Source organism: Varanus komodoensis, unplaced genomic scaffold (assembly GCF_004798865.1).
Source record: "Varanus komodoensis strain SLA01 unplaced genomic scaffold, ASM479886v1 scaffold22, whole genome shotgun sequence".
Lineage (NCBI taxonomy): Eukaryota > Metazoa > Chordata > Lepidosauria > Squamata > Varanidae > Varanus > Varanus komodoensis.
In genome coordinates this window covers 14280968-14352125 of record NW_025335606.1, presented here as the reverse complement: position 1 = coordinate 14352125, position 71158 = coordinate 14280968, and the positions used below count along the sequence as shown (strand labels likewise).

Genomic DNA, 71158 nt, shown 5'->3' with positions numbered 1-71158 from the left:
CAAGGCACTTCTAACCCCTCACTCATGGAAGTTTGGAGGGCCTTTTCATGACATCATCCACCTCCAGGACCTCTCTTGAGTTTTCCCGCCATTTTGCAGATTCTCCTCACCTCACCTCACCTCACCTCACCTCACCTCATCATGGCACCATGATTCACTCCAGAAGTCCAATGTAGTTTTGCAATTCTGCTTCATCCCCCAGCACCACCTTACATTGCGTATTGGAGCCTACAGGAGCACAAAGAAAAGCAGAGAGGAAAACTTCCAGGCAAAAAAGGGCATTGTGTCAAGGATGCTCCCACAAAGAAACTGGATGAAGCAGCCTTGGTAGGGTGCTGGGTTATATACCTCACTCATTTATTGCTCAATCCCCCAGTAAACAGGCATTTATGATCCCGGTGCAAAAAGAAGTCTGGTTGTGTCCTGCACATAAAAAAAAAAAAATTCCTTCCAGCATGTTTCTTTCAGGTCTCCTGAAAAGCTGGGCGCTGCCTGGGCTTGTGAACATGTCCACTTCTCCTGTGGGAATTGCACTTTGCAACTACTTGGCTTTCTCAGCAGATAACTGCCCTGCAGCCTTTTTCTTTCTTGGCAGGTTCTGGGCTTCCTCTCCTGAACTGAATGGCAAAGGTGTTGCTTTCTGTAGCCATTGCCTTTGTCTGGGCCCCAGTGAGGGCCTTTGCTCTACAGATGGTGATCACCTGTTCTAAAGTCCACTGCAGGTTCTCCAATGGCTTCCTTTGAGCTTGCTGTCAGAAATGCTAAAGAGAACTTTGTCTCTGAACGTGAGATCTGTGGAGGCCTCAAATTTACAGTGCTGCGAGTTAAGTGATTGTAAGGAACTTGCCAGAACTGAGGTCCTTTCAAAACAGGATTCCCCTAGGCTTACATTTTTTTTGAAAGTGATCAGGGCTTATGCTACTGTCTTCATTTCAGGGTCTCCATATATATTAAGGCTGTTATAAATGTCTAAAGCTTTTCCTCCTGTGCGATGCAACAGCACATGAATTGTGTAGTTTTCTGATTCCTCTTCAGCTGTTATGATTGCTAAATATGTTTGTAGTCTCTGATTCTATTTTCTCCAGTTTTAATCCCAGGTTCTCAATAAAGCTAGCTCAGAAGAAGGCTGAAAATACTCCATCCTTTTCTATTAATATAGGGGTGTGCACCACTTGTGACAGCTTGTCATAGCCCTTGGATTATTAATGCTGGGTGAATTTACCTGCTCAGCTTGCAATGCATCCCCAGACCTTGCTCCCTAATAATGCACACTTGACCTTGAAGCTTCCACAGTTCCATTCTTTCTTGATATCTACCTGAGAGGAGATCGGTTCCTGAGAAACCACACACCAAACTGCCTAGTTCCAGAGCCTGAACATAGAGAACAAAGAAGGGGCCCTGTCCAGGGCTCCAGAAAGCAAAAAGAAACCTCCTTCAGGACATTCACATATACATGTATCATGAAGTGATCATCACTGGTGCAATCCCATCATTTCCAAGGTACAGTCAACCATTTAGCTTTGTTGTTGTTGTTAGTCACGAAGTCATGTCCGACCCATCGCGACCCTGTGGACAACATTCCTCCAGGCCTTCCTGTCCTCCACCATCCCCCGGAGTCCACTCAAGCTCACACCAACTGCTTCAGTGACTCCATCTAGCCACCTCATCTTCTGCCGTCCCCTTCTTCTTTTGCCATCTATTGTTCCCACCACTAGGCTCTTCTCCAGGGAGTCCTTCCTTCTCATTAGGTGGCCAAAGTATTTGAGCTTCATCTTCAGGATCTGGCCTTCTAAAGAGCAGTCAGGGTTGATCTCCTCTAGGACTGACCGGTTTGATCGCCTTGTGGTCTAAGGGACTCGCAGGAGTCTCCGCCAGCACCACAGTTCAAAGGCCTCAATCCTTTTGTGCTCAGCCTTCCTTATGGTCCAGCTTGCACACCATACATTGCAACTGGGAAAACCATAACCTTGACTATACACACTTTTGTTGGCAGGGTGATGTCTCTGCTTTTTAGTATGCTGTCTTAGGTACAAACAATTATAATATGGAATATGGCTAGGTTTGCATTCATTTTGGGGGAACATTCCATGACTGAACATTATATAAAACAGTAGAATTTGTGAAGGTGTATGGCATTTATAGTGTCTTGGCACCAGCTCCCCTCCCTTGGAGCTGTTTGCTTGACTCCTTTGTATCTAATTGTAAACATGGATCACTAAAGATGGCTGCCAATGAGGTCTGGAGAGGCCATCATGTTAGTTTGCTGCAGAAGAAACAAGAGAGTCTTGTGGTGCCTTAAGACCAACTGGAGTATCACACCTCCAGTCTGAGGTTCGTACTTCATGTATCAGATGAAGAGGACAGTGGCCATGCAAGCTTATGCCAGAATAAATGTGCTAGTCTCTGGGCTTTTCTACCCATGAGATTTATTGTGCACTCAGGAAATCAGAGGGTCTCATGTTTTCCAGCCATTTTTAGAGCCTTTTAAGAGAAGATGATGTAACATTTTCCAGGGTGATGCCACATGGAGGCCTTGGCTACCATTCTATACCACAGCACCACCTTGCATTGTATAATGGAAAATATAGAAAGGGAGCAATGAAAGCCCTTGTGGGAGAGAAAGACTTGTGGAAAGGACATTCTTCTTCCCAAAAAGCAAATGGAAGAAAAAGGTGGTTAATGCATGATGTAGAGAAACCTTTTAAGGTGCTACAAGACTCTTTGTTTATGATCGGAAACAAAATGACATGCAATTTAGTATTGCTTTAGCCCGTGTAAAATGTCTGCTTAACTGTGACATGGCATGAATCCTGTTTTAAACTTTTCCCCAGCAAACTTTTTAACCGAATCCCTCTGCAAACAGATGGCAAGCAAAAAAGCAGACACAGGATGTGCATTCCACAGCTGCTCTCTTGTTCAGAATTGTGACAAATAATTTTCATAGGGAATGGATGTTTAATGATGGGGATTGGAGGAAAGAATTTTTTTTCCAGGCATACAGTCTGATTCTGTGAGTTGCTGCACTGATGTTGTGGTATTTATGGTACAATGACCTAGTTCTGTATTCAAAGAGACAGTTTTCTCCTCTTGTACCAGTGCTAAGACCTTACCAAACTCTTCACTTGTTTCTCATGCTGTTGTTATTCAGTTGAGTTATGATCTACAAGGGCCACTGCATAACTTTTGTGGAGGACAGAGAGGATTAGGCCTTTGTTCTAAGGAAGCAGATAGGAGTTTCCTGGGAAAATACTTCAGGCATAAGAACATGCCAATCACTTACGGCAGAGTGGTGTGTCCAGAGTGGTTCCTGCTGGAACAAATACATACAGATTTGACTGAATTCAGATCAAGAGGTTTGGCAGGAAGGGGACCTGATTAGCTTCATCTTTGAAGTTCTAGTGTAATGAAACCTGCATGAGGGAGAGAGCACTTGCTGTTCCTACCTTTCTCTTGCCAATTGATTTAGTCAGTCATAAAGGCAAAAATTAATATGAGGCTGCCCATATGGCTCTGCCAATTTGCCACATGGGGATCTATTCAAAGCAGCACAGATGGAGCCAACGTGATAGGGGACTGCAGTGCCACCAGTATATCCATGTGCTTTTTAAAAAAATGAGACTGGAGTTTGCTGAGGTGGTAGAGATGTGGAGGGTTTTACACTTCTCCATTTGAGATGATTCCTGGCACTATGTCCTGGGGGATATTTACACTACCCCCACCCCATCATAGACTTACATAATCATAGAATAGTAGAGTCGAAAAGAGCCAGAGGGCCATCAAGTCTGACCTACTGCTCAGGGCAGGACTCCCTGTTAAACCATCCCTCTCAGATGGCTGTCCAGTTGCATCTTGAATGCCCCTAGTGTGGGAGAGCCACAACCTCCCTAGGTTATTGGTTCCATTGCTGTACTGTTTTAACAGTCAGGACATTTTTCCTGGCATCCAGCTGGAATCTGGCTTCCTGTAACTTGAGTCTGTTATTCCATGCCCTGCCTTCTGGGATAATTGAGAAGAGATCCTTTTCTTTGTGACAGCCTTTCCAGTACCTGCAGAGTGCTATACAGTGCCCCCCTTGTAGCTTCTCCCTAGTTTGAGAAGGTGCCATTGATGAGCACTTTTTGAGTCTGATTCTGTAGCCAACTGTGGATCCGCCTGATAACTTTTCCATCCAGCCTGCTTTTCTGATCAAGTTTTCTAATCAAGGTATCATGGGGCACTTTGTCAACAGTTTTGCTATGTCCACAGGATTTCCACAGTCCAGGGAGGTTATCCAATCAAAAATCAAAATCAGATTAGTCTGGCAGGGTTTGTTCTTATGAAATCCATGTTGGCTTTTAGTAATCACTGCCTTGTTTTCAAGTTGTTTGCAGACTGACTGCTTTATAATCTACTCTAGAATTTTCACAGTAATTGATGTCAGACTGACTTGTCTGTAGTTCCCAGGTTCTTCTTTTTTCCCCTTTCTCGAAGGTAGGGAGACCTTGGCCCTTCTTCAGTCATCTGACACTTTCCCTGTCCACCACAGGATTTCTCAAAATAAATAGACAGTGGTTTGAGAGTTCTTCCTCCAGCTCCTTTATGACTTTAGGATGGGATTCACTGGTCCCTGGAGATTTGAACTCATTCAACCCAATCAGATGATCCTTGGCCACTTGCTCATAAATCTTGAGCTGCCATCCTGCTCCTTCAGCTTGTCATAGATCTTCTTTTGGGAGAAGTCTGTTGAGAGTGAGAAAGATGGCTGCTTTGGGCAGACATTCTCAAGGGCTGCTGGCTGGTCTCCCGAAGAATCAGGAGGAGGAGGAGGAGGAGGAGGAGAGGTGCAGGAAGTGGGCCATCTTGAGATTCTGAGATTAGAGAAGCAGAGCCGCTTATCTCATGGCCAGACACCCCAGTGGGCAGGCAATCTCTGGGAATAACCAAGATGTACAGCTGGTGGGTGAGGACTCAAGCAGTGGAGTTTCTCACACACAGACCAGGTGGCTTTGGCTCCTGATCCCATGACACAGCACTGGTACGATTAGAGGATCAGAATGCAGAGAGGACGCATGCTCCTCTTCAGAAGGCCCCTCCCAAAGGAATGGGGCCCTGGTATGTTCATAGGGAGAGTTTCTGGAGGTGAATACTAGGGTCCAACATAGTGCTCTGTGCATGCTCAGAGATTCATTCTCGGTGCTCTGTGCTTTTTGGAAATAAAAGAACACTTTGCAAGGGTAAAGTCTGTGGCTATTGAATGCTCAGTGGAGGAAACCTGGCTCATGACAAAGACTGAACCAAAGTAGGAATTGAACACTTCTGCCTTTTCTGCCCCACGAGGACACGCAATCTCAGTAGTCTGCAAAATGCATTTATCACATTTGGGGGTTTGCAGCACTGAATACAGCACAGTTCAAAAAATCTGAGCTTGCATCACACAGAAATGTAATTGCAGGAGAAGTTGGAGGAGCTTGAGAGAGGACATGTGCAGGGAAATGACCCTTTTGTTTGCTTTGGGTTTGTTTGTCTTTTTAGGGAAAAAAAGGCAGGTGGTCCTGTCTCCTTACAAAGAGTCATAGAGAAGGGCTGCTGCAACCTGCTTTTGTTCTCTAAATTTCCATGAGGCAAAGACAGTGGAATAACCCCCCACCGCACACACGCACGCACGCACGCACATTTCCTTCCCCCGCAGAGCAAGCAAGTGCAGCTGCTCACGACGCAGGTTTTCCCATGAGTTAACTCAATTCAAGTGAGCAAGGCCACTGAAGGTAATCTGATTTACTTCTGAGTAGGTGTGCATTTCAGCTACAAAGAGGATAATCGGGCAGGCAAGCTTTCATTTTTCAGTGGAAAGGGGAGGAGAGGGCAGACCAGCCTTGAATATGCAAGTGTGTGTGTGTGTCGGGGGGGGGGGGGTAGGCAGTTAGGCAGGCAGGGAAACAACTGAAGGATCTCTGAGCTGCTGCAGTTTGATGAAGCCCCCGTAGGACACTTCTCCTTTCCGCCTAGAACAGTGCTTGAAGTCTGCAAGTTTAGCACACATTGGTTGCCACACACGCACACAGCGTGAGAAATCTGCAACATATAAAAGGTCGCAGTATACCTGGTTTAAAAAAATATGGGATATAATGGCAGAAATGGTGCAAGGAGGATGGGCTCAGGTGAGCATCATATGACTCGCCAGTGCGTTATGTATTACAATGCTGGCAAAATTTCCTAGTGTAGATTGCCCACTGCGTGCTGGACAAGACTGAACCCACACTGCAGGATACTGACACCAATCACTATCCCGAACGCAAGAATTCATCCCTCCCAGGAACAGGGCAGGGGTGCAGGTCCAAGGTCTCAACCAGCCCTGCAGAGTTCCCCAGGAGACCAAGACCCATCTCCTGCCCATCCCCTTTGCCTCAGCCAAAGTTTGGTGGTGGTGGTGGTACGCTGGCTTTTGTGCATCTTTCCCCCAGTTCTAAAGAGCTGAAATGCCCCATTCTAAGGCAGAGGAGCTTTAGGGCAAAATACACTGGCATTTTTGGTACTTGGACCCTGCCCCTTTTGGCTTCAGCCCCATCCACCACTGGAAAGCAAACCTCCAGAGCTTCTCCAGCATGGCATTTGACTCTCGGAATGAAAGCGGTCCAGCGAGTCTGGCCCAGAGCCACTGCTACTGTATCTCAACACCACCATTTCCTGACAGCAGCCCAGGCCTTCTCCAGGACATGGTCTGGTCCCTCCTACTGGTGGAGGAACATTAGATACCTCCTTGAAGCTGTACTGAAGCCTTTCACTTGAAGGCTGCATGCAGCTAAGAGCTTTAGTTTTTCTGTGATGCCACCGCTAGCATCTTGCCTGTTGTATCACATCTTATAATTCCTGTTTTGCCTGTGGGTGGATAGCTTGTGGAGTGCGCACACAAGTATTTTGTGCAACTGTCACCTGTGCTCAGGCATGCTGGACAGATTTCTAAGCCAATGCAAAACTTTGCAAAACTCAGATAGGAGAGGCAAATGTTGTAAGCATTTACATCTCATTCTAGTGGTTGTTCTTTCTAACCAACCTGATATTCCTTGGGATTTTTTCCCTGTCTCCATCCTTCCTTCCATATAAGTCAGGATGAGGTCAAGAGCACCACCAAGCAAGGCTGGTAGAGAGGAAAAGAGAGAAGGCAGCAGTGACAGCACGCTTCTTGGGAAGCAGGCAAGCCAGGTCTGAAGGACTGTGCAAGGGAGGATGGAGGAAGGATGAGGCAGCCTCATTTCCATGGCTGGTCTTCAGCAATTCCAAAACAAAGTGGAGGCACAGAACAAGTCATCTACAGCGCCTGAAAAAGAAAGCAGTGCGGTGTAGCAGTTACAGTCTTGGACTGAGACTCAGGAGATTTTAGTTCTAGATCCCATTTGGTGGTGAAGCTCAGTGGGTGACTTTGGGCCAGGTGCTGGCTCTCAGCCTAACCTACCTCAGAGTGCTGCTGTGAGAGTAAAACAGAGGAGGAATGTGTTCCTCATCTTGAGTGCCTTACTAAAGCTAAAAGGAGTAAGTAATATAAATGTAATAGGAAGATAGTAATCGTTTAATAAGTACCTTCAACAAATGACACTCGAGACCATGTTCTTTTGGAACCTGAGCCGGTGCAAGTTTGTCTTCTTGGTGCAGCTGAAAGCTTTACTAAGAAGCCTGCTTCAACAGTAAAATGATAAATGCTGGGAGATAATCTTATCTCAAGACAGTCTGCACATATATGCTGGTTAGACGTGTTTGGGGTAGGAGAGGCATCAAACAACATGCTCAGTCTTGTAGGGACAGGCTTATGATGAAGGGAGCTGCTCCACATTGTTGTCCAGAGGGAAAAAATCATGTTGACATTATTGACATCTTTCTGCTCCTTTTGAAGAACGTTCCAGCAGAAAAGAAAGGGACAATAATGCAGGGGCTTCCATTCATGTTTATTCATGTTCTTCTGTATTAATCGACATGCTTGGTCCATCCCAAATGTAAAGACTGGGGCTAAAAAAGGTTATGCAGGCAGTCCCTGGGTTTCTGAGAAAATGGAAATTTATCTTTAAGTTGAATTTGTATGTAAGTCAGATCACATATAGTTGGTCATCCATGTTTGCAGGGTTGGAGTACAGTACCCCTGTGAAAACAGAAAAACCAGGAATATCTCTAGCCCTCCCCCACCACTCCCAAACTCACTAAGGCCTCCTGTTTGCAGCAAGGGAATGCCGGAGAGGTTTCCTTTTCTGTAAGGGCAGTGCAGAAAAGTTGGCTTTGGAGGTGTCCCTCTCTCTCCCCCTTTCTCTCTCTGGTGATGCTTTGGAGGCCCTCCTTTCCCCCTGTCCACTTTCTCTTTCTCTATGGTGGTGATTTAGGTGATTTTAAACTAATAGGCTTTATGGCAATTTACCTTCTCTTTAAAAATAGGATATGTAAGGCTACCTAGATTTTCTTTGTAGGGCTCCTGTGCTTTTAATGGATTTCTGAAAAACAGAAAGACCCCAGCTGAATCTTTTCCTAGCAGGAAGACCTGTGGGTGAGTGGGGATGGAGCATGCTGAATCCCAGCTCATGATGGAGGTGTTTAAGATATAGGGATCCTATAAGAGACAAGAAGGCAGCCCTAGATATGATGAGCCCCTCTCCCTATTTCTGGGAGCCCAAAGTCATAACATACTTAAACTTTGTGGGGAAAGGCCACTGCTTGCCAGCACCATCCTTGGCTGGAAAATGGCTGCTAAATGGAGAGGTCATTAGGTGCCATCCTCCAAACTCAGCTTCCCATGAAGATCCTTTGGAGAGGGTAGGGAAAAGTGGCAGAACCAGCAGCTGCTCATCATCCCTTCCAGCATTTCCTGGGAGAACAGAGGAGAGCAAGTAGCAGGATAAAGCAGCAGTGACCTTCAGCTCTGGGCCGTCTGCTCCTTTGCCTGCCTATGGGCTAGGCAAGAGGGGACAGCAGAGTCCGGAGGCACAGTGATGAGGACGACCTGGGCTGTACCATGCAACAAGTTGGGGTCATGCGCTGCTGCAGCCGTAGCTGGTGTCACACATAAGCAGAAAAGTGGACTTAGCATCCTCTGTGGTATCTCCAGTGGTCTTGAGGTTAGGAGCTCAATATTTGTTCATGAAATTTTATATTTATTTATTATAATTATATCCTGCCTTTTTTCCTTCCAAGGAACTCAAGGTGGCTTACATCATTCTCCTCCTCCTGCTCTCAATCTTATCCTCACAGCAACAACCCTGTGGGGTGGGGTGGGCTGAGAATCTGGCCCAAAGTCACCCAGTGAGCTCCATGGATGAGTGGAAACTAGATCCCAGATTGCCTGAGTCCTGGGACTGAACTTTTAACCACTATACTACACCATATTTGCATATTTTAACCACTATACTACACCATATTTACTATTAGTAAAGATAAGGAATGTGGGTAGCATCAGTTTATTTGGCATGTATGTTCCAAGTTGGGTTTTGTTTTTTGGAATAAGTGCAGAAGATCAGATCTGAAAACCCTGCCAGGGTCTTCATTGGATGTTGGGCTTCATCAGAAGTTGCATGCAAGAGCTATTGCTGAGAGTTAACTTACAACAGCCCAGGTATAATGGCTAATGGTCAAGAATTCTGGGAATTGCCAAAGGAAGGCACCCCATTGGGGGATGCTGTCCTACTCAGTCCATCAGCCCTGAATGTTTTAAAGTTTGGAAAAGGTCAGCTTTTCTTGATACACCAAGATAGCAGTTCTGTTAAATTCTATCGCATGCTATATAAAGAGTTAATTTAGCAGCACCATGGCCCTGTTTTCTTTGGCTCTTTCAAGAATTTCAGTCTCCTTTCCGAAACTGAGCTCTCCTGTTGCTCCTTGGACTTTGTCCCATAATCTGTGGTTTGGTTTGTTTCAGGAAGGAACTGAGGAAATTTGCTTTTCGGAAGGCCAGGTGTCCATCCTACATAGCCAAGCTACTGTTGAATACAGGAAATATGTTTCTAGTTGCATCACATGGTGAAACTTGCAATTAAACGGTCCTTTTTTATTGGAATTCTTTCAGTATAACTCTGTCTGAGCAGTTGTCCTTAATGGAGCATTTGCTACACTTTGAATAGTCATAGATCTTTTGAAATTTCCCTCACTCTCCCTCTGTCATTCTCTGTCCCTCTTTCAACCTAATCTTCAAGCAGGTGTGGTCACACTTCTGACCCTGTGTGTGTACTTTTTGGGGGGTTTTGAGGGCCCTTGGCCAGACAGCCTAAAAGGCCTGCTTCCCCTTTGCGTCTAGCTTTTCACCACTGCAGCCACCAGCTCTTCTGCTCCTCAGCTTTCTCTTCCTTGCTACCATTTGTTTGAGAAGCAGAGAACCAGTGGGCAGGAGGGGGGAAATTTCCTGCTCCTCTTTCTCACCACCATCATTGTTCGGATCAGAGTGAGAAGATGTAAACAGGAAGACTGCCATGGTGAAGGAGCAAGAAGGCAGAGCAAACCCAGGAGCTGTTGCCTCCTTGGCAAGTGCTTCAGCATGCCAGTCCCGTGTACTTAGTTTCCTCCAACATCTTGGCACATGCCTTGATACAGTAGCTGGGCTCACCTGTCAGCACAAGCAACCCTGCCTGGTTGCCACAATTCAAGGTTTTCTCTTCATAAGAACATAAGAAAAGCCATGCCGGATCAGGCCAATGGTCCATCCAGGGCAGCACTCCATTCACACAGTGGTAAGCAGCTGCCCACAGGATCCCTCAAGCTGGATGGGTACATGGCCCCCACTTGCCAAGCTCCTCAGCAACCGGAGGGTGCAGACAGGCCAGCTCTGGTGAAGGAGGTGGCACACAGCCAGCCAGGCTAGTGGCGACTGATAGCCTCCTCCTTCATGAATCTGTCCAGTCCCTTTTGGAGCTTCTTATCATTTCTTTTAGTTTTAAACACCCTAAATAGTTTGGTTTCATCAGCAAACTTGGCCACTTCACTGCTTATTCCTAATTCCAGATCATTTATGAATTGTTCAAAAAGCACTGGTCCTAATACTAATACAAAACCTGAGGGTTTCCATTGGTTACATACCTCAACTTGGAGAAATTACTATTTCTTTCCACTCTGATTTTTGTTCTTTAACCAGCTACTGATCCATAAGAGGACATCCCACCTTTATTCCATGAGTGCTAAGTTTGTTCAGGAGCCTTTGGTGATGGACTTTGTCAAAAGCCTTTTGGAAGTCTAAGAAAACAATATCTACCAGATTGCTCCTTTCCACATGTTTATTGACAGTCTCAGGAAACTCCAATGAGCTACTCAGACAGGACATCCCTTTGCAGAAGCCATGTTGATTCTTTTTCAGCAGGGCTTGTCCCTCTATGTGCTTCCTGATTCGATCTGTAATAATGCTTTCAAGCAATTTACCCAGAACAGATGTTAAACTAAGTAGTATCTAATTCCTTAGATCCCTTTTTAAAAAAAATTGGTGTTACAATGGCCATTGTCCAGTCCTCCGGTGCAGGGTTCAGAGAATGATCTTAGGAACACATTAAATATTTTGGCAAAAAGGTTAGGAATTTCAAGTTTATGCTCTTTAAGAACTCTCAGATGGACCCCGGGTGGGACTGAGGATTTATTGCTTTCAACACAGCAGCTGGGCAGTTAGGCTCATGGTAGTTAGTCTCCTCCTTCCTGCCCCCTCTTTGTTATCCAGGTGGTTCTGAGGTAACACCCCAGGGGAGGCATGAGGCTCCTCTGTTTGGCAGCCACAATTGCTCAGTTCAGCTCATTGTAGCTGTCAAGCAGTGCCTGCTACTCAGGCAGGGTTCCTGCCCTGAAGCTCAGCAGAATGGATGAGGAGGCTGGTCATCCCCTCTGCTGAGCAAGAGGGAGGCATGTCACTTGCAGATCAGAGGGGCAACTGCACAGGAAGGGGGAGTTTCAAGAGGATTCCTGGCATGAAACATTACACAGGGAAAAGCTGCATAAACTCAGTTACTCCTGGAGTGCATCTCTTTATGACGGTATCAAGAAAAAGGGTGGGGCCCATGCACAAGCTGACATTTGACTTACTATTTAGGTTATTATCTAGTTATACTTCTGATATTTAAAACACTGTATGGTTTTGCTGTAAAAACTTTTCTAAATTCTGGAGTCAGAAATGTCAGTGTAACATTTTCTGTGATACTTCGTGGGGGGTGGGTAGTCCTGTATTTTAGGAATGTCATGATTAGTGCTGCCACCTTTTTTCTTTCTTCTTTCTTTTCCATCCCCAATTCCATGCCTTTAACAGGAACTTGAAATTTATTAAAATTCAAGCAAATGTTTTTCTTGCACGTAGCCTAGTGAGGAATAACGTTACTTATTATTTGTTACGCACCAAATGACTGCAAAAGGCAAAAAGCTCAGGTATAGAACAAAATAGAAATAAAAATTTATTTATTTATTTAGGGAGCTTCTATGCCACCCCATTCGCCGAAGCCTCGAGGCGGCTCACAACAATAAATAACAACAATATAAAAACAATATAATTGGAGACATCCTGGCCAAAGATGTAAAATCAATAAATAATATTAACAATTAAAATGATGTTTAAATAAAAAGTCTTGTCCTGGCGCCGAAAAACAAATAACGACGGCGCCAGGAGGACCTCTCTGGGGAGCGCATTCCATAACTTAGGCGCCACCGCAGAGAAAGCCCTCCTCCGAGTACCCACCCTCCTAATTTCTTTCATGGAGGGTTCCCGGAGAAGGGCCTCTCCCGCTGATCTCAAGGGGCGGGCGGGCGTATATGGATGTAAGCGCTCCTTCAGGTAACCAGGACCCAAGCCGTTAAGGGCTTTATAGGTAATAACCAACACCTTGAATTGGGCCCTGACTTCAATGGGGAGCCAGTGAAGCTGACTGAGGACTGGAGTCATGTGAACATAACGCCCATAAAATTGGCAGCATTACTTTTGTAAGGTTACAACCTTACTTTTGTAAGAAATTGTTGACCTCTAGTGAAGGGGGCAGAAGAAAAGGAATCTGCAATTCAAAAGCTCTTGAGTAAATTGCATTCAGTTTTTGTATATAAGTTAAACCAAAGCAGTGAGAGTATTGTTTCTCTACTAACTGGGCAGAAACAAATTGTCTAGTCTGGAATTTAATACACATCTGGTGCAATCTGATCAGGAGGTTTTTAATTATATAGCACTTTCTTCTACAATGCCGTTACCAAAGTACACAAATAAGAAACTATTGTACCAATATATGTTTATGAAAAGACAAACTGCATTTTATAGATGATGCAGGCAAAGATCATGGGAATATGATGAAATCAAGAATAAGAGTATTGCTGAAAGTTGTGAAAGATTCATACCCAGCAAGGATGAGAAGGCTGTGCTTTTGCATCATCACATTAGTATGATGGTATAGTACCTATAGGTTAGCACAGCGCCCTTCCTGGATTCATTGGCTCTGCTTTTATACCACAAGTCAATATTATTAATAACAGAACACTAACATATATCTATCATATACAGACCTGCAAAAGGGAGGAAATCTAGCTCAGCCCATGTCTTTGTCCTCAAAGGGTGGAAGTGAGAGCTGCTCATGTCCTATGATAGCACATTAAATGGAAGACTGGGCACAATTTCCTTTTCTGAAAAGGGATCCTTGGGTGGGTAGCACTCATGGGTGCTAGCAGGTCACCAAGGCCCTCTTAACTGTCCAAGAATGGCTGGTACTAGTGCCAGCCTTAGAAGAGAAGCCGGAAGATCAGGAGGACAGCTGAACAGAACATCCCTGGTTCTAGATTCCACAAAGCACTCAGTAACTCAGTCTGAGGGAGAATCACTAAATAAATAGGCAGGTAAAATACTTAATGTTTGGCCTTTTCACCATCCTCTAATCAGGCCATGCAGCTCTGAAATAGAAAAACCCTGCATCCACTTTAAAGTATTATGTTCCCATTTGTTTATGAATATAAAATAAAAAATAGGCCAAAGAAACTTAAATAATTGGAATTATGGTGCTTAGAGTACCTGGAGAAATTCAAAAGCAGCGAATGTAAGCAAAGGAAGGCAATATCAGACCCCTTTGGCTCAAATTATTGCAGTTGTTGCTCAAGCAACAAAACCACCAAATGGTCCATACCTCTTTGAGTTGATTCCTGCCCTTTCCAGTATATGTGTCCTATAAATGGGCATTACTCATCTGGAAATATTTTGCACTTTAATACCACAGGAAACCCCAGAACAGTATTTGGCAAGCACCGAAATCTCTGCCACCAGCTGAAAGCAGCAGCACTGTTCCAGCATTTGCTGAATCAATTTATTGGGTGCCAAGGTAGATTCATGTTTTCTCTGAATCATTCATGTCTCTGTTGAGTTCCAGATGTTAACTGAACTCATTCAGTTCCCAGTAGGAAAAAAGAGAGTAATGGGGAGGGTAATCATTCCCTAGACCTGTGGGCTGAAACAGAGATTGCTTTAAATCTATATCTAGTACCTATGTCTCCTCTGCATTATACTTTAGAGAAGGTAAGTGCTCCCAAACAGAAAGAAAATTGATGCCTCCAAAACATGCTGCTAGAGGAGAGCTTTGTGAATACCCTGGACTGACAGAAAGATGAACAAGTGGGTCCTGGATCAAATCAAGCCAAAACGTGCCCTAGAAGCGAATCAGACAAAGTTCAGGCTGTCATACTTTGGGCATCTCATGAAAAGGCAAAACTCCCTGAAGTAGACAATCATGCTAGGGAAGTCAAAGGCAGAAGAAGAAAAAGAACACGAAATATGATATGATTTGTTTCGTATGCCATCCAGAGATGTGCAAATAAATGATATGACTTGACTCTGCAAAGAAGGCCCCAGCCTCGAACTTACAAGAGCCGAACAATGCTGTCATGGATAGGTCTTTTTGGAGGGTTTTTCTTTATAGGGTCTCCATAATGTGGAGACAACTTGATGGGGGTCAGACTAGATGGCCCGGGAGGCTCCTTCTGACTCGCTCTATTTCTATGTTTCTATGTTTCTAATAAAGTGCTCCCATTTAAAGTAAAATCTGTCTAAATAGTACATCTTAGCATTTAAGCAGAAATGAACCGAGGTTATGCCATAAGAACATAGAATCATAAAAAGACAGACCGAAAACCTAACTCATCCAGCATCCTACCTCCCACAGTAGCCAGCCAGATGCTTTTGGGAAGCTCACAAAGAAGACATGGGGGCAATAGCTGCTCCCCCACAGGTTAACTGGCATTTGGGTGCCTCTCATCCCAGAAGCAACACACAGCCATCATGGTGAGTGTCTGTTTATTTGCAATTTAGGGAAAGATCCTGTTGCCCCTAGACATCATGGGGGCAGGAGGGAAGGCATACAATTGTCCAGATTCCCAGGTTGCTGGTTAGAATCAATGCAACAACTTTGGATCTGAGGATTGAAGCTCCAGTCCCCTGTCCTTGCTCCCTTGAGGCCAGCTTGGGAAAAACCATATGGACTGCTCTCCAAAGTTGGGAAAGTGTCCTTGGAGAGGGTGGGAGGGGGTCTTTCAGGAGGCAGGGAGAGGAGGAGACTGAAGTGGTCAGGATGGAAGGTTTGCTGATGCTGTCCAGTCGCCTTTCCTTCCCCACCAAAGTACCCCCAGCTAGATAGCTGAGTGTGGCCTTCTGGTGAAAATGCAGAATGGGAAGAGAGTGCCTCCACTGCTCCATCTGCTTTGCACTGGATACCCATAATCCTCTGAGTCTGGGGGTTTATGGGTATCCTGACTGGATTGTGCCCTGATTTGCCTCATTCCCTTTTAAAGTCAGTTGAGGTGGTGGCCAGTCTCACAACTTGAGGGAGCAACTCCATTCATTTCACTGTGTGTTTCATTTTGTCCTGAATCTCTTCCATTCTGCTTCATTTAATGGTCCTGCATTCTAGTATTTTGCAAGAGGAAGAAAATCCTCCCCCTGTTGACTTTCCCCACACGATGCATAATTTTAAACTTCCACATTGTCTCTCCTTGCTCACTTTTGTACTCACTTTTTGCTCAGCCAGACCGCCCCCCCCGCAAAACATTGCAATTTTTTCTTGTATGCTTGGCTGGGAATCTTGGAAATTGTAGGATTTTTTATTTGTTTTTTACCAAGGTCTATACGTATCACCCAGAAGTAACTAATGAATCAGAATTTAGCTCCATTTAGCTCCGTGTTGTTTGAAGCAGAGTGCTGTATTTCAGGTCCCAGGATCAAGCTGGCCTGCACAGAGTCCCTATCCAGACAGTGGGGTCCCCAGATGCCCAGAATCCCCTCCCCTGGCCATGCCCCCTTTGCTCCGATGGCCAGTTGTTGGGAGTTCCCTGGCTGCTTCATGTTTCTCCCCACTCTAAAAAGTTGAAACGGTTCTGCGAGACTTACTTACTGGCATTAACGGTTTTAAACTAAAAGATTCCAGTATCTGTGGTATTTTGGCCCCACCCTCTGTGCAAGCAGCCTGCCTGCTACTGCAATGCAAGCTTCTCCGAAATTGAATTTGGCGGTCAGGCTGAAAGAAGTTTGAGCTAGATCAATAGAGAAAGGCTGGAGTCTTTCCCTGCCTCATGGGATGCCAGGGAGTTATCCTGGGGCTTTCTCCTTGCAGACCACATTCTCTGCCCCGAACCATCATTTCTACCAACTCCTCTGCTCACCAAAGTCCCTCTTGTTCACACCAGTGGAAAGTCGAACTAGATGCATGTGATTCATTTTCGCACTAGAGCACCCACAGAATTTTGGATTGGGTGTGTGCATGTGTCCAGTAGCCCACGGATGGAATCTGATTCAAGCATTGCAGGTAGGCAGGGTGCTATTGTTACAAGGCAATTCTAAAGAGTTTAGCCAATGTATACCTCCTTTTTTTGTCTCCATTTTTAAATGTGGTAGTGATTTTCTCTGTTGCTCAGCTCCAACGAAGATCTAAGCAGATGACATCGCTAATATAGGTATGTAGATTTCCCATGAAATTGCTCTATTTGGTAAAATGGTTTAAAGATGGAATTATCTACAGGGTTGGCAGTGATATTTTTAGTATCCAAGACGTTCATCTGTGGGTAGGTTCAAAGAATTACATATTACAGTGACAGGATAATTTTATAGGGGCATGATAATTTGTAACACAGAAACATGCTTGTTGAGTTCACGGTCACTTATCTATCCTTGGCAGGAAAAGCCATTTGGTTTGGCATCAGCATTTAGGAAAACATCGGAAATTAGATCTGTGTGTGTGGGAAGGAGATGTTTGACCAGGAAGCTGAAGGTTTTCACTGAGAACTGGGACTCAATATGAGCTTGAATTGGTACTGTTTTCAGACAGTTTTTCCAGTCTCCTCTGGCTGGCACATAAGCAAGTATCTGTCTTTTCTAAAGTATAGGAGCAGCCTTCAGCTCAAAATCAAGAGCAAAAATCTCCCCTTGGGCTTTTGTTCCTTCGCTGCTAGTACAATGACTTTTCAGATTGTGTGTGTGTATTGCGTGAGAGATGGAGGGAGAAAGGGAAGTGTGTGTTTTGTATGAGAAAGAGAGAGAGAAGAACTAACTCTCGCACTCTCTCTCTGTGGTTTTGGCAAACAATAAGAAGATTGTGTCCAAACTCCAGAACACCTTTTAAGAGCCTGAATTCTCAGCTTTTCCATATCTAATCAAGAAGCATAAAATATTTGCCACATGTTCCTCATTTCCACCTCATTTCTTCACACTAAAACAAAAACATGCCCAAGAGAGAAAGGAAGAGAGAAAAGGGAGTAACAGTTGTCAGTGCTGCCAGACAGGAACCCTACAGCTGCCCATTAACTACAGTGGGCATTTCTAGCATACAAATCAATTTTCCCTACAGTAGGGCTTGCGGTGAATAATGACTGGGTTGTTTAAGAAAGCATGACTGATTTGGGATGAAGGTTCCTGCCACTCTGACATTTTCACAGCATAATTTACGGCACGCAGCATATAAAGCTGTGGTCACCCTGGTCTTGTTGCCAGGCATAATAGGGGGGAATCGCCTGGGAAGCCCACGTCCCGGCATCTGCAGATCATTCTCTTGTAAAAGGCATTTGAACTTGGGGGACCTTGCTAATGATGAGTAATATGGCACCCAAGGATTTCCTCCACTGGAGTCTCCTGGTGTTGCTTCTGTTTCTTCGCTTTTGCCTGTGCCAAGATGAATACATGGAGGTGAGCAGAAGATCTAATAATCCAGTGGCCAAAGTCTTGCAAAGCCACCACCAGACTGGCCAAAAAGGTTCCAGCGGCAGGGAATTGTTCAGACAGCGGAGTCGCCTTTTTGAGTGGACGGTTGAGGAGGATGGTAATAGCCCTTCTACTGACCCAAATGCCTTGAAACCAGAGGTAGATGATATAGCACAGCCTACCTCAGGCAGAGTCCAGGTACTCTGAATTAATCTTCTATGGCAACCTATAGAGAGTTAATGGATTTGCTTTTCTGTATAAGACAACCAGCAGCACTGCTTTTTAAGGAAACTGGATTATGAAATATGCAAAAGTATGTTGTGGCTACGCTATACATATAGATTCCTTTCATGAATTAGGGAAGCATAAAATAGGATGGATATAGCAGAACACCGGTGTTAACTTTCTAGAAGTTTTCTAGAAGTTTAGGTTAGATGTAATCAGGAGCTTTAATACTCACTTTCTCACTTACTGAGCCGAGGCTTCTTTAGTACTTTAACAGCTTGTTCCTCTGCATGGGTACTTGGAAGTAAGTCCTATTCAGTAAGTGATTAGGGATTGCAGCCTAAAGGTGTAATCCAGCCAAAGTTAAGCACTTCTAAGTCCCACTGAAATTAGTGGGGCTTGCTCAACTTTGAATAGATCATGCCATCATCTAAGAAATACAATGTGGAAAAGATATTCTCGTGGACTGGACCAAATTCTGTTTTTGAAGCAGTATGCAGATAGTTGATTTATAATATCTTTGTCAAACAAAATGTCAGATATTAATGAAAGATTGTGCAATTCTGTGGGGCAGAGAAGTCTTACATATTTTATAACAACAAGGTTGCAATCCAATATACATACTTATTGGGCAGCAAGTTCCACTGAATTCAATTAGGCTTACTTCTGAGTAGAAATTATAGGATTTTAGTGTAAGAATAGTAAAGGAAAAAAATACTGCTACACTGATTTTTTTTAAGAGTACTGATGACTTAGTAAAGAATCATTTAATATGCTTTCAGCTTCATCTTCTATCCTGCCTAGAGTTTTGAGTATTTTATCACTATTAAGATAATTTTTGTGTGGCTGCAATCCTATGGATGCTTACTTTGGAGTAAATTCTATTGACAATAATGGGGTTTACTTCTGAGTAGACATGCAGGATTGCACTTTAAAACAATTAGGGCAAATGAATGGGTTTAAATCTATGGACTATTTCAAGCAGGTTTGTATAAGGAGAAATATATTGTTTGAGATAGTTTGATACTGATTATTTCTTAAAAGTATTATTTCTATATTTAATTTACTATATTTAATGGTAATTTATTATGTACTATTGTATTTCAATGTATTTTATCATGTTGTAAGCCGCCCCGAGGTTTCGGCAAGGGGCGGCATAGAAATGTTATAATAATAATAATAATATTTGGAAAAGTTATAATCTAATTTTCAATCTGAAGGACCTGATGTAGAGAATAATAAGACACAACCATTGTAAAATGTCTAGAGTACTTGAATGATTGGGTGGCACAGAAGTTAAATGTATAAATACATCAAACAACAAAAGAAAAACAATGATGCAGCAAGACTCATAATTTATCACCTGACAGTAGGAAAAATATATAATCACAGATCTCCTACACTGTTTTAAATTAAATTAAAAACCACCCTAAAAAAAGAAAGACCAAATGGTACACCTGAATGGAACAGTCTCAGATTTGATGGATCTCAAATACCAGAAAATTCCAAAGAGGAATATATATATATTTTCACTGTTGGAAGCCAGTGTTTGTTGGTTGTGATAAAAGTGGCACCTGCTGCAACAGCCTTCCTCAACCTGGTGTCTCCAGATGTGTTGGACAGCAATTTCCATAATTTCCAGGCAACATGGTGAATGGCCATTCTACAGTGTGATATGACCATGTTGTGTTACTGGACCTCACTGACCAGGTTCAGAAAACATAACCCACTATCAAGACAGTGCAGAAAGTGGAGAGGGAGACCTCTCCCATAACACTCAAATCCAGGGTCATTCCATGAAACTGATTGGTGGGAGGTCTCAGACAGATGAAAGGGAGTACTTCTTCATGCAGCATACAGTGAAAACTATGGAATACACTGCCATGGAGGTGGTGAAGGCCAATTTGGATGGCTGTAAAATGGGATTGGACGAATTCATGGTGGAGGAGGAGGTTATCAATGGCTACTAGTCTTGCTGGCTAGGTGGTACCTCTGTTATCAGAGTTAGCATACCTGCATTACACCAGTTGCTGAGGAGCTTGGCAGGTAGAGGTCCTGCACTCATCCTGCTTGAGGGCAGCTGGCTTGCCACTGTATGAATGGAGTGCTGGACTGGTTGGACCATTGGTCTGATCCAGCATGGCTTTTCTTGTGTTCTTATGTTTTTAAATGTAGGGAATGTTGAAATGTGAATTTTTGTTGAAAAATGGATTATTGCTTATCTGAGCCTGGTCAAGGCAACAAATTATTGTGAACAAACACAGTTCACAATCCAGAAGCAAACTATGGGTGCTGGCTGGGTTGTTCATGGTTAATAAACTATGGCTTTTAGCACAGTGGGGCTTGTTTGTTTAAAATATGTTAACCCCATCTTTACTTGAAATGGTCTCAAGATGGCTTACAATTCAATAACAGCACATTAAAATACAATATTAAAAAATCCAATTTAAAACCCATAAACAATATGCCAGCATTTCAGCTGCAATCCAGAGTTCAACACCAATACGTGCTCAGTCCATATGCATCCCTTGACAGTGGGTTATCCTAATGTCAGAACCCAGTCAATGAATCAGGAGAGTACAAATGTTACTTTTGGCAAGCTCAGAACAATACTTGTATGAGATAAAATCAATCTGTGAAAAACTTTTCCTGAATTAAACTGAAGCATTTGACCTTAAAAGTGATTTGTGCTCCATGACCTTCAGTGGGGCTGAAACAGCTTAAAATCAAATACTTTGTTGAGAAGACAAATCTTAAGTACAGGAGGATTTTGAGGGGCGGGGGTGCTTCCTCCTGTTCATGATGCCATCTCTGGGGCTAGTGTGAGAGTGTGTTGTGGTCTTAGGATCCTGTGGATTCGATGACATCAGCAGCATCCCTGGTAATCAATAGTGCAAGCCCAGCCACACAGCCCCACTGACCCTAATTCCTCTGGGATGCTGTGTTTGGGTCCCCTGATAACATAACACTCGGGGAAATCAATGATGGGAGGTGGGAAGCATAGAAGGAGGGCCAAAGCATCATGCGTGTTCTCAGCCACCTTCCCAGGGATTTCTTGTTTGCAGGGGAAAAGCTGCTAATGGAGGGTATTATTTAGATCAGGGATATGAAAGGTAGGAAAAACATTAGTCAGTTCACTTACCCCTTCTTTGATCCCACCTTTCCCCTCCAGATACAACTTTTCCTCTTCAAAGAAAGAGCTACAGGGCCACGCTGACATGTGTTGTATAGATGGACTCCAGTGGAGCATTCCCTAAGATAATGAATTACAAATTAATTACATGGGTTCCTCTTTCCCAGACTATTTCCCTCCCTCCTCAAGGGAATATACAGGGCAAGAAGATAAGAGGATAAAATATTTTTTCCTATGCTCTACTTTTTTTTACTATCAACATTGATTATGGAAAACCCCTGCACAAATATTAATTATACATGAATGAGAAGGGTTGTCAGACAGCAAATACAGACAAGCCTTTAACAATTGAGACTGCAGCTCAACACATGTATATTAATGTAGAGAAGAACAAACAGGCACTGAAACTATGTGTCATGTGTTTTCTATCAGTTTTGCATAGCAACATGTGCTTAAATCAATTTTTTTCTGAGAAAAGCAGTGATTCCAATGCAGTTGCACCAATCAGTAGTGGTATGATTGATTAGCATGTATTGCGGTTGCCCATCTGTGTTCAAGTAAAACATCTTGATTGAGATCCAGGTTTATGGTTCGGATTTCATGACTGCCCCATCTGCTACGAATGCCAAAGATTCCTCAAGGAACAGTATCCTCCTCTGCAGTCTCATGGGATTTATTTTGATTTATGACACATCCCTGACATTTCCTATCCCAGATGCGCTCCCCCACCAAACCATTCCACTGAGGTCAGATGTTTACCTCTATAAAGAGTATAGATTTTAAAGATACTATTAGGGTGCAATCCATAAGCCTTTGCACTCCCCTCCCCTCCTTCCACCCTGCAAAGCAATTAGACTACCTGTTTTGGTCATTGGTGTAGCACCCTTGAGTGGAAGGGAAGGAGGCTGCAGCACTGCCAGGATACAGAAATCCAATTAATTAATGAATTAATAATTAGTGTTATATCCTGCTTTTTTCTTATGAGCTCAAAGTGTCTTGCATCATTCTCTTCCTCCTGCTCTCCATCTTATCCCCTCAACCCAAACCCTGTGAGGTGCATTGTACTGAGAAAGTCCCCCATTTGGCTCCATGGTGGAGTGGAGACTAGAACCCAGATCGCCTGAGTCCCAGATCTGCACTGTTAGCCACTTCACCACCCTGACTCTAATCTTGTATCATATTGGGTGGCCCTAGCCTTTTCTCCCTCCACCCCCAAATGCTTCCAAAAACATTTTCTCTCTCTCTCTCTCTCTTGATTTATATGTTTAATCTGATATACAGAAAAAGAAAAGGGGGAAAGTGTCTAAAGTTGCCGTATGACCATAGAGATGCAGCTGACTTGGCTCTTTCTGCACCAACTGAGAGTGGAAGCAGGAGGCTCTGGATGGAGATCCCCCGCCATGAGGTTGGGGCAATTTTCCAGCCTCATACCTGGCAAACAAAGCAAACTTACAGCTTACAACTATCTATGTGTTGTCAAGTGTCCTGGTACTGAAGATTGGCAAGTAAATACAGGAACGGTAACAAGCAAACAACAATGCAATCCTATTTGACTCTTTCCCTCACTTCTCTATATAGTATTTGTACTTACACTAGCCTTCCCCAACCAGATGCCATCCACGTATGTTGGACTAGAACTCCCAGCATGTCTGGCTGTGGGATGCTAGGAGATGTAGTCCAACAGACCAGAGAACACCAGATGTGAACAGCCCTATCTAAGAAGGTCAATTTCCTTGTGTAATGAGGCACTGCTGGATTAATGGTTAATTAATCTGTTTTTAAAATCTTTAATTAATGTCCCTATCAAATTGGGCAGCAGATTTACTGCTTAGAAAAATGGCAGATGGTAAGCTTCATCTTAAAGGAGGTATTTTCCTCTCTCATACAGAGAAAGAATGCTTCTTCCAAGAGGATGCTTGCTAGGACAGCTGGGAGCATCCTGTCAAAACAAAGGAAATTCTCTTCCATCAGAATTTATGGGATATAATTGATCAGTTTGTTGATTAAACAACCCAAACTCATTTGACTAATTAATCATTGTTTCTTTAGTCAGGTTACAGTGCTGCAATGTTAATTGTTTATTTACTGATGTATATTGTACATTTTATTTACAATGTAAATAAAATACAGTTGTTTGTTTTCAGGTGCACGCAAAGACAAAGAGAGCTGCAATCCCAAAGCAACATTAATTAGCCCTGCATCCATAATGCAGCTTCTGCTAATTAGAAACCTCTTTACAAATTTGCCTGGCCAGCTCATCTCTTTTTGGTCCAAGTAAAGCCTTCCTTCCTTGTAAGGCTCCTCCTAGGCCATTGTGGAGAGGTCTAGAACACCTCTCAATTTGGTACGACAGACTAGCTTGGCTATAACAATGCAATTGCAGAATCTTAAACTAGAAACTAGTTTATTATTCACCAGGCATAAGTATGTGCAGCAGTCAATGTATGCCTTTAAGAGTGTTTCTTGTTAAATTGTGTCTTCACAGACAACACAGAGTGGGCCTCAAAGTCCACCGGAATGTGGCTGCCGTGGGGATTTTGGATTTCGAGGTTATCAAGGCCCCCCAGGCCCCCCAGGCCCCGCTGGAATGCCAGGTAAAAATTTGGGAACCTCCTTGCATCGTTATGTCAGGGCGGCCGCTGGAGTATGTGCTGCTGCACTTGTGCTGCTGCCTTAGTCATAGCAACTATTCCTGATCTGATTCCTTTCCCTCTCTGTTCCCTTGGTTCACTTCCACCATCCCCTGCATCAGACGCATGCTGGGAAGGAGCACTAGGGAGTTGTAGAATTCAGTGTCTTACATAAACAGGTGTCCCTGTGTCCTCGACTTATGTAATGGTGTGCTTGCACAACATGCAAGTAACAGAGCTGGTTCCAGGGTAGGCATGATTGGGCACCTGTTGATGGCACATGTCCCAGCAGGGGCCCACTGACAAGACCCCCTCCTCCCGGAGTTGTTTCTTTCATTTCTATACCCCCTCCCTCCCACAGCCAAAGCTCTCTGGGTGGTTTAAATACAACAGAAATATCACAAAATCAGAAAAAATAAAACAGCTAAAAACAGACAATAAAACAGGAGATAGCAAAGAATGACTCTGCAAAACACCTGGTAATTTCCCTCAAGTCCCCGCGTGGCCAAATAAGTCTTTAAAGGCCTCAGAGAAGAGGGCTGTGTTAACCTGGGCCCAAAAAGACGACAGATTCACCTTGCCCTGTATGTCAGCAAAGCTGGAGAAAATTTTTACATGATGCACTAAATTTAACATGGTATAAAAACGGAAAATGTTTTCACTGTTACAATTTGGAAGAGAGGCACTTCATAACAGAAAACATTTCAACGACTTCCAGAAACCCTTTTGTTTCGTAGATTTTACAGATAGGATATTTATGGGTTAGTTACCTCAGCTACCCCTGCCTCTGACTTGTTCACCTACTTCTCATTCTCGGCCTACTTGCTCCCTGGCTTTCTGCCTGTCAGGCGAACGCGTGGCCACAGGGACGAGAAGGATGCTGAGGAGTGAGAGCATCTGGTGACATGGAAGTGCAAGGAGAGGCCGTTAAGGGAAGCATCCCCTTGAGACTGCCATGCCCAGGCACCCTCCAACGTCTAGATCCTCCACTGCTTATAACCAAGGTGTCCGGCTGTTCTTTTTGCTCTGCAGGCCATTGGCAGCAGGAGCAGTTTTAATGTCCTGACCATTAAAAAGCAATACAACTGGTTGGTTGGTTTGATCATAGTAAATTTTCTTCAGGTCTTTGTTAGTATTCTAAATCCAGTGATAAATGCATACACAGTGCCTATAAGCAGATTCAGATAGCCAAAATATGCCTTTTCAAATAAGTTCACAATGATGAATAGACTTTATTTGAATAAGCTACGAAACATTCATTCCATAAAAGTGCAGTATAAGAGTCCAGGCAAGAAATATCTGTTGAGATCTGTAATACCAATGACAGTGCTAATGACAGTGCTGATCAGTAAAAAAAAATCTGAAGCCATGGGGAATTTGGCAACCTAACAAAGAAACTTCTCACATTCTTAGATTATACAGTGTATTGATTTAAAAGCAGTAAAAAGAATCACAGAACACACAGTTGAAGAGAATCCATGTCTAGTTTTACTGTTCAAGTTCAAGCATGTTCCATCTGCTATTTAACTTAATAGTGAACAACTTGGTTCACATTTAGAACTAAAAATTTATAGTACTTTCTATTGACTTTTCAGAAGCCATGAACAAGTAAATAATTTTATTCCTGCACTGGTAATATCACACATATTTCTTAAGTATAGGGATGCTGTAGAAAAAATAAATTATTTGAATTTCAGCAGCAGAAGTTTGAGTCTACCCTCACCAACTTCCCATACCAGAAGGACCTCCAGACCAGCTCCCACATCAGAAACACCCTATCTGAAGTTCTATCTTATATACCAAGTCCTATCTTATATACTATGTCAATGCAGTTTAATAATGTCATCAGTACCCGTCAGTATGTTAGGCCTTGGTTGAGACCTAGTGTTATTTATATATATAAGGTATAATCCTGAACATCTGGAATATTTTCATACATGATCCAAAGGACCGTCCTGAGACTTTTTGTAATGGGACAGAATAGGGTAGGGTTAGGGGTAGAAAAGCTTAAAATAAAATAAATATTTTGCCTGTTACCAAATAAGAGTAGCTTCCATTTCACTGTTTTATATTTGCATAGGAAAACATTTTAAACTTGTAATACAGTTTGCCATACCACATTCCACCAGCTGCTGATTGATTGGTGTTTTCCTGACTTTTGTTCAGTCTTCCCCAAATTCCCCAGGCACAAGGCTTGTCTACACAAGGCTGTTAATTCTGTATCTACTTTCAGTTTGGTCACACCATTGACATCATAGATCTACACAGAATTTTTCCTTTCCTTTTTTTCCGCTTCATAAGCTCCAGGTCAGCTGTGCTATAGAACAGTAGCTCAACTACATGAGGAGAAAATGCGTAATTTTCCATTTCCCTAGAAAATAATACCCTATTTTCTCCATTCTAAAAGAACCCAGTCTGAAAAAACAGAAGGGAACCTGAAAGATCGTGTGTAAAGAACCTGTAAGCAGCCTTAAATCAGGGATCACAAGTAAAGAATAAATGCCTTGTGTATAAGAATTCTTAGTTACTGGCAGACCTTTAAGATATCTGGCATTTCTGGCCCACCTCTTTGGATTTTGGCCTCATCCCCTGTACATTTCCTTCCCTTTGGGCCCCAAAAGATACCACTCCACTATGCAAGATTTTTTCTGTGCCTTACCTATTTTTCTATATCTTATAAATTTGCTGTGGTTCTTATTGTACAAATGAATATGTATTTTAAGGATTACATTTAAATGAGTATCTTGATCAGAAATGAAGTTGGATGGGGTAGTCCTTTTAAACACAGCTTTATACTGAATAAGTTGTTCCTTGATTGTGCTAAGGAAATCATGGAAACAATGGCAATAATGGAGCACCTGGTGTTGAAGGAACAAAAGGTGACAAAGGAGACAAGGGGGACATGGGACCAAGAGGAGAGCGGGGCCACCATGGCCCCAAAGGAGAGAAGGGCTACCCTGGCATCCCACCTGAACTTCAGGTAAACATTTTAGAATACTATCTTTTTCATAATCCCTTTCCTAAATAAAATAGAAAATGAATAAGTAAATCTGTTGTTCAAAATACTGGCCAATTTTGTATTTTCAAGGGTTATCTTATTAACTAGACCAGGAGTGGGCAGAATAGTGATCTAGCAGAGGGCCAGAAGCCATTAATTACAGCAAGATGTAAAAGAATAGGTTAGACAGGTTGACATAATGCTGGAAAGACCTTAGGTCTGAGTTTGAATGCTCAGTCTAGGAACCTCTTTTCAATACCAGAAGCCTCCTTTATTTCAGCAGCCTGATTTAGAAAAATATTTTTGTTATCGCTTTAGCTAATCATCCAGAGATCTACCAGTGGACCCTCTACCCACTCCTGCTCTTGAGGTGCTTGAAGTGCAAGATTAACTCCTAATAGATAATCAGGTTCTATAATGAAATTGATTCACCTCTATGGAGCACACACTTTTCGCCCAATATTGGGAAAATATATATGATATAGAAGTGTGAGATTTTTCTTTCACACAAAGTCTGAAGACAGCTTTGTTTTTCTGTACATGAAAGCTAGGCAAAAATTTCACCATCCAATGATTTGGTTGCACTACCGATGGTCCAGAATTTCTTGCTGGGCTGGCTGGGCAGGGATCATGTCCTCATTCTTTCTCTTACTACTGTGTGTGGCCATTCCTGGGAGCCTGACATTGAGCTCAAGGTGTGGGGAGAGGAGAGAGAAGGCCAGAAAAAAACAGCCAATCGGCTGTGCAATGCAGAGGCACTCACAAGGCAGACAGCATCGTGCAAGCGCCAGGCACTCTGGGGGCTGAGCTTCTGCCTGCTGTCTGGATCTTGGAGTGTGAGTGAGGGAAGGGAAGAAGGGTGCATTGAGCTGGCTGAACCACTACCTCAAGGAGGGCTCCTGGAGGCAGTGGCCTGATTGCCCCTTCTCCTTTTATGAGGGGCTTCACTGGAGACTTTCCGCACTGGTGGGAGAGGCCCGATGGACTGAATTCTTCTGATGGGCTGGAGGCTCTGCACTCTTGCACTAAAGTATCAGTTGCTCTAGTTCTGCAGTAGTGAGCAACATGTAACCTCCAGATGTTTTGGCCTACAGCTCCCATCAGCTCCAGCTAGCACAGTCAATGGTGAGTCATGACGGAGTTGTAGGTGAAAACGTATGTGGAGGGCAACAGGTTCTAACTCCCACTCTAGTCCTTTACAGTGATACTCTTTGCCCATCCTCACAAAACGGGTGACTTTGCCCATGCGGGATTGCTGTGGCTTCAAGGTTTCTTTGAGAAACAGACTGAAGAAGAGGTACATCCCAGCATTGACATGCAGCAACTGGCAACCAGGTGGCAGTGGAGTTAAAGCTTTGAATGTAGATTTAATTGAAGGAGAAAGAACCATGTGGAAACCTGTGGCTGTTTTGTCCTAGAAGAAAGCAAGCTTCCTGTGAAAGGGCTCTAAAATATAGCTAGAGGTAATGTTCACATTTTGCACAGATCTTGGGACAAAGGAACATTTGGAGGATTTGGCACCATGCCAGTAGAATTGCAAGATTGAAACACAGAGAAGGGTTTGGGGTATATTTGCTAAATTAGATTTCCAACATCATATGGTGTTTAAATTATATGACTTTGAAAAGCTACTTTAACTGATCTTTATAATTCACTGTGCCCTGTTGCACAAGGGGAACTGGATTAGATTTTACTCTTCGGATTAGTTCTAGGAAAATAGATAGGATTTTCTTCCATCTAAACATGCTTGGATTCACTCTGCATCTGGCCCCATGAGAACGCGGAAGGTGGCCCACTAGGGAAGCTCACTGAAGCCCCGACTCTTTCATTTGAACCCCTGAATCTCTGGAGGCCGTCTGCCCCATCGCCCTGCTGCCTGTGGGCACTTGCTGAAATAACAGTACAGCAGCAGGCTTGATGGGACCTGGATTCGTGCCTTTTTGCCCACATGTGCGTCATTTCCTGCTCCCTCCATATGAATATTTTTGCCAATTTTTTCCTGAAAGCTAACACAATCTATCTATACATCCCTTTCTAGAAATAGGAGTGTCCTCAGGAAATGGGGTCTTTTACAGACATTGGAGCATATATAAATTAGCATACACACATTAATGTTTTGTTTTGTTTTCCTGTGGGCCTGAGCCCTGAAACATTGAAACCTGGTATTTCTCCTGTTCACCAGCACCAAAAAAGCACGGAAGATTCCCCATTTTAAAATTTTTATCTTCACAGAAGGGAACACTTAGCATACATATCAAAGCATATTAACAGTTAAGTGATAATTTGCCAGGTCTCTGCTCTGCTTTCAGCCTATTTCACACTTGATCATCCTGTTACAGTATCCCAGTTAAAGAATTGAGAATGACAGAAGCTGGGAATACTGTTCCTCAGGAAATCATATTTTTGGGGAATTTCTATACTTATGCTAAATAGAGCAGCTAAGTTAAATACAGCTAGGTGATTTATTTTACTATCTGTCTGTCTGTCTGTCTATAGCATTTGTAGAGCAGCTAAATTAAATAGAGCTAGGTGATTTATTTATTTATAGCATTTGTATGCCGTCCCATTGCATAGCCTCGGGACAGCTTACATAAATAAACATAAAACATAATACAGATAAAATACTAATTGGTTTGGTGATTATTTAATTGGCAATTTGACAAGGGTGGCTTCAATGCATATGTGTTTGCCCTGCTGGGAAAAGCCCTTACAGAATGAGTGGAGTCTTTTACCAAGGTGCTGGATAAAGGAGCTCTGCCAGCCCAGCATCTTACCCAATGGAAGGAGGCATTGGGCAGTTCCAGCCCCCAAAGCACCACAAGAGGAACTCCAGCCAAGGACATAACATTAAGGCCATTGCCATGCCTTCTAATACCAGTATCATCAGGCCTGCAGGAGGCTGATGAGTGGTCATTTGGTCCCCCAACCAATTTTAGGTGCCCACCCATAAGCTATTGAATTCAATCAGAATACAGTAAAGTGAGTCACTATTGTCAGGGACAACAATCGAATTGTATTCACAATTAAAGATCTGCATTAAAAGTGAATTCGACAACTTTTATGAACTCTGCATATTAAGAAAACTTGTGCAATGGCTTTATTATCTGCTGAAACTCTGCTCCCATGTTAGCCCAGTCCTATACATGTTTACTCAGAATACAGCCCCACGTATGCCCAAGTTGACTGGGTTGGAGCTTTCCTCACTGGCTTCTTTGGGAAAGCAAACTATCTGTTCTTTTCCTCAGGCAGCAAGATAACTTGGACAATTGGGCCAGGGGACCTAGTTACTACAGTGGTCCCCAGTGTGATCTCAAATGGAGCCATATGACCTTTTCTAGCTGCATGTGGTTTTCTTGATGCACATGAATAGTTCTCTGTTCCTACATAAATCAATGGGGCTCTTGTCACTGGAGTATGCTGTGACCTGGCCCAAGTCCTAAAGGTATGTACCTCTAGGAAAGGAAAGCAAATATGCTCCAAACCAAACTTGGTAAGAAGCTCACATGGAATGGATCAGTGCCAATCACGTCTTCCAATTTGTCTTTGTTCTTCTTGGTAGCTGCCCTTTAAACACAAACTGTTTTCATGTAGGTTGCATTCATGGCTTCAATGGCAACCCACTTCAGTAATCAGAACAGTGGAATAATCTTCAGTAGTGTTGAAACCAATGTTGGCAACTTTTTTGATGTAATGACTGGTCGATTTGGTGCACCAGTGAATGGTAAGTATAAGAATTGTAGATCCTAATATTTGCCATGAAACATGTGCTGCTGGTTTGGGTAGGAGGTTTTCTTGGGTTTGGGGCCTTGGAATGGCATTGAGCTTCACCTCTAGTCTCTAGACTTGTTTTCGGAAGCTTTTCTCCATTGACTAGAATGGAAAAATGAACATTTTAGTAAGGTGTAAATCAAATTTTATGTGTTTCTTGGGAAGTTCTTCAGTATCATTCCATTGTAGTTGGAAGTCCATTGCAGTGTTCTTGTACACCATTCAGAGAACCTATGGCTGATTGTATGGTATATAAAAGATTTTAATTAATAAATAAGACAGGAAACTGAAAGGGAAGAAAGGCAAAGGGGGCTTCCAGAAATTTTGGCAAAAATAATGCCCTCATCACTACCTTGTATGCACATTTTAATAAACCATATGACCATTTTTCAGGGGTGTATTTCTTCACCTTCAACATGATGAAGCATGAGGATGTGGAAGAAGTATATGTTTACTTAATGCACAATGGCAATACAGTGTTCAGCTTATACAGGTGTGTTGACTTGTATTTGTGGATTTCGTACATTTACAAACTCTTCCAAAGAGATGGAGAGGGAGTGCAGCGCAAGCAGAGCTGTTCTCGGAATGCAAATAGTTCCAGATTCGATCGATAGCAATCAAGGTTAACAAACTGTCAGGGTGCAGGGGTTGGGAAGCACCTCCATGAAGAGCAGTTGTCACTCAGAATAGATGATACTGGCCTAAATGGAAGATTGGTCAAATGCTGATAGAAGGCTGCTGGGCTTTTAGTACGGGAGGTTTGCTCTGAAGTCTTTCAAGGTGCCACCCAGTGCGCCTGGCCATAATCCTCTGACCTCAGATGGGCTCAGGCATCCAACTGAGTATTCCTCTCACCTTGCAAAAAGACGTACACAGCCACGTTCAGGCACCTATGTCTTTCACCTCTGCTTGTGAGCAGGGGCTGAGAAACTGCCTAGACTCTTTATAGGATCGCAGTGCCTCACTCCTCCCTGAGCCCAGATTGCTTCCCCTGAAGAACCTGTTCCAAAGACAGTATTTCATCTTTGGAGATGCAGCTGGCAGGGGAGGAACTGTGCTGGCTGTGAAGCGGAGGGAGAGCCCTCCCACTGTGTCCTTGGAGGGCTTTTATGAAGTTGCAGCTGGGACTCTGACATTTCCTCTTGCTAGCCAGTCAGCATCTGCTGACCCTAAGGGAGCAATCCTATGCATGACTAGACAGAAAAAGAATTTGTAGGACTTTTTAATGTCTAATCATACATAGGCTTGTGCCTTAAATGAAGTGTACGTTAGAACGATAACCACGCTGCCAAAAAATGAAGCTTAACTGTTGGAGGGTTGAATTGCAGCTGAGAAGCAACAGAGAAAGAAGGAGCACTTTCCCCTTTTGCAACCCACCACTTTCTCCTTGAACCCTCGCCCCAAGCAAGAGGGCCAGGCCTCCATTTCTTTAAGGGAACATTGCTTCAATACAAGAGTGTTTAGCATGTTAAGGCATAAAAAACTGTTCGCCTACTGTTCTCTCTTTTTTCATAGCTATGAATCAAAAGGAAAAACAGACTCATCGAGCAACAGTGCAGTGCTTAAGCTCTCCAAAGGAGATGAAGTTTGGCTGCGAATGGGCAATGGGGCACTGCATGGAGATCATCAACGCTTTTCCACTTTTGCAGGGTTTCTTCTTTTTGAAACCAAGTAGAGCAATGTTTTAAGGGAGACATTACTGTTATTTTTCTCAGTTCATTGGAACAACATGGTACCATCCTAAGACTGCAAGGCATTTACTGAAATCAATTGTTGGTGATTATGGAGTATGGTAGGAAAAGTTAGGCCTGAAGTGACATATGCTGTCGAATGTCATTTTGCATCATATTATCATGCTGTAGCCCTCATACTGCTGTAGTTCTTGAGTAGTTACTGAAATCCTGTTCAAGAATGTAATGGCACAGCAATGAGTCTTCTGCTCTCTAATCCAGAGATTTCAATGTGGCTTCATACCTTTATGGATTTGTTGCATACACAGGCCTAGTTCCTTCTTTAAAATTTATAAGGAAATCATTGTGTTGAGGGTGTCAAGTTTTGGGAGTTTTGAACTCTCATATCTATAAAAAAATCCAGATGTAAATCCATAGTACCACCTTCAGTATGGAAAAATGACTATGAATGATGTTTTCTGTGCAGAATATGCCTTGCTGAACTGAAGTATCCAGGTTTGGGGGTAAAGCAAGCATTTAAAGAAGCTAATTAGATTTCCCCCCCTCATGCATGTGTTCACTATGAACGTACGTCCATTGGAATAGGCTAGACAATTTTGAACTTAACCTCTGAATTGCTAAAGTCATTGCCAGCCTGTGTATAAAGCTTCCATTTAGGGAAAAATATTGTTAGGTTTTCCTTTCTATATTAATAGATGTTCAAGTCTTTGTTTTAACTCTCTGAATAATCTTCAGATAGGTTAAGTTGAACCAGGCATGGTAATTTTAATGCGGGGTGGGGTTATGCAGTGAAAAAATGGCCCCTTCCTGAGCTGTGCTGCATCTTGCACCACCCAGGGAGGAGAGGTGTGTGGATTTTCTGTTTCGCATTTTACCTGTTCATCCTTTTAAAAAAATACTTCCCTTCCAATTGCCACTACTGAAAGGCAAAATAACTATGCCAGTTCCAGGGCTGCTATACTTCTTTGCCCTTTCTGCAAGTGCATTTGAGCTATGAAGGGGCGCTTGGATCAAGCGGATCAAAGGCCTCTTGAGATCTGCCCCAGGAAGTTTGCGATCATTGGCTCCTACTTTGTCTCGCTGGCAGTACAGGCATTAGAGAAGGTGCTCTCAGGGGCATAAGTGCTGCTCTTAATGATGTAGCTCCTTTCCATTAGCAGAGCAGCACTTCCACAAAATCTTACCATCTGTTGGAGATCTGCTGATGGCTTATACAGGAATGCTGCCTTAGTCCTTCATGAAATGAATTATAAACTGGAAGCTTCAGGAGCATTGACCTAATGGGGTTGTGGAATGAAGAATATAGCATTTTTTATAATGTAGGCTTATTTAGGTTGCATCAATCAAGATTTTAAAGTATATTAACATAATGTTGGCATGTTCTAAAAGTCATAGATTCAATCTGTCCTTTAATGCTTAGCATTCTGAGCCTAGCTGTAGTATGAAACACTTCTAGATCTGTTATGAATGCGTTTTAAGTATTTGCTTATTTTGTAAATGGAACTTATTAATTAAATGCCCTTTTGGATAAATCTCTTGTGGACACTTTTAGAATAACTACCCCCCTTCTGAAAGCTAAATGAGTAGCGCATGCTGGAGTTTAAGACTTTAGAAGGGGAGGCTGCCACATTAGAAAGAACCAGAATGTGCATCCAAAGACACACACTTTCTGACAAAAGTCTGGAGAAGAATGACAGTGCAAAAGCTACACCAGCAGAGTTGTTGTTGTTGTTAGTTGCGAAGTCGTGTCTGACCCATCGCAACCCCATGGACAACATTCCTCCAGGCCTTCCTGTCCTCCACCATCCCTCGGAGTCCCCTTAAGCTCACACTGACTGCTTCAGTGACTCCATCTAGCCACCTCATTCTCTGCTGCCCCTTCTTCTTTTGCCATCTATTGTTCCCAGCATTAGGCTCTTCTCCAGGGATTCCTTCCTTCTCATTAGGTGGCCAAAGTATTAGAGTTTCATCTTCAGGATCTGGCCTTCTAAAGAGCAATCAGGGTTGATCTCCTCTAAGACTGACTGGTCTGATCACCTTGTAGTCCAAGGGACTCGCAGGAGTCTTCTCCAGCACCACAATTCAAAGGCCTCAATTCTTTGGCACTCAGCCTCCTTATGGTCCAACTTTCACAGCCATACATTGCAACTGGGAAAACCATAGCCATCTGCAGAGTAGTGTAACACAAAAAGGAGAATTAAATCCAAAGTCATACAGCTTCTTCTCACATGATTCTCTTTGATAAAAGCAGGAAGTTGGGGTTTATTTAAATGTGCCATATTATCTCCAATGGCATGGTGTAAATCAGGGGTCTCAAACTCAAGGCCCGCGGGCCAATTGCCGGGAGGGGCGGGGCACAGGGGAGGCGCCCTGCGGCCTTCAAAGCACCGGCGGCACCCGGGCCGGCCTCCGGGAGTGACGCGGGATGAGCGGCCCACCACCAGCGCGGTGGTGGAATCCTTGATGCGGCCCAGCCTCACCCAGACTCTACTTCCAGTGGCCCCCAGGTGAATTTGAGACCCCTGGTGTAAATGCATACTTGCCTTTTCATACAGGAGTGTCTTCCTTTAAAAACTGTGAGACCTTTGTTTACCCTAGTATAAGGGAGACAGCTGGAGTTTCATTAAGCATGGCTGTTCTCTGCTTACTTAGGGTATGACTCCACATGGCAATCTCCACATCCACATCTTCCCCTTCTTTCCCACTTTCAAAACTCTATTCTCAGAGGTTTTTGTCAGGGTTCCAAGGCCTGCACTTTCAGCATGAATATTTGTTTAAATATACATGCATCCTACTTCTTATTTGTTCATAGCTGGTATTATGTACCCTAACAGGAAAGCACAATGAAATCTTGAATCTTATTCTTGTTGCACCTCTCAGACCCAGGAGCAGAAGGATAGTTCACTATTTGATCAAAGTGGAAAATATTCCACTCCAAACTCAAAGAAAAGAATCCAAAATGTCCTCTTCAACTGGTCTAAGTATCCAAGTGTGTATTACCTATGAGCAAAGTTTGAACCTGAGTCTTGTACTTCCAAAGTCAAGACTTTCATCCTTTGAGTGATCTTGGGAAGCAAACTTAATGGAACTTCAATCCAACCACAGTTACAACTGGCAAAGAACAAACTATTTTGGTAACTGAGGCAGAAAATTCAAACATGTTCCTCTTGTTAGCAGAAATATAGCAGCCAACAATTCAGGTGTACTCAAATATTTGCTGCTCTGAGGAAATTTGCCTTTTTCTGCCTAATAACAAACCAATAACTTGTTTTAAAAAGAAATGTACATGTTGATAATTTGTTTAAACTGATTGCTGGAGTTGTTTCCTGCTATTAAAGTATTTTAACATAATTTCCTGCTACATTTTGAACATCATAGGAACATAGCAAGCTGCCTTATGCCAAGTCAGATCAATCTACATCAAAAAAGGAATAAAAATAATTTCAAAGAAATCACATGCTAATCTGCCATCTGCAGGAGAGCATCTGTAAATAAAATAATTCAATACTAATGAAGCACCATGCCCCAGTCTCTGCCTATGATTTTCTTAGTCTAAAAAATATAAAAGAGAAGTTGAATACAATGCCCTTACTTCAAACAATCATGGAACAACTAATTGGGCCCACTGAGTCATCAGATGGAAGTATTCTAATTTTTTGAAATAAAACACCATAAATGAGAGACAAAAATACTCCACACTCTTTATTATTTATTTATTTATTTATTAAAACATTTTTATGCCGCCCCATTCACCGAAGCCTCGGGGCGGCTTACAACAATAAATTAAAACATCATAAATAACATTTTAAACTATATACATTAAAATAAAATACAAATATACAATATAAAATAAGCCACCCTGGCCCAATAAAATTCAATAATATTATCATTTAAAATGCTGCTTAAATAAAAAGGTCTTCGCCTGGCGCCGAAAAACAAATAACGACGGCGCCAGGCGGACCTCTCTGGGGAACGCATTCCATAACTTAGGCACCACCGCTGAGAAAGCCCTCCTCCGAGTAGCCACCCTCCTAATTTCCTTCACTGAGGGCTCCCGGAGGAGGGCCTCTCCCGCCAATCTCAGGGGGCGGCTGGGCATATATGGATGCAAGCGCTCCTTCAGGTAACCAGGACCCAAGCCGTTTAGAGCTTTGTAGGTCATCACCAACACCTTGAATTGGGCCCGGACTTCAATGGGAAGCCAGTGAAGCTGACTGAGAACTGGAGTCATGTGAACATAACGCCCAGTCCCCGTCAGCAGCCTGGCAGCTCTATTTTGAACCAATTGAAGTATCCGGACCTTCTTCAAAGGTAGCCCCACGCAGAGCGCGTTACAGAAGACGGGAAGTCACCAGCGCATGTGTCACTGTCTCAAGGCAGTTGTTCTCCACGTAGGGGCGCAGCTGATGAATCAGCCGAAGCTGGAGGAAAGCGCTCCTCGCCACTGCTGTTACCTGAGCTTCCAGTGAAAGCTCAGGGTCGAGGAGCACTCCCAAGCTGCGGACCTTGTCCCTAAGAGGGAGTGCAACCCCATTCAGGGCCAGGTCAAATCCACCCTCTCCGAAGCCCGATCCGCCAACTAACAGGACCTCCGTCTTGTCTGGATTGAGCTTCAGTTTATTGGCCCTCATCCAGCCCATTTATGTTTACTATCTTTTTTCTGAACCCCTAAAAGAAAACTGAACTCTACTTCCGGAGTAACTTGAGGGCCTATCCACTCAAGCATTTGTATTGGCGTATCACATGCATTATAAGAAGCAACTTCGATTTGTTCTAGGCTGTTTCTAGCAAGTGAAAATATAATGTAAAATAAGTATTTTGCTTGGACTCAAAATATGGTCTACAATTCCGCACATGCCCGAGCAAGGAAGCCTAGTTAGAGGGATGCAGGGAGTTATAGGACTCCTCACCTCCCTCTACCCATGCCTTCCCCAACCTGGTGGCATTCAAAGGCATCTGGACCGCAACTCCCAGAATTCCCATCCAGCGGGGCCATTGACTGGGAATTCTGGATGTTGCAGTACAAACGTGTCTGGGAAGAACAACGGTTGGGAAAGTCTGATCTACAGGCTTGCACCCTTACTTTTCTACCTAACAATCCACTCTTCACAGAGGAAAGCATAAGGCTGCACACTCAGCATACCAAAACTAGGGGAAGTCCCAATGAACACATTTCTGCCCGCCCTCATGAAAGCTTGGGACTAGATGCCACCTCGTCATCCGATGAAGTGCACTGTGGTGCAGTAATAATAAAAATATGCTGCCAGGAATCTGTATGGTGCCACCCGACTGGGCCGTTATTGGCACATAGTGTCTCCCAAAACACGTGTCCTCAGGAGTGAAGTCCCGTGGACCACAAGCGCCCTCACTGTGACCCTTCGAAGCCAACCTTCGTCCCTACGACCCCTAAGCTAAGAGGCGCCCCCGCGTGTTTCGCTCGGCGGCCTCGACCTTTGGAATCGCCGCCCGGAGCTCGGCTCGCCTCACCCACCCCTAGGAGGAGGCGCAAAGGCGGCCCCGGCTAGCTGGGGTGGAGGCGTCCGCTCGCTCCCGGAGTCTTTCCTTCCGTCCCCGCCTCGCCTCGCCTCCTCCCGCCGCCGCCGCCGCCGCCATGGCGCTGCACGGGCTGCGAGTCCTGGAAATGGCGGGGCTGGCGCCGGCCCCGCTGTGCGGCCTTATTCTGGCCGACTTCGGGGCACAGGTGGTGCGGATTGACCGCTCGCCCCACACGGCCGTGGCCACGGACGTGCAAGGCCGTGGGAAGCGCTCGCTGGCGCTGGATTTGAAGCAGCCCCAGGGCTCCGCGACGCTGCGGAGGCTTTCCCGGACGGCGGACGTCCTTATCGAGCCCTTCCGACCAGGTGCCTCTTGGTATCCGCCGCTTGACGCGGCGTTGCTCTGACTTGGCACAAGACGACGGGGAGGATCGGGGAGGCGGAGTGGCCCCCTGCGCAGCCTTCCCCAACTGATGCCCCTCAGTTGTTGGGGGGCGGGGAATCCGCCCCGTTTTATCCGCCCCCAGCCAGCATGCTTAATGGCCAGACATTCTGGGAGTTGTAGTCTATCTGGAGGGCACCCGGTTGGGGAAAGCTGTTATAGAGCCGAGGACAGGAGTGTGGGCTGGGCTGCATGATCTGCGCTGACCTTAGGGGCCATGGGAATGAAGCTGTGGAAGGTATCACAAAAGAAATTTAAATACACAATCTGCCATAGTGCTGTAGATTGACCGGGTGACCTGTGTTGGTGCTCAGTCTGCTCTTCTCCAGGTGCGCACTGGAGATGGGCAATTTCAAGGCCCTGCTCGCTCTCTCTTGTTCCACTTCAAAGAGAGGACTGCTCTTCATAGAGTGGATATGGACATCCTAGTTGATGGAGAAATTTATATTACAAGTGCCCATGTTTGCAACATATCATAGGGCAGCCTTCCCCAACTTGGTATCCTCCAGCATTTGGCACTCCCATTATATGCCATTGCTGGTGGGGGCTGTGGCTCAAAATATGTGGAAGACGGATGGGGAGAGTTATTTTTGGGAAGACAGCAGAAGAGGGTGGATTCACATAATCATATTTTGTTTGTTCTCTGCTTGTTTGGGGAGGCTCCTGTCTTTACTCCCATCTCAAACGACACATACCCCTTTGCCCCTGGCCTGGTGCAAATGTTTCTGAGAATGGCCCTCTTAGACAAGAATTAGAAGAACTGGGGAAACCCTTTGTTCTGCTTTCGCTGTCACAATCTGCAAACTAGGAACTCTTCTCACCACTTTTGTGAAAGAGTTTCATTCAGAGGGAGTATTGTGATGTTCAAGTCCCTCAAACAAAAGGAACGATCTCACAAGTTATTAGGTCACTGTTTATAGATTAATCCATTTAAACAAGTATATATTCATGTGTTATTGTTCCATCTGAACCCTGCACTATAGCTTAATTTGGATTGTTAACCACGAACCACCCAGGAAGAGAAGTCATGGTTGTTAGGTTGAGAATTCTGGGTTGTGATTAATAGACCATAGTCCAGAGTTCACACAGAACAGTAACCCATGATTCATTGACAACCCATGTTCAGCCCCAATTGCATTTATTATTACAGTCTCACTGTTGTTTTCCTTCTATGAATCTGTTTACAGCTGATCAGGCCTTGTTCTCATGCACTGATTAGTTGTCCTTAGGAAACATTTCTAGTCTGGAAGAGCAAAATATATTGCTGAAGTAACACCTGTCCCGGCTTGTACACTGCTCATCTGAATACACTGTTTTCTCAAGCAGTTTTCCATCCAAGTGAAATGCCTTGCCATCACTGGAACTGAATTTCACTTTACATGTTTCTAGAAAGGTGGACTGTGGCTTGCACTACTTCTGTTGCCACTTCTTTGAGATGCCCAAAGCCACCTACAGAAAAAGTAGCAGGGGGTAGAAATGCCTTTGGCTTCTTGTCTCTGCCTTCCTTTCTCAAGTCTGTAGTTGAGGCTTTGCATCTCTTCCCCTGCAGAGATGCACAGACTTTCCTAACATCAGGATATCATGTGTGCCTTCCCACAGTGGGAGCAGAGATGAAGATGTTCCGACTCAAACATACAGAGAAACAAGATGGACTGAGCACTTGTGCTTCCCGCTGTTCCTACATTGGTGCTGCATCTGAAATTGCTCTAGTTTGTCTTTCTCAAAAGTTCAGAATAAAACAACAAAATAGGGGTGTGGAATGTGGTATTAAACAGGTACAGGACCTCAGCATTAATATAGAATTTTTTTAAAGGACCAGTTAGCAATTCTTCCATCATATTCAGTCTGTGTGCTCTGTTCAATACTGTTTATACGGCATTATCTTACGCGGCATGTGCTCTAGCAGTTCTTTAAAGCAACCAAAAATGGGTGGAGGCACTTACTTCTGGACTGGAGTGCATGGAAGGCAGCTCCGTGGATTTGTTCTGATCTGGAAACTAGTGTTTCTGCTTGTTTCTGAGGTTCCGCAACAGAATGAGCAAGGGCATGGTGATAGTCTTGGATATTGCTCAGTCATTCTCATTTGTGAATTTAATACTTTATTTTATACATGTGGTTGACTAGTTATCTCCCTGTTCAGGTGTCATGGAAAAACTTGGGTTGGGTCCAGATATCCTCCTGCAAGAGAACCCCAAACTCATCTATGCAAGACTAACTGGATTTGGCAATTCAGGAAAATGTTTCAGGTCGGCAGGTCATGACATCAACTATTTGGCCTTATCAGGTATGTTGTTGCATAATGTCCTCTTAAAAAGAAAAGAGTTGTCTCCTAGGTTAAATATTAAGTAACTTGAAGAACATTTCTGTTAACATAGTTTTAAATGGTTAGGGTGTTATGTATAGCTGCTCATGCATGTGTGTGAACATGTAGATACACTTGATCATGGGTCCTCAAACTACAGCCCATGGGCTGGATCCGGCCCACCATGCCCATTGATCCGGCCTGCCATAGCTTGCAACGCGTGCACGTGGCGCTTGCTCGCAAGGAGATCGCTTTGGACTCGCTCAGAGAAAAGGATCTCTGTGCACGCATGCCCCTGCCTTTCAGTGCACGTATGCGTGCGCCCCCTGCCCGCATCACCTTGGCAGCCCACACCCATCCCTGGAACCTTTCAGCTGGCCCCCTATTCAAAAGCTTGAGGACCCCTGCACTTGATAATAGTCCATCTTTGCTAAATTTTCAGCAACTGGCCAGTTAGAAAAATAAACCACGTGCGCAGCTTCTGATTCAGCCTTATAATGTATTGCGTTAGTTTTGCTTGTTAGAGTTGACATGTCGGCTTTACTTCATGATCCAGTCATCTATACAAATTACTGAAATGGTTAGCATGTTTGCTAAATATGGTTTTGACTAGACTGCTATGCCTACTTTCCATGGAGTAGAGTCTGTTGAACACAATGGAACTTGCTTCTGATCAGTAACATTTTTAAATGAAAAATATTTTGAAGCTTTAGAAAGCAAATTATAGGTGTTGATCAGAGAAAAAGCTTTGGTGAGAGGAATCCTTCAGTGGTTCTTTTGGCTGTAAGTTCCACTGTGCGTCCATCATCCTTCTTCCTGCTAATTTGCAATGGTCCCCTCCCTGCAGAGTAGATTGAACAGCCGTCAGCCTTAGAATGGAATAAAATAGAAACAGCTGGAGCCTTGATGAACATTTATATCTATGCTCAGAAGACATCATTATGAATTTCATTCCTGAGCACAACATTGTTTTTTGCAATGGCATGAGAAAAATTAATATCAATATTACATTGCATGGGTATCCTTTAAATATGTACTTAATGTATATAGGTGTCCTGTCAAAACTTGGCAGAAAAGATGAAAAACCTTATGCACCGCTCAATCTTTTGGCTGATTTTGCTGGTGGTGGCCTCATGTGTGCTTTGGGCATCATTATGGCACTCTATGAACGTACAAAATCTGGAAAAGGACAAGTAATTGATGCGAGCATGGTAAGATATTTTGTTTTAAAGGTAAACTTAAGACTATTAAAGAATACCATATATGCCGGCATATGAGGCAAGTTGCATTTAAGACAAGGACGATATTTTGGGATGCTATTCTGGTGTTTGTCGTATGTTGGGCATATAAGAGGAGCTCTAATTTTTGCTTTTATAAAGTTGTTTTATAAATAACATTCTACTATAGTTGACTCTGGACTGAAACTGGTCTAGTTCCATCTTAACTATCCTTTAGTTAAGATGGAACTAGATAACTACTTGCTATGCATGAGTTTTGTGTTAGCTAATTCTCGGCCCAGGGTTCAGAAAATTCCATAGTTAGAGAAATAATTATTATATTTTATTTATTTATTTAGAATTTTTGTATGCCGTCCCATCACTTGAGCCTTGGGACGGCTTACATACAATAAATAAACATAATACAAATAGTGCAAATAAAATCCAGATTCACCCTGGCTGCAAATTAAAACCTATAGATGATATTAAAAGTTGTTAAAATATTGTTTAAATAAAAAGGTCTTGGCCTGGCGCCGAAAAACAAATAACGACGGCGCCAGGCGGACCTCTCTGGGGAGCGCATTCCACAGGTGGGGCGCCTAATTGTGGGTGCTGATGCTTATAAGGACTTACTATAGTACCATATTGGATATGCTTGGGCGTGTCCAAATCATGTTACCTGTTTCTCAACAGATGTCAAAAGCAAGCCTTACTCTCTACCCCCTTTTTCCTCTCCAGCACTTAGATGACACCTTGGAAGCACAGTCCATTATTAGAACTGTATAGGTTACAAAACAGCATAGATCAAAGTCCCGTTTTTTTTGAGATGTGGAGGACACACCTGCCCATGTGAAGGCTTCAATCCAAACACAGGCATCCCCTCCTTCCCTCCATTTCAGGAGGATTCTCACTCCACCTTAAGGTGGCTTTTGAGGGCTAGATGGTGGGAATGCTGGACATTTGAGAACAGTAGCCCAGTTGTTTTCACTTGTACTGGTATTGGCATGCTAGAAACAAGTGCCCATTCCAGATCAATTGCACATTTGGTGACAAAGAAGTTGTGGCTAGATGCAAGCTGGTTCTGCCCTTAGGTCCTGCCAACTGACATTTTCTAGGTGCTGGCTGATTACCAAGATGTGTTGTGGTTTTGTCTTTGAACCCAGGCAGCATGGCTTATTGCAGGAGGAAACAACCCTTCAATAAAAGATGGAATGGTTTAGGGCTATTGGAAGGTTGTTTTCCCCTGCAACAAGCCATGCCACCTGATGTTAGATAACACTGTTACAGGAACCCTTTGAAAACTCCTCCTCTGCCCCCAACGTGTCTGGACTGCACCTGACCAAGGACACCCCACTGCCAAGATAGCAGATTTAGCACCCCAACTCACCCAAATGCCGAATCAGGTTACACATTATTGTAAGGGAGGGAGGGCAAGACAGAGTATGGAAAAGAAAGGTAAGGAGGGCAGTGATAGCAACAAAGTTATAAAATATCAGCAGATTACAAAATCCCACTCACAAGCACACACAGTCCTTGTGGCATCCTAGAGGCAAGAGTAATAACATTAACCCTAAACTACACTTTACCTATAACAGGCCCCCTGCTATGAAGACTGCAATGTTTGGTCAGGGAGTGACACCTCTCACTACATCAAGACTAGCAGAAAACAAAAGAGTTTATTGTTAGTGTAGGGTGTTATCTCAGTCACTAGAAGGACTTATCAATCTGAGAAATGTCTCTTTTGTCTGTTACGTTTATATCCTGCCATTCCTCTAAGGAGGCATACATGATCCTCTTCCTTGTCAATATGTTCCTATTAATATTATTTTTAATATATTGTATCTTTAAGGTTGAAGGCGTAGCATACCTAAGCTCTTTTCTGTGGAAATCGCAAAACCAGGGCCTATGGAACAGGCCCCGTGGGGAGAACTTGCTGGACAGTGGTGCCCCTTTCTATGAAACTTACAAAACTGCAGATGGGAAATTCATGGCTGTTGGTGCCATTGAGCCACAGTTCTATGAACAGCTCATCCATGGTAAGCTAGTCTACGTTGTTCTTTTAAGGAGGAAAGAAAGCTTTTCATACTGTTGGTAGTGTTTGTGCATCACTTTAATGGGCACATTGGTTGGCCATCTTTATCGTCACTGGTTGAACAGCAAATATTGCATATTACAGATGGAGAATCTAAGGCTCCGACAATAGGATTTTCCCTAGGTCATCCAATGGGCTTACTGCAGCTGCATACACTCATATTCAAAATCTCGGTCTGCTGGAGGATTGTGGCCAAGCTTCCAGGTTCCCCAGAGAAGTGGGAGCTTTCTTTGAGTAACCATTTTTTCTAATTGAAAGAAAGAACTGTATATGTATTTTTAAAGAATCATTTTGCAGACTTTATGAGTACAGAGAAGCAAGATATATACCTCATCTTGGCCATTTTGGCTAATGGGCAGGATAGAAATCAAATCAATCAATCAATCTGTGGTAATCCATACCATTTGGATTATTGCAATATATTATACATGGGGCTGCCTTGAAAACAGTATGGAAGCTTCAGCTGGTCCAAAACAGGGCAATGAGATTGTTAACAGGAACGGGCCAATGTAATATTATGCCAATATATTTCCATCTGCACAGGCTGGTGGACCAGGACCAGTTCAGAGGGATGGCATGATCAATTTAAGCCCTAAAATGTTTGAGACCAAGTTAAAGGAGAGATCGTTTCCTTCCATAAATACCTGCCTGGACCCTAAGATCAGCTTTGGGGGGCTTTCTCTAAAGGAAATGAGGTAGGGGGCTAGTAAGAAGAGGGTTTTTTCCACTTGGGGATTAAGCTTCCTGGAAAGGCTTGCCTGGCACCCTTGTTGTGCTCTTTTTGGCACTTCCCTGCTTTTCCAGGTACTTTAGTATTTCTGTTTCTGTTTTTTTACATCTGTTATTGTACATTAAATCTTTGCATTGCTGCTAGGTTTTACATAGCTATTTTTATTTATATACTTATAAACCTTTGATTTTTATTTTACTGTGTAGTGTTTTATGATTTTAATTGTGATCCTCCCAGAGAACTTTGGTTGGGCAGTATAAAAAAGTAGTATATGAATAAAATGTGCAGCTCCAGTTAACATGGATCCTGTTGCAAGCAGACTGCAGCTTGAAATGCTGTGGATAAATATTGTTCTTAATGATAAAGCTTTTGGAAAAATACTGGACATTCAGAGGAGGAAGAGGAGGATTATTCACATGTGTAAATGGGATAGCAGCGTCCAAAGGCAAAGTTAAGAAAAATCCTGTGCTTTGTAGTTCATAATCTGTGTTCTCTCTCTCTCTCTCATTTTTGGCTAACCTTTTCATTGGATGTTTGGGATGGAAGAGGAAAGTTTGTTTTTAATTATGTCACCTGCTTCAGTGATTACCCCCCTAAAGCATAAAGCAATTATTAGGTTAACATATTTTAAAATAATGATTCCTCTTTAAAAAGGTAATTCAGTAATTTAAATAGCTACGCTTCAGTCCACATTATAGGGATGCAGGTGGCGCAGTGGTTTAAACTGCTGTGCTGCTGGGCTGGTTGATCAAAAGGTCGCCAGTTCAAATATGCACAATGGGGTGAGTTCCTGTTGCTCCGTCCCAGCTCCTGCCGACCTTGCAGTTCGAAAGCATGCAAATGCAAGTAGATAAAAAGGTGCTACTTTGTTGGGAAGGTAACAGCATTCCATGTACTTTGGTGTTTAGTCATGCCGGCCGCATGATCACGGAGACTGTCTACGGACAAACGCTGGCTCCCTCGGCTAGGAAACGAAGATGAGCACTGCCCCCCAGAGTCAGACATGACTGGCTTTAATGTCAAGGGGAAAACTTTACCTTTTTACCTTTAGTCCGCTTTATGCCACCCTTTTTGCCTTGCTTTAGAAAATTAAAGCTATTCATTATGCTGTCGTGAAGTAGAGTTCATTCACATAGCATAATGATATCAACAAAGTAGTCCATTCAGTTCTGCAGAACAGTGTAGGAACTCCTGAACAGTAAGTTCACAAACATTGAGCAACCAGTTCTGCATCTGCCATTATGTTTAGATTCCACTTCCTTGTGGACTACTTGTGGACTGTGTTCTTTTTTTCTTTCCATGCTTCCAGGTGTATCCCCCTGCTAGTGCCATTAGTGGTGGATGGAACAATCCTGTGCCCACTAGACAGCACCCAGGAGGTCATAGGATCATGTGGATTCCAATCTCTGAGGCTGGAATAGAGCTGAGCTTCAGCATTCAGTTCTCTTGCCCCACCCTTGCAGCTGGTGTGGAAAGAGCCACATTGGCTGCTTTTCCAAAGGCATAAGAGCAACCTCAGAGAAGGGGCTTAGGGGGCATTTGGAGGTGAGGAGAAACTGACAGTGACAAGATCCAGCATGCCCTTGCAGGGTTCCAATCCTCTCCCCACCCCACCCCACCCCTCCAAAGTGCTACGATTAGATTACTGGTGTTAGTTTTCTCTCTGCTTTGCAAAACGAGAGGAGTAGAAAGGCACACTTTACCTTCATGCTCCAACACCCTGCATAGGATGCCTGTAACCCTCCAAATGCTGCATTGCACCTTAGGCTTTATATCCGTAGCTGTATTCCTCATCACAGTACTGGAAGTTCGTCAACAGTGTGCAAAGCCTGAACTCCAGCCAAGGCTGTATGTCTTGAATGAACCTGCTGCAGTCCGCACACTGGTGACGAGGGTGATACTGGCACGGCTCCCAGTATTTTCCTTCATTCAAATATTTGCATCCCACTTTTTCATTTTACACAATCTGTAAGATGGCATCTTATCAGTAGATAAGTATAATAAAAGAACAATGTAATCACAGCGCTAGTAGCAATAAAACAGCAGAACTGAAAAGGAACATAAAATCCGCAACAAATTCTCTGCTACCCAAAAACTTAGATGCAAATGAGAGGTGTTTTTCCTGCATAATTTAGGATGCGATCCTATGCATATTTACACAAAACAAAGTAGGGCACTCTGCACAGGAAAAAGTACAAAGGAGGGCATCCTAAATCTTCTTCTGTGAGAAGAAGAAAAGAAAATGAAAGGTATGGGGCTAGAGCCAGAATTGTTCATTTTGCTTATAACTGTGGAACAATGCAGTGATTATTGGCCAGTCAGTGTTCCATAATAAAATGTTTTTATGTGTTTTTTCTAGGACACCGTACAGCAAACCTAGAATAGTTTTCACTGGGTTTTCCTCAGTTGTAATTTTTTTGTATATTTGCTTAATGTGATTATATTTATATAGCTTCATATAGGACATGCTTTATCTAAAGGTAAAAACAGATTTATAATACTTACATTCCCATAAAATTATTTAAAGCACTATAGTATATACCCATGGGTAATTTACTGTTACTTTAATTTCCTGTTACTCATATTTGCTTGTACTCAGTTCAGTTAAGGTTAAATTTGATATATATGGAAACGTACCAAGCAGTTTCATACCAGAGTAGGCTGTTTTACTTTCTAGACACCCCGCACACATTATAGGAGGTCAGCCATAGAAGCTTGAGAGCATACTTTTCTTCTTTCAACCATGTGGACTTAATAAACAGAGCAAAATGAAGTTTCTTGAATGTCTGGACTATGGGGTCAAAACTTTTGCACTTCCTGGTTTGTCAGGCCAAGAACCTGGGATAGGCAAACTTTGGAGCCTGTGCATATTTGGCAATTTGAGACACTTGCCTGAGCGCACTGAATGGGTGCACTGCAGATGAAAGCATCCGTGTGAAGCCACGTGCCGTCTTCATTTCCTCAAATGTTTCTGAGCCTCATGTGTGGCACAAGGACATTCCTGGGGAAAGAAGAGGCCTTCTCTTTGCTCTGCCTGGCTGCCAGTAAGAAACTTTATTATTTAAGTAGCTATGATCATCACTGTATTGAAAAAGAAGAGGGGAGGGCACCTTGGCAGGAGGAGTGCATTTAGTGTCCACAGGCACATGTTACCTAGCCCTGCATTAGACCTTGCCTAAACTTTGTGGAGAGGCAAAAACAAAAGCTGGTACTCCAGGAAGCATTTTCTTCCAGTCCACTCTCTTCTTTCAGAGAGCCTTATGGCTAATCGGGCAGTATATAAGTTGAATAAATAAATAATGTCATTTCTATTATTGCCGATCAGGTGCCCTCCAGACTGTTGGAACTACAACTTCCATCAGCCCTGGCCAGGTATACACCATTATTGGGGATGGTGGGGAATATAGTTATAACATGTGGAGGGTTCCCCTATCAGTTCCTGCTCATTTTTACAGGAGCAGCTCGAGATCGAGCTGTGCACAAGGCAAAAGTTTATATAAGTGAAAGCAGAATTGCAGCACGAATGCTCATTGTCCATAGACTGCTTTATCTGCAGCATTGCCTTTCAGAGCTGGACTTCGCCTTATGGGTACTCCTGCCTCAATAAATTGGTTGGTATTTTTTGCTACTCTGGACTCACATTGTTAGTCTTTTGAAGTAAGACTAATGGCTTGGGTCCTGGTTAACTAAAGGAGCGCTTACGTCCATATGTGCCCGCCCGCCCCTTGAGATCAGCGGGAGAGGCCCTTCTCCAGGAACCCTCCGTGAAGGATATTAGGAGGGTGAGTACTCGGAGGAGGGCTTTCTCTGCGGTGGCGCCCAATCTATGGAATGCGCTCCCCAGAGAGGTCCGCCTGGCGCCATCATTATTTGTTTTTCGGTGCCAGGCCAAGACCTTTTTATTTAAACATCATTTTAATTGCTAATATCATTTATTTATTTTACATTTTTGGCCAGGACATCTCCAATTATATTGTTTTAATATTGTGATTATTTATTTATTGTTGTGAGCCCCCCCAAGGCTTCGGCGAATGGGGCGGCATAGAAGCTTTCTAAATAGAGAGAGAGAGAGAGAGCGCGCGCGCGCGAGCTGTGGTTCTTTTTTTTAGTGGGTAATATCTACAGGTTCCTAGAATGTGGTTAGCTGTGGAACAACAAAGATGCTGCAGTAGGATGTGTGACTGAAACTACCTGGAGTTCCTTTTTTTGGTTAGTCAGAAGCTGTCATATCAATAATGAGTTCTGAATAATGATTGTGCAAAGAAGTTTGTGCATTACCACATTACATATTATGTTAAGTTAGCCTTGAAGTCGCGTCTGACCCATACATTAAAAAAAATTACATATACTGATAGGTAAATAAGCAATATGTGTATCCAACCTTCTTTTGAAATTCTTGGTGTCAGTTTATAATCTATAACCTTAAGTCTGTTTCTGGTTGCTAGTAATAAATAATCTTCCTGGCAAAACTGAGTGAACTAAATTGGTCCTTTTAAATTATTTCTTCAGGTCTTGGGCTAGATTCGCAGAAACTTCCCGGTCAGATGAGTTTCAGTGACTGGCCTGAAATGAAGAAGATATTTGTGGAAGTATTCTCAAAGAAAACCCAAAAAGAATGGTGTGAAATCTTTGATAACACTGATGCCTGTGTGACACCAGTTTTGACTTTCGACAAAGTTGCTTCATATCCACACAATAAAGAGCGTGGTTCTTTTTTAAAGAATGATCAGGAGGAGATAAGTCCTAGGCCAGCCCCTCTTTTATCCAGGACCCCCGCTACCCCAACATCCAAAAGGGATCCGTTTATAGGAGAGCATTCCAAAGAGATCCTCTTGGAATATGGTTTTTCCGAGGAAGAGATTTCACAACTCTGCTCTCTCAGGGTTATTGAAGTCAATATACCAAAAGCTAACTTGTAGTATAAAACATTACAAGTCAGGAGTCCTACACTGGCATTGGAAGTTTTAGGTCTTCTTTTCCAGAGGATGCTTAAAAGGATAATATTGCTGTTTGGAGTGGAGGTAGATTCCCTGCTATCTTCAGCTGTGTATGCTTGGAAGAAGCTGGCATCTCTGCAGGTGCTTCTTGAGAGCAATGCATTTAGGATATGGAGAATAAAGCACTAGCTGGTCATGACTAACACTGATCCATGTAAAATACAACAAATGAATGGTTGACTTATTTTTGTTCTTCCCTTAAAGCTCACAACCTAGAAGCATTTTCAGAATTGCCTTAAACATGTTCACTTACAGAGCAAAGGTTACAGCACTTCATCTCTTTCTTCAGTGCACTTATTCTAGAAGGAAGGAACTATAATGCCCCTTTAAAAACAAGCAAGCAAAAAAAAAAAAAATTTGGGTGGAGTAAGGTGGACATTTCACTTCGTTTTATTGCCCTTTAAGAGAAAGTACACAAAGTACAATCCTTCATTGCTTACCTCCCTCTATTCTAGAGGAAAGGTACTGCAATATTCCTAGCATCTTCAAAATGTACGTGAAATAGAGGAAACAAGATTTTATGTTGTTTGTTTTACTGCCCTGTAACAACGCATATACGTACTACAAGTCTTGGGTATTGAAGGGATGGGCACTGGTGTATTTTTGCTCAGCCACCTGTCACCTCATGCCAGGGTTTCCTTCCCTACCCCAAGCAAACTCTGGCCTATTTTATATCAGGATTGGCCACATGGCATGGGAATATTATTGGTGTTCACACGCCAGGTTGTGATTTGAATTAATTATTTTATGTGATGATCTCAGTGAAGAATTTGTAGCTTATTTGGTTTCGCCCTTTGGATATTGTGTTTGCAGTTTGTATAATTTCATTGTGGCAAGCAACCCTTTTGAAATTCATGTAACTGAATATTCTTCAGATTAACTACTGGGATTCCTGAATTTGTAATTTATACTGTAATTACCTAAAGATCTAGGCTTTTTATCAACTGTGTTAATACAATTTTAAAACTTACAAATAAAAGTACAAATTAATTTTCAGTGTATTTTGGAAATTGGATTGTATGATTACTAATTCAGTATATATTGAATACCTGCATTTAAACCTGGACTACTACTGAAGATGACTTCAGTTCCATATAGTCGATGAATGATTTGTAATCATAAAAGCCTTTAGTGCAGCTGCTGCTTCCATCAGTTGGTATGTGCAGCTTCATTTTGGAGGCTTATGATACGTTGTATAGAGATCTAGGCATGCATGCACGCACGCATACACAGAGTAGGTTTCACTGGAATGCAGCAAGCACAGGTAGTCTCTCCTTCATTGCAAAGCAGCATCAGTGCAGAGGGCCCAAAATTTGAACATCCACTTGCTTTTCATGCGGCTTTTCTCTGGCAGGGTCGCATCCTATCTTGTCCCCTTCAGTAACTATTGCTTGGAAGCATGTTCCCATACACCATTGCCTGAGGAGAAGTCTCGAGTTCAGTGGAATATACTTCAAAGCAACTGTGCATGGAATTATAATCTACATCTGCAGAATATCTGCCTTTTTTTTGCAGAGGACTTCACAACAGCTTTATAAAGCAGAAACTTTAAAGCTCCTTCAGCCCAAGAGTAAAATTTTAGTGAAGCTTTCGTGGGCCACGTTCAATGAGTGAGTGGAGCTGAAGGCAAAATGGAATGGGGGGCTGATGTCAAAATACCAGCCTATTTTCGATAAATGTTCTTATTGCTAGTAGAGGAGGCATTTTAACTCTGGAATAGGAAGAAAAATCATGTAAAATTGGGAAAGCATCTGATGATCTGTCAGGAGGAAAGATGATGTGGCCATCTGAAGGGCCATGGTAAGCCAAATTGGGTGGGCCAGATATTGCCTGTGGGAGTGAGGTTCTACATATATGCTATAAAGTGAGTTGCTATTCCACTTGGCAATTGAGAAACTGAGACTATGTGATGGTGCATGACGTGGCCAGAACCCACCATAAGTGTTTGATAGAGATGTGATCAGACTTTAGGTTTCCCACATTCAAGTCCAGTGCTATGGCTGTCTTGCTTTTTGGTCTTTTCATTATGCTCAGGTAAGTCCTCTGTGTGGCTCCTAGTTTTATTCTTAGCCTTGGATAAATGATAGACAATTATTACTAGTAGTAGAAGCAGTAAATGAATTTCATAGAAAAGTAAAATTACTTTGCACTCACTAGCTGGAATAATGGAAATGGAAAGCATTATATATGTGTCCTTAAGCAAAAGGGGTAAGACTTCTAACTTAATAAATGCTGAAAATCAAGGGAAGGACCTGGAAATTAATCTGGGGAATATGGTCTGCAGGAAACAAAGCCAAGAATCGGTTCAAGATTAAATGCCAGAGTAAGGCTTGTGGATCTTGTGCTTTTTTCCCCTCTCACAGCCTTCAGGGTTCTGCCAAACAGTTTTGCTCAGCAAACTATTGTCTGAAATAAAGTAGCAGAAAGGAGACTGTTTCTGGCATCCACAGAAATGTGACATCTGCTCAGATCCTGGCTGTTCAGTGAATGGATAGAAACAGCCTAGGAGACCATTCTTTCTGAGCAATAAAAATAGCTTTGTTTTTGGGATCCTAACCTGTGAGAGTTGTATACAAACAGCACACATTTTTCCTCTCTTGGAGATAATCCTCCAGTCATAATGATCTGGGAACATTCCAGTTAACCAAGAGCTCTAATGGTGCTAATCTTCCAAAGCTGGCACACACGCACACTCACACAGCTGCCGACTCCTCCACCTCTCCCCCCTCGTGTAACTTGTGATCCCAGAGCCCATGAAAAGTACGTTCACTCATCCACCAGCTCCCTTTATGTTCTGCAGGCTGACCTGAGAGCCGGCTCAGCCGAGCAGCCCAATGACTTTAACGGAGCAGGAGATCTGTGGGTTGCTTCCGCAGCCTTTTGAATTGGGCCTTGCCAGCACGGAATGCGGCAGTGGGAAGGAGGACACCATATTACAATCCTTGGCGGGGGGAGACCCCTTTGGGCCTGTGGAGCACCCCAAGAAACCAACGGGGAGGTTGGTTATGCACAGCATGGCCATGTTTGGCCGGGAGTTCTGCTACGCGGTGGAGGCCGCCTTTGTCACCCCCGTGCTGCTCAGTGTGGGGCTCCCGAAAAACCTTTACAGCCTGGTGTGGCTTATTAGCCCCCTTCTTGGATTTGTGCTGCAGCCCGTGGTAGGCTCTGCCAGTGACCACTGCACGTCTGGCTGGGGCAAGCGGCGACCCTATATCCTGGCCCTTGGCATCCTGATGTTGGTGGGGATGGCGCTGTACCTCAATGGAGACACAGTGGTCTCAGGTGAGTAAGCAGGCCTTGGCCTGGGCCTAGCAAAACAAAGCTGGGTGAACCAGAAAAAGATGTGTCTGGCCTGAAAGTGTGAGCTTTCTGAATTGGCCATGACTTGGATGTCACTTAAGTGGCTGCTACGGACTAGCCAGAATTATTAAAAACTATAGCGGCGAGCGCAACAAAATAAGAGATCGTGTTATCCTACTTTCTGGAAAAGAACTGAATGCAAGCTGGAAGCAGCCTTACTGTGAGTGACCTCTGTCTTCTGTATGCGTGCTCAGTATGTCTGTGGGTGACATGAGTTCTTCTTTCCAGGCACACAGATGTTCCCAGACAAAGAAAACGGCCAGAGCTTAATGGATGACTTGTTTGACTTCAAGATTTTTTACGTTAATTGTCTAATTGCCTGAAAAGGGAGGATTATACTAACAATTACATGCTGACTAATTGAGAGGTTGATAGTGGCAGAAATATCCCTTGTGTGTGCAGCATTTCCGTTCCATTATTTCAGTGTTCAGATGGCTTCATATTCATTAATTTCACAGTCCCTACAACAAAATTGCGAGGTAGGCCAGTATTGAAGCAGTGTAATGCGACAGGGACCATTGCAGCAGGTAGCTTGTTATAGTGCACAGCAAGCAGCCTTGGTTCCTTATATTGCCAGAATCAGAACCAGTTCATGCTTCACTGCTTTTAGGTTTCAAGCAGGAATCACTCCTACTTTGTGAAATTCACGAAGCTTTGTGAAATTCAGTGGTCCAGATGGATCCTTTGACTGTTGCAATGGCCTGTTAAGAGTAAACACTTAGAAGGTTCTCCGGCAGATTTCTCTGTTTTACTACTTTGCCATGAGATTGGCTCAATTTCCCCGCTGTTGCACTGCTTTGCAGTGGCATTGGGGTCTGTTCAACAATCCCACTCATTGCTCTATATGGCAGCTAGCAATGTAGTCCAGGGAAGGGAAGTTTCCTTTGGCACCTGGCAACTTTGGCTGTCACAGAGTTGCCTGGGATACGTGTCAGGAGTTGGCGGGAGGACTGAGCAGGTAAACAAACGATGGCAAGCCACAGAACACTCAATCTTCTGTTGGGCCAGCAAGCCAACAACCAGTCCATGGTGGCTTCTTCTCAGCATGGCTTAGTGTGACAGGTGGACCCCTGCCCCCAGTCTCTCCATAACAATCTTCTGCTGAATTTTGTTAGCTAACCACAACATTTAAAAGCCCTTTATCTCATTAGCTTTTTCTTTGGTCTGGGCATGCAAGGTTTGTGCTTCATGGATTGAGTTGCCCTAAAGTATTACAATCCTGGATACCACACTACCTGATCAGTTTAAATGGTGATTATGTGGTGTGCTTGGCAGAGGATTGAAAAGAGTCGCACTGTAGTCTGCCATTGCATTCCATTTTGTTAGAACTCTGTTGGGTGAGCAATGTCACATCTCACCTGGGCACTGAGCATTCTAGACACGGTGAGAGCAGATTCTTGCTCTGGAAATGCCTAGCAGGCCTACGTGCATAGCAAGAAAAGGATGTGGAGTGCAAAACCCTCTCCAGCTGCATTTTAGTTTTTCAGAGCTTCCTTTCCCAAACACATTTCTACTCAGCTGGACCTCCAGTGACCATGAGCAAGATAAAAATGTTCAGGGATCGGCCTGAGGGGAGAAGGTTTGGCACACTATTTTCACAGCCATAAGAATGGATGCCAGCCCTCTCTTCAGGGCCGTCTTAGCCGCATTATGGGCCCCGGGCAAAGCAGTGTCCTGGGCCCCCTATGACAATTACAACTACTGTTAATTTTGGAAGTTTTCCAATTTTCCAAGGGTTAACATACACAGATTAGTATGGGGCCCACGGGCAAGTGCCCATCAGGCCCATGCGTTAAGACGGCCCTGCCTCTCTTCCTATGTAGTTTGGTATGAACTGTGGTTAAACACATGCTTCCGCTCATACCACATCCCCTTTAGCTCTAGAAAAAAAATGTCAATTGTTACAATCGAGTTATGAAAACTGTAACTTAAAAGACTCAAGTTATGCAAGGAAACTTACATAACTAAACATGGTTATTTTAATCTTTAATTTTAATTGTTGTGCATCTTTTTAGTAAATTTGAATGTTAGCATTAGATAAATCAGTATCCAGAAACTCCCCGTATGTCCATTCTAGTTCTGATGCCAACAGTTGCTTGTGTGAAGGAAGCCATTGCAACGAAATGGGCCCTAGGTTTTCCACTGTGAAAGAAAAGGCAGTACATGAATTGATTTCTTCTTTTGCAGCTTTGGTTGCTGACCAAGCCACCCAGAGAACATGGGCTATAGTGATAACTATGCTGGGAGTAGTGCTTTTTGATTTCGCTGCAGACTTTATCGATGGTCCCATCAAAGCCTACTTATTTGATGTTTGCTCTCACCAGGATAAAGAGAAAGGGCTACATTATCATGCACTCCTGACAGGTAAAGCAAGGCCTCTAGATCCCTTCCCCTTCACTCATTTGGTGGTGGGAGTAGGGAGACAGAGGCTGCCTCGAATACCTTTCTTTCAGCTGTCTTTTTAGCTGCTTGAATTATCAGCTGATCTGAGTCTTCAGTCACGAGGACTATTTAACAGGTCATCTTGTGACCACAGGGGTTACAGCAGAGCTTCCAGAAGAGTTGCTCCTTTATACTTCCGAGAAATAATATGAAAGGCTATCTAACAAAGACTTCCTCCTGCTTGGAGGAACTTACTGGGCCTTTAGGCTAATTTTTCTTTTCTTCTGATTGGCTAGTGTAGCCTCCCTGTACACCCCGTTTTGGCAGATTACTATTCCTGCTACAAGAACGGAAATCTAGCCAAGTACCAGAGAACATTTAAGTATGTGTGTACAAACTTAGAAAGCCAGGCTGTGGTTCTGTGCTCACTTACTGCATTTTACTTGGTAAATGTACAACTCTGTACAATTTTGGACAGAAGAAGCTCCCAGAGTACCCCACCCAGCAAGTGCCTTTTTCCTGTCTAAACACACATAGGATTGCACCCTAAGATTTACATCTGAGTAAACATGATAAGGATCACACATATTTTGATTTAGGAGGCTGCAATTACATAAAGCAGCGTTCCTTTATCACCTGTCTCCAGGACCAGGTTGGAAATTGCCTTTTATGTTTGACAGCATCATCTTTATCTACAATGTAGACATTTTTACATTTAGATACTGCAGATTTGCTTTTGTTGCCTGTCCTGCAAAGCCAAATACCCACACAACAAAGGTGGAGCTCAGGTGGCCATGTACGAATCACCAAGAAAAAGAAAATGTACCCATGACTCCAAGTTTGTGTTTGATCCTAGGGTTGGTTTTGCTTGCTTGGATTGCTTTCAGGGTGGCTTTTTCTTTCAATTCAGAGAGACCCGCAGAGAAGTGAACCTAAAATGCTAACATACAGATTGCATTAGAGTCCACATGGCCTAATGGTAGAGTGTTGGATTGGGACCAGGAGACCTGCATTCTAGTCCCTGTGCAGTCATGAAACTCACTGGGAGACTTGGGGCCACTCCCTGGCTCTAGGCCTAACCTACCTCATAGGGTTACTGTTGTGAGAATAAAATGGAGAGGAGCCACTGAGGGTTCCTTGCAAGAGGAAGAAAGGGAGGGTATAAATGTCACACAGAAATAATAATCAGCTTCCCGCTTTCTGATACATGGCATTGTTTCAGGACCATGTGCCTTCCCCTCAATTAGAAAACTGCCATTGCCTTTCATCTCGCTTCACTTTGGCCTCGTGATGGCAGTTGGGCAGCGTGTTGCCTGGACCGCCACAGACCTTTTGCTCCCTTCTTGCTAGGACTGCACATTTCTTAAGGGGTACGGCAATCAGATGTTCTTATACAGGCAGTGGGGCTCCACAGGAGCAGGAAGGCTCCCCAGTTGGTTTGAAGGCTTCCTAGGATTGCCCAGTATGGAACATTCCCCAATACTCAGATGAGTGCTTTGCATTACAGTCACGCCAGCTGGACTTGTTGCCAGCACTCAGCCTGGAGATCTGCACCATCCCAGGTGGATATAGATGCCTGCAGATCTGTGGATGCCCACCCAGAACCCTTTGATGGTGGGGAAAACAGGGACTTCCAGGAGAGATAAATGGGCATGCTTGTTTCAAGTGACACAGAGCAGCAGTAACTGGATGCCACTCAAGCCTTTGCATTATGTCACAAGGCCCAAACAGACATTACTTCAAAATATTTATCAGTTTATTTATATATTATGGTATTTCTAACCCGTCCATTATGGGTTGTCTCTGGATGGCTTACAATATAAAACACCTAATAAATATATCATAACACACGACTGAGGATAAAAACATAATTAAAATATTTAAACTTTAAAATATCAGGTAAATAAAAAGGTCTTGACCCGGCACTGAAAAGCATATAACGTCAGCGCCAGGGAAATCTGCTATGTGTCTGCTAGCTACACTTGTTTCTAAAAACTTGCTCTAGAGTAGCTGCAGGGTCCCCAAATGGATTTTGATTCTAGCTTGGGGATCTTTGCACATTTCTTTCCTTTTATAAAAGTGACGGGACATCTTTCATTCCAGGTGCTGTTAAGTACTCTACTTGGCGACAAAATTTTGGTGGAGGCAAAATCTGTTCACAGTCTTTAATGTAGAGGTGCCTTGTGTCCCATTTTACAGAGAACAATATTTGAAGAGTGGCCTCAAGTCAGTCCTCTCTTTAGAACAAGTTGTCTGTGCCATCCCAGTTCAATTTAAAGTATCCTAAAAAGGGAGAGCAAGAGGCTTAAACTTGTCCATCAAAATTTAGAACCAGAGCAGCTGAATGAGAGGACAGCCACACAGCTTACTGGGTCACCATCTTTTCTTCTGCATGGAGTTATATTGTATTTCTCTTTCACTTAAAAGGATTCTTTCTAAATTTGCATCTCTCTATAAATGAGCACAAGCAAATTTTATGTGTTCCCAGTATTCCCAGTATCTCTTCTATATGCAGTCCCTCCCCTCACAGATCATTGGCTGGGTTCACATGATCGCAGTTGAGAAAATGAGCCACAGTGGCTCGTTCCCTGTCTTGTGTGTGCCACTCATGTGTTGTGGTTTGTGTGGAACTGCATAATCAACATATTGTGCAAACCTAGTCAGGATGTTTTATTACCATGAGTAACAAGCTACCCATAACCTGATGATAGCATGACTTGTTAACCACAAACAGCCCATAAAAAGAACCCATGGTATGCTGCTGTTGTTCACTGAGGGTTGTTCACTGTGGTTTATCAAGGCTGAATTCAGACAACTCATGTTTCAAAAACAACCCACACTTCAATGACAACCCACAGTCAAGCCATACTCCATCCTTGAGTGTGGGTTATGGTTTTGTCTGAGCCCAATCTATGGCTGGTTCACATGATATCACAAGCCACACTTCTGAAGGTGACAATCCAAAACCTCTCTGGATTCAGCTGGTGTGCACACATGCTGTAAAGTGAGGGTGTGAGGGGGAAGTCACTGTGGCTTATTTCCCCCCCAGACTGGGGTTGTGACTGCCAGAATGATGGACATTTTGCTAGCAATGGATTAAATGCTTGTGTGCATAGCTCACTAAGAGCATTCAGGCAAAACATTTAGAGGAACAATTTAACGTTCTCTAAATGATTATTTTTCCTGACATGAAAGAAAAGGTGGCATTTCCCCCTGCTTGGAATATATTTCCAAAACCTTCATTCTCTTCTCTCATAAATTAGTATTGTTCCCTTCCCCAGATCCAGTGGCCCTTTTGCTCCAAGGATTATTGTTCTCCGACCTCCCAACCATCCTTCCATATCAGCCTGACATGAAAGAGGGGCTGAAACGCCACGTGATCTAAATATCTGCCCATCTCACCCCGACAAAACAAAGAGCAGGTTATGCTGTCTGCAACCCCACTGGCAGAGGAGCCAGCTCCCACCGCGAGAGTTCTTTCGAATGTGAGCTGGAGCTCTGCCTTGTAATGTGCTGCACATCCAGCTAGCTTGTGTTTTGGTAGCTCTCACAAATACATGGCAGGGATTGCACTGACACATTCAGCTGAAACAAGCTGTGGGGCGAATGGTGACCTTTTCCTTGATTCTACAGAGTTTTCTTTTTGGCTGCGCTGTAGCATGTAAGGTCATCCTGTGTAAGTACCACATCTCAACATTTCTTAAAGTAAGTTTCCTAAAGCTTCCTACATACAGGAGCACAAGAATTCATGCTCATCCTTTCCTTGTCTGTACTACAACCTTTAAATGAAACCATCACAGGCAGTGCTTCTGAGATTATTTGTATGGTCCCCAGAGAAAACAGAAGTCACCTGCCACAGTTTCAGTTTTTGTATTTATTACATTTGTATGCCACCCCATAACCAGAGGTTCTCTGGGTGGCTCACAGCACTTTACACACACACAAGCACACACGAATAATTAACAATAACCAACAAACCATAAAACAGGATAGAATTAAAATACAATATAAATACAACTATATAAATAGGAACAGGAAGAAAATAAACACAATATGACCAATAACAACCAATAAAACAATAAAAAATAAACCAGCAGCAAAACTAATCCAATCTAAGTACAGGTACTAAATAAAAAAGTCTTAACTTGGTGCTGAAAGCAAGTTTCCAAGTGTCTCTTGGCTTTCTTGGTTCTCTTAAATCAAGCAACCATTAGCTAGGCTTTGTGGGCAGATGTATCAGAAAATCAAGATTCTTGGGAAAATCTGACAGAGCAGCCCCTTTCCTTTGCCGACGTTTTTCTTCCAAATGCAATTGCTGCCCTGTGTGCACAAAGTAAGAAATGCGGCGCAGTATCCACAATGCAGCCGAGTTCCAGATGCCAATGGGCTGTGTTGGGAGAGAAGTGAGAGGAGTTTTTTTTAATCAGTTACGTTTAAAAGGAAAGCCTATATAATCAGGACTTGTGGGAACCTGCCATTTAGGTTCCTTTTTTGTTTAAGTCCAGCAAATGCACATGTCCCATTGCAGTTGTGCAGGAATACAGGTTTTTAAATTGAGATCTTTGCCAAATGAAAAAGTGATTACTTACCTTCATGTCCCTCTCCATTTTTTATTATAGTTACAGCAGCAACAACAAAGCTTTCAAAGAGAGAAAGAGAGAGAACGTGTGCAGATGCACGATATGCACCTGCTTTTGCAGCCTTCCTATAGGCATGCTCTTCCCAGGCTGCCAGGTGCCTCTAGAAGGCCTGAGTCTAGTTGATCACCTTGACACAGGCTCTCCATTGCAGGATGTAGCTGTAGCATCGCTGGCAGATCCAGCTTCATACATCCTTCCGAGGAAGGAAAAGAAGCCCCCACTTCTCAAGGCAGTCTGCTATACTGCTGAGCAGCCCTCACTGTTGCAGTTTCTCCAACCCTTTCGATGTTACCTGCTTCCCTGCAACTTCCAGACTTTCTAGTTCTGCCTGCTGAAGGTGTGGAGAACATCCAGCGGCTCCATCTTCTGCAGGGCAGCCTTTTGGACGCAAACCCCCGCCCCACCTTCTCCTCCCCCTTGTTCTTGCCTTGGTTAACCAAATAACAGCTCTTCTCCAAAGAATTCTTGAGGTTGGCTTTCTTCTAGGGCCTCTGGAGTCCTCTGCAAAGGATTTTTAACTCTGTCCATCTCTGTGCTAGGGACACAGGAGGTTCGCAGTAGCTGCCTGTCCTTTGTAGCACTTCTTTTTGGAAGGAGATTTTCCAAAGTCAGAGCCCGAGGATCTTCCAGAAGTGTGTCAACATATTTCGAGAACACAGGGCCAGAGTGTATGGGGTGGCAGCCACACTGGTACGTGCAAAGCAGACTGGAAATATTATCTGACATATGGGAGCTACAGAAAAGTTGTGCTGTACCCATTTCCCTCCTTGTAACTGCTCCAGTTTAGGATTCCTGCCAGCCTGTTTTGCCTTGGTGGGGATCCTAGAAGTGTGAGCTCAGGACCCCCTCCCAGCTGGGATTCTATTGTTCTTTTCCAGCCAGCAGTCACAATTCTGTGTCTACTCAGCTTTCTCAGTCCCCTGTGGGCTCTCAAGGGGCAAGGCCTCCCCTCCCACCTTATGGTTGCTTTTAAAAGATTTTGGGATATTTTCCATTGCTTCTCATTCTCATTATTATTATTATTACATTACAGTTATATCCCACCTGTTTCCCCTTGTGAGGAACCCAAGGGGGCTTGCATAGTCCTCGTCATGTCCAGTTGATCCTCACAACATCCCAGCGAGGTAGGTTAATCTGAGAGTCAGTGACTGTCCCAAAGACAACCAGTGGGCTTCACAGCTACGTGGAAATTTCCTGGTTCCCAATCTAACACTCTAGTCACTGCACCACATTGGTTCCCTGTTTTGGCAGTAATCATGTTGGCTCTTACCCTTAGAGGAACCGAGAACTGTTTCATTTATTTTAAATTGTTGTTTTATGGATGTTTCAAGGTATTATTAAAATATGTAATGTATTATTAAATGGTAGTTGAACTTTTGGGATGGGATGAAGGAGAAGCTGAAATAAAAGTAATGTGGCAGTAATCTGACCTCTTGGTATTAAATAAGCTTCCATTTTCTTTTTAATGTTAATAGTCATGTCTTCTCTCTCTCTCTCTCTCCCCCCCCCCACTTTAGGTCTGGGAGGGGCACTGGGCTACCTCACAGGTGCCATTGATTGGGGGCATACTGTCTTGGGAACGTATTTGGGATCGGAGTTCCAGGTGATGTTCTTTTATGCAGCTCTTGTGTTCCTCATCTGTCTTACTGTACATTTGTGCAGCATCCCAGAAACTTCTCTTACCAGCAACAAAGCAGAATCCGAAGTCTTATCCAAGGCACCTAAGCCCTATCAGTATGGCTCCATAGGCAAAGTCGGGAATGGTTATTTTAACAGTGGATATAATGAAATCCAGATTTTATCTCAGAAGGGAAAGTCCACCATAAAAGAAGACATTCAGGTATTTGCAGCTGTATAAGATTGTAATATCTATGTTTATAAGAATAATAATAACTGACGCTCTCTGGGTGATTTATAACAATGCATAAAACAGCACAATAAAATATAATGCAGATAAAGTGATAAAGCTGTGTGCCAAGCATAATTTAGGACAAAATCTTCTTAAGTGTTTCTTTTTGTATGAGGTCTGTCTGCTTCAATATTGGTCTGAAGCTGGTATAGATGGAAGCCACTAGAGCTCCCAGACACATCCTTCATCAGAGCTTTGTTGTCAAAATAAGGAAAGGGAATGTGCAGGCATTGTATTGTGACCTATAAAATTGCTGCATATCCATTAGTAATATGCACCTGTGTTAAATGGGTTAGATGAATTGTTAGACTGACACAATTGCCCTGACACAGAACAAAAATGGGCATGAAGTGAATTTAATTTGTGACTGTTGCTGCTGTTAGGTCATCCATCTGTACCTGAAGTTAGTTTGCAAATGGTGTGCAAGACAACTCTAAGGGAGAGACAGAACAAAGGTTATTTGTGTCATCGGCTATTGTTACCCACTGGAAGGAGACAGATGATCAAATTCTGTCTGGGCATCCTGGTGGTGACCCGGAAACAGAGTACTGACTCCAGAGGGAAGCACTATTGCAGTGACACCAAAAGTATATGCTCTGCCCACTCACTGGGGCCTGATTTTTCATGAGCATCTCAGGGCGAATGGAGATTCACATCTCGGATGTTCCTCCTCAATGCTTATTGTACGATGGCTTCAGAACACTGATCTCCCTTGCTAGATTGGGAACTACAGAAGCACAAGGAAGATCTGCTCACAGAGAATACTTGTGCCAGGAAGTGGCAGAAAATCTAACCAGGAGGACTTTATGGTGCCCAAATTTGTACTAGCTGAATCTGATGAACTCAGTCAAAGGGATTTGGTCAGGTCCTATCAGAGACAGACTTTGGAGAAAGTGCGTTCTCTGTTTGTTTAGCCTTTATCTGCTAGGAAGCATGCCAGAGCCAATTCGCATGGGATAAGAGGTTTGCATCACGTTCACAACCATCCAAAGGCACCACAGACTTGCGCTTCTGAAGTTGCTTGATGTGTCAGGACATAAAGCTCCATCAATTTCTGTGTATCTAAAGATGCAGATAGCTTTGCTGTTTACTATTTATTTGGAACATTCATATCCCACCTTTCTTCCATCATGGAATACTATTTTCTGATGCTGTTGAATGGAATAGATTCATCCAGTTGGAGGGGAACCATATGGCCATCAGGTCCAACCCCCCTGCTCAAGTCTTCCATCCAAACACTAACTAGGCCTGACCCAACTTAGCTTCCAAGTTTAGGCCAGATCAGGCACTTCAAGCTATATGGAATCATCTCTATTGTTAGAATTTGATAGTGGTCCTGTTCTACCTCCTCCCTTCAGTTCATCAACCTTGTGCAATCTCCTAGACTATTGGTCCTGTCACAATATAAAAGGACAGGGTACATTAAAAGGTGGCCCTTCCTGGCGGCTCTGTACAGCAGACCTTTCTGGAAATCACCCAGACAAAGAAATTGAATCCATCTGGGCCAAATGAAGCAGTCCTTCAAAAACAGCATTGCTTACTTGATTGCTCTGAGGATTTTGTTTTGTTTTTTGTTTAAAACCCTAAGTGCAAGAATTGGCTATTTTATTTCAGTAATTTTGGGAAGCCTCTGTGCAAAATATTGGGGTGTTCTTTCTTCCAGGTGCAGAGGCAGATGACCCTGAAGTCCCTCCTGAAAGCTCTTCTAAGCATGCCTTCCCACTACCGCTGTTTGTGTGTGAGCCACTTGATGGGATGGACAGCTTTCCTTTCCAACATGCTCTTCTTCACTGATTTTATGGGGCAGGTAAGGAAAATCGGAGAGGGGGGCATGGATCCTAATTTAGAGAGGGCTGTTCTCTATTCGTGGGGCTGTCCAGGCCAAGTCCAGTTTAAAGATAAAGAAACATGAGAAAGGAAATGAGCAGGGACCCAGGAAATACTATGTCACAGTATTTCCTGCTATGGAAAGATTTATTGCATTTGTACTCATTGTATTTCTTTCTAAATGTGCATCTATACTTATACACTTGTGCTTGCAAATGTTATGAAATCAGTGCCCCCTTTGGTCTTCCTGCTTGGATGATGTATTGCATCCTTTTGGTGATGCATAGACAGCCTCCCCAAATACAGACTTTTTGGGTGTTTTTACCTACTTGCTTATGGCACCACAATGGGAAAATCCAAGAGTTCTTATTAACATCTCAAATAGCTAAATGAGTGATTCCGGAGAACAAACATGGATGCCTTCTTTACTGAAATATATCTGTTGGATAGCTACATTTTTTCCCCCATGTGTCAATCTCGCTGGGTTTTAATCTGTATATACCAATAGATGAAATTTCAGTGGTAAACGCTGTGGTTTCCCCCAGAACTCACAAAAGCATTTGTTTCCATTTAACTGTTTAGAGTGAAGCATAGGGATGCATTACGAAGGTTTGCTTCAACTCCATCTCACTCTCGGAGCTGACACTCATGCCATACATTTTAAAATGACAATCCTGTGTGGTATTCTAGTATTTTGTTTTGCCTTAGTACAGGTGTGATCTTACCAGAAATAAACCCAACCTTTTCCATTCTATTGAATGCTATTTAAAGTGCAGTTCCTATCACCTCCACCCTCCGTGTGCATTAGTCTCGCAGCTTGGAGGCTTGGGTGCATGTGGTGGGGCTGATTTCTGCAGGCCCACACCCTGATGGCCATTTCCGGTCCTCTAGATAAACTGCCAGGGAGTGGGAGGGAAGGTGGTTGGGGTGATTCCATATACAGCAAGGCCTCTCCTGCAGCCTCCTCCCGCAGATTTGTATAAAGGAGCATGATGCTGGCAGTTTTATTTTCAATCCCTTCCCTCATTATGCCTAAAATGAAGTTTGCCTCTTTCACAGCAACGGCCAACTTTTTCACTGAGCGGTCTGCTCGAATGCCACGGCCCCTTCCTTGCTCCATCACTGCGTGTGCTTCTCTTCTAGTTCCCGTGCAGCTCGGTGCATCCCTCCCTTGTCTTCGACACCTTGTTATTTAGAAATGAGATAGTGGATAAAGCTCTAGAGAGAGCTTCACCCTCCTGTTCTGATTCCCCTCTTTTGTGGTGCATTGCAGATCGTATTTGATGGGGATCCTTACGCGCCTCACAACTCCACAGCTTACCTGACCTATGAAAGAGGAGTTGAGATCGGGTGCTGGGGAATGTGCATCAATGCCATGTCTTCCTCACTCTATTCTTGTGAGTACAGCCTTGCTTGATTACCTGACTATAAAGTGCAGTTGTATCGGACGGGGATGCACAACCAGGGGGTGGCCACTGGTCTACCCATGGAATCCCTGCAAAGTCTCCAAGGAGACCGGTGGACTTTGAATGGGAGCTGCTGTGCTCTTGCCCCACTTGTGGGCTTCCTGTGGGTTGGCCTGTGTGTGAACAGTTTGCTGGACTAGATGGGCCCTGGGCCTGATCCAGCAGGGCTCTTCTGATGCCCTTGGAGAAAGCCTGTCCCAGCCCCCTACCCATCTCACTTCTGCAATGGCTCGTTTCCCACCACTTAGCACGATCCCCCCACAACTATGATCCCATGTGACCTTCCCATCCAGAAAGGTTGTGGACCCCGATATAGGGCTTTAGGGTGCCCATTGTGTTTCACATACATTAATACAATGATCTCCCATTCCTTAAATTGCTGCGTATCTCATCACAACAGCAACTGCAGTGAGGACAGAAGGAATGTTTAACCCAAGTGTTGAACCTATTTCAACCCAAGGGCCAAATTCAGTTTCAGAGAAGCTTTCGAGGGCCTTGATCCAGGTTGAAGACAAAGAGGGACTGGGGTATAGGAGCATAGGAAACTACTTTATATTGATGGTCAATCTAGCCCAGAATTGCTGATACCAACTGGCAGAGGCTCCATGGGATTTCAGCCAGAATTCTCTCCTAGCCTTACCTGGAGATTCTGCAGTGGGGACTTTCCGCCACTGAGCCAGAGACCCTTCTGATTACCAAAGGCAAAGAAGGCAGGGCCAAAAGTGCCTGAATTTTGGGGTGGGGGTGCGCTTAAAGCAGCCTCTGCCTGCAACTGAGCCTTAGGAGAGGAATTTCAATGCGGGGAAAAGATGTCAAAGCCAGGAAATGACAAAATGATTGGCAACTGGGGAAAGGGAATGTGGCCAAAGAAAGGAGACCTGGCAGCCTGAGGAGGTGAAGAGGTTGGACTGGGAACCTCAGGTGGGCCAACATTGGCCTATAGCCCTGAGGTTCAACACCCTGGTTTAATCCCATGTCATGGTCCTGATAAAACTCCCACTCCCAACCTGTGGAGCTGGGGAAAGGGGGCTTCCTGCCTAATGATGGAACACCCTCTGGATTCCAGAGGACTAGAAGCAAAGTTGCTGTTCTGGTTGCACTTGGAGCAGAACAGAAACAAGGGAGCGCTGCTGTTTTGTCTGCATCTGGAAGCTCCCTCAGACAGCAGAGCTGGGAAAGACCCGGCTATATGTTTGTGTGTGTTCGGAAGCGACAGGACTTCTTGATTAGCAGGATCCTGACGCCGTCTGCCCCCTCTCTTCAGAATTCCTTATTCTCTCTCAATTTAGCTATAATCCCCAATGAAATGTTAAAACATCTGGGCTCACAGTAGCTTCAGGTAAATTGCTTTTTCCAGCCATGATATATTGTTGTGAGCTATCCTCATTATGATGTGAAGTATTCTGAGGTGGCTTGGTCTTGAACCAGCATTACTATCCAATAGGTTTACAAAAGTACGCTGATGGAGGTCAGCCTGCTAGGACTGGTTTGTTGATATGGGCCAATACGTCGGCCTTCATTTTGGACCCTCCTTGGAGTGTGGTTCTGGGGACTGTGATGATGAGTGTCTGCACTTCAAACATTTCCATTGAACCACTGTGATCCCAAAATGTGATCCCAAAATCTGCAATTAAGGTCTAAGAACTTGAGTGGTACTTGGGACCCTGGAAGCTACATGGAGCATCACTCAGAACTCCTTAGATGAAGTGGGATAAAAAAAAATCCATCAAGGAAAGGTTATGTGAACAATTTCACTTCTCAGGGGGCTATTTGCAAAAATATTACAAATGACAGAGGTATTTCACAACTATGATTTAAATTGCTACCTTTAAAACTCCCCTCTTTCTCACTTTTTTTCTTCCAACAGATTTGCAGAAAGCCCTTTTACCTTACATAGGATTAAAGGGGTTGTATTTCATTGGCTATCTGCTTTTTGGGCTAGGCACTGGGTTTATCGGACTTTTTCCCAAGGTGCATTCTACTCTGGCTCTGTGTTCCCTCTTCGGTGTAATGTCCAGCACATTGTACACTGTACCATTCAACCTCATTGCTGATTATCACCGGGAGGAAGAGGTAAGTGAGAATGAATGGTTATGATCGCTGACACTGACCTCTCTCAGGTGGGCTGGATTGCAAGCTTACGCCTTGCATTAGTGACTAAGAGAACTGAGAGATGTTCAGGTGAGAACCTGGTCTTTTTACTTAATAAGACAGGAATCAATGCCATTAGCCATTTTCTAAAATGGAATCTCTGGTTTCACAATGAAAATAGCTACCAAATGACCCCTGTTGTCTGGAGATGTAGTGTAACAAGGCCAGACTGTCAAGAGCTTTTTCCAGGAAAAATGCACTTCAGCTGAACCTGAAACCTTGAACTTTCAAGCTGTTGTTCCTTGTTAGATGTGAATTATAATTTGCTTGGAAGACTCTTCAGCAAAAGCTCAGGTGACAGCAGTGGTGAGGAGCGCTTTCCTTCAGCTTCGGCTGATTCATCAGCTGCGCCCCTACCTGGAGTACGACTGCCTGGCGACAGTGACACACGGGTTGGTGACTTCCCGCCTTGACTTCTGTAACGCGCTCTACGTGGGGCTACCCTTGAAGATGGTCCGGATACTTCAATTGGTTCAAAATAGAGCTGCCAGGCTGCTGACGGGGACTGGGCGTTATGTTCACATGACTCCAGTCCTCCGTCAGCTTCACTGGCTTCCCATTGAAGTCCGGGCCCAATTCAAGGTGTTGGTGATGACCTATAAAGCCCTAAACGGCTTGGGTCCTGGTTACCTGAAGGAGCGCTTACATCCATATATGCCCGCCCGCCCCTTGAGATCTGCGGGAGAGGCCCTTCTCCGGGAACCCTCCGTGAAAGAAATTAGGAGGGTAGGTACTCGGAGGAGGGCTTTATCTGCGGTGGCGCCCAATCTATGGAATGCGCTCCCCAGAGAGGTCCGCCTGGCACCGTCGTTATTTGTTTTTCAGCACCAGGCGAAGACCTTTTTATTTAAGCATCATTTTAATTGTCAATATTAATTTCTTATTTTATCTGGCCAGGGCGACTTATTTTATATGGTTTATTTCTGTATTTTAACTTTATGTTGTGAGCCGCCCCAAGGCTTCGGCGAATGGGGCGGCATAGAAATGTTTTAATAAATAAATAAATAAATAAATGGCCCAGAGGCCTTTACATTTCAGCCCAGTAGGAATGCTACACACTCAAAATAGCTCTAAGTAGGAGTCAGTGGCAAATGTTCTGTTTTCCAAAGGTTTAGTGTTGACCAGCAGCCCAAGATCAATGAACAGGAAGTCCTTGGCAGTTCCATCCATACTGGGGATGAGCAAAGACAAGGCTGATGCCGTGGAACCAACAAAAAGACCAAGGCACCATGGCTAATAGGGTTCAGGCAGGATGAGTGGTCAAGGTACTCAGGAGAGACTCAGTACACTGGGAAGGTAGATAAGACACAATGGCCAGCAAAGTTCAGACTTTCTAACTTCATTGGTGTTTTTGTTAAGGACTTCTGCAATTCCCCTTCTGTATCACAAAGCCAGCCTAGCTGGCCAGCTTTAACAAATACAGCTTGTAGTTAGAAGCCCCTTCTCTTGACTAGCTTGGCAGGAGAAGGGGCGGAAAAAACCAGCTTCCACACTTAGCCATACAAATTAATTCTGGGTAAGCCTCAGTGGGACTTATGACTGAGTAAACATGCCTACGATTGTCCTGTTTCTGAATCCTCTGTATTTATGCACTTGTGAGATAACAAACATTACTCCAGGTTTGGGATCACAAGGAAAGGTCAACAACCCTTTGACAGTGGAGAAAATAACCAGGAGAAACCCAGCAGCCTGGTTTCACTGGCTGGGCACATGGTGTGCAATTTGTCTAATCAACCTTCCAGGTCAGGCTTGCTGTGTTGTCTGAACCTGGCAAGGCACATGGTGAAGGTGGCTTCAGAACCAGTTCAAACACATGGTCTATTTACAGGGTCCTGGGGTGGTTTGGAAGCCACCTCCCATGTCCTTTGCAACCTAAACGTTGAATCAGAGGGTCCTGTTTGTTCTTCATCAACACTGCTTTGTGCTGACATTGTGCATCAATGGAACTACCATCATATTTCTTACATTCCATTCCATTTTGACCTCACTGTTAACATTTTGCTCTCTTCCCCAGCCTGATGCTCTGCAATGCTCATCATTCCCAGCCACGAATAGCTATGCTGGCTGGGAGTGATGGAAGTTGCAGACCAATATGCCTGGAGATCAGCAGGCTGTTGAAACCTCTCTTGAACATTTGGTGGTTGCGTGCAAAAGCAGACAGCGTGCCTGCCTCTGACAGAAGAGGGCGCTTGGGCAAGTGTGGCTCATACAGGCAGCCCTGTGCCAATGAGTGCCAAGGGATGCATTGCTGGTGTGGCAAGATTCTGTTGCACATAAATATGCCAAGAAACAGGTAGGTGAAGGTGGTCTTCCTTGCATGACTGGCAGTGCCTCCTTTGAGTTCTGCTCCATGTCTGTTTCTTTCAGAGTCAGGCTGGAGGAAAAGGGCAAGATCCCAGTGGAGATCCCGGCCGAGGAAAGGGAGTGGACTGTGCAGCCCTGACCTGCATGGTTCAGCTGGCTCAGATCATCGTCGGGGTGGGCCTGGGCTTTCTGGTCAGTGCTGCCGGCAGCGTGGTGGTGGTGGTCGTCTCCGCCTCGGCGATTGCATTACTGGGCTGCTGCTTTGTGGCATTCTTTGTTCGCTATGTGGAAAACAGCAATAAATAGCTGGTGTTTGGAAGCACCTGTTCTCTGTTGGCCACAACAACTTCCTGCCACATCCACATTCCACCCTTCTATGGAGACTCTTTTCTTTCCCTTTTTGCATCTGTGCTTGGCATAAGCAGGGGGCATTCAATCGTCTGCAAAGTCCAGGCACTGCTGTACTGAAAGCTTAAGCTGCCTTAGCACTCATCCACTTCCATGGAGGTTCCGTGGAGGTTCTTGTGTTTTGTTTTTCACTAGAACCTTTAAATGCACTTTAAATTTACTGAGCAAGAATAGATTTGCAGGCTAAACGGTTATACTTCAACTCATGTGAACAGTACAGTTGGAAGAGTCCTTGGGGGTCATGCGTTCCCTGACTTTGGGAGGATTGTGCATCCCAAAGAACAAAACAGGAGATCACAGTCCAACTAAAAATAAGCACAATGAGGTACTGTTCACTCAAAAGGGAGAAAAGTCACACAAGTGCTTCACTGTCCCACTGAAGCCGGTGCTGTGTCATTTACACCCAAGTTTCAAAGGCTGGCATCTGGAAATGTTCAACATGCAGCCACTCCAATGTGAATTCTGATCATTGCCTTCCATATTATTTTGCATGCTCATTTCAGCTTGATTAGGATATCCAGTTACATGTATGCAGGCAGTCCTTGGGTTACAAATGAGTTCTGTTCCTGAGAAAATGGACTTTCATCTTTAAGACAAATTTGTATGTAAGTTGGATCACATATAGTCAGCCCTCCACATTTGCAGAGGTTAGGGGAACAGGACTCCTACGAAAGTGGAAAAACTGCAAATATCTCTACCCCCCCCCCCACCAACTCACCAGGGCCCTCTCTGGATAGGTGGGACAAGAAGTCCGGCTTTGGAGGTTTCCCTCTCTCCCCCTTTGCTACTTTCTCTGTGATGAGAAAGATTTTCCAGAGTAATTTTTAAAAAAACAATAGGCTTTATGGCCGTTTGTTCATATGTATGAGCTGT

At 43.7% G+C, this 71158-nt stretch overlaps 3 protein-coding genes across 3 annotated transcripts; all 3 read left to right on the top strand.

Moving 5' to 3' along the window:
* Positions 1 to 18016: 18016 nt before the first annotated feature.
* On the top strand, positions 18017 to 32547 carry C1QTNF3 (C1q and TNF related 3). Its single transcript, XM_044431055.1, has 6 exons — positions 18017 to 18103; positions 23962 to 24070; positions 26932 to 27086; positions 30696 to 30825; positions 31266 to 31365; positions 32388 to 32547. Exons 1-6 carry the CDS (start codon positions 18017 to 18019, stop codon positions 32545 to 32547), a joined length of 741 nt encoding a protein of 246 aa, XP_044286990.1.
* Positions 32548 to 38088: 5541 nt separating this feature from the next.
* AMACR (alpha-methylacyl-CoA racemase) lies at positions 38089 to 50839 on the top strand. Its single transcript, XM_044431590.1, has 5 exons — positions 38089 to 38424; positions 40641 to 40784; positions 41853 to 42013; positions 43869 to 44055; positions 49351 to 50839. Exons 1-5 carry the CDS (start codon positions 38175 to 38177, stop codon positions 49758 to 49760), a joined length of 1152 nt encoding a protein of 383 aa, XP_044287525.1. The 5' UTR covers positions 38089 to 38174; the 3' UTR covers positions 49761 to 50839.
* Positions 50840 to 52843: 2004 nt separating this feature from the next.
* SLC45A2 (solute carrier family 45 member 2) lies at positions 52844 to 63923 on the top strand. The gene is made up of 3 exons (XM_044431459.1): positions 52844 to 53120; positions 55386 to 55562; positions 63793 to 63923. The coding sequence occupies exons 1-3, from the start codon at positions 52844 to 52846 to the stop codon at positions 63921 to 63923; spliced, it is 585 nt and encodes a 194-aa protein (XP_044287394.1).
* Positions 63924 to 71158: the final 7235 nt, after the last annotated feature.

What these genes read in the sequence shown, in the direction of transcription:
- C1QTNF3 (XM_044431055.1), top strand. Translation starts at nt 18,017, where the DNA reads ATGGCACCCAAGGATTTCCTCCACTGGAGTCTCCTGGTGTTGCTTCTG. An exon ending in GCCAAGATGAATACATGGAG is followed by an intron (nt 18,104 to 23,961) that starts GTGAGCAGAAGA and finishes GTGTCTTCACAG; the next exon opens with ACAACACAGAGTGGGCCTCA. An exon ending in ACAGTGTTCAGCTTATACAG is followed by an intron (nt 31,366 to 32,387) that starts GTGTGTTGACTT and finishes CTTTTTTCATAG; the next exon opens with CTATGAATCAAAAGGAAAAA.
- AMACR (XM_044431590.1), top strand. Translation starts at nt 38,175, where the DNA reads ATGGCGCTGCACGGGCTGCGAGTCCTGGAAATGGCGGGGCTGGCGCCG. An exon ending in CAACTATTTGGCCTTATCAG is followed by an intron (nt 40,785 to 41,852) that starts GTATGTTGTTGC and finishes TAATGTATATAG; the next exon opens with GTGTCCTGTCAAAACTTGGC. An exon ending in AAGTAATTGATGCGAGCATG is followed by an intron (nt 42,014 to 43,868) that starts GTAAGATATTTT and finishes TGTATCTTTAAG; the next exon opens with GTTGAAGGCGTAGCATACCT.
- SLC45A2 (XM_044431459.1), top strand. Translation starts at nt 52,844, where the DNA reads ATGCACAGCATGGCCATGTTTGGCCGGGAGTTCTGCTACGCGGTGGAG. An exon ending in TGGAGACACAGTGGTCTCAG is followed by an intron (nt 53,121 to 55,385) that starts GTGAGTAAGCAG and finishes CTTCTTTTGCAG; the next exon opens with CTTTGGTTGCTGACCAAGCC. An exon ending in TTATCATGCACTCCTGACAG is followed by an intron (nt 55,563 to 63,792) that starts GTAAAGCAAGGC and finishes TCTTTCTTCCAG; the next exon opens with GTGCAGAGGCAGATGACCCT.